A 72,089-nucleotide genomic window follows, 5' to 3' on the forward strand; every position below is an offset into this window, starting at 1 on the left:
ATTATAAGTTTGTATGTTGATGATCTTATATTTACTGGCAATGATGAGTCAATGTTTGCTGAATTCAAAAAATCTATGATGGCTGAATTTGATATGACTGATTTGGGAAAGATGAAGTACTTTCTTGGAGTAGAAGTGATGCAACAAACTGACGGTATATTCATTAGTCAAAAAAGGTATGCCCTGAATGTGTTGGAGAAATTCGGAATGGAGAAAAGTAATCCGATATATAATCCAATCATTTCTGGAGAAAAGCTTCAAAAGGATGAAGACGGCATGAAAATTGATAGCACTTACTACAAGCAGATTGTGGGAAGTCTCATGTACTTAACTGCTACACGACCTGATGTTATGTTTGCCGTTAGTCTCATCAGTAGGTACATGGAGCATCCTACTAAGTTACATTTACAAGCAACTAAGATTTTAAGATACTTAAAAGGGACAGTTGACTATGGAGTGTTCTACAAGAAGGGAGGAAATGAAGAACTAGTGACATACACAGATAGCGACTATGCAGGAGACTTGGATGATAGGAAGAGTACTTCAGGGTATGTGTTTTTATTGAGTTCTGGTGCAATATCTTGGTTATCCAAAAAATAGCCCATAGTATCATTGTCTACTACAGAAGCAGAATTTATAGTTGCAGCTGCATGTGCTTGTCAAGCAGTTTGGCTAAGAAGGATTTTGGAAAAGCTTGGACATGTACAAAATAATTCTACAATTGTTTATTGCGACAATAGCTCAACAATTAAGCTTGCTAAGAATCTTGTGATGCATGGACGTAGTAAACATATTGATGTACGATTTCATTTTCTTCGTGAACTCACAAAAGAAGGAATTGTGCAACTGGTTCACTGCAACACTCAAGAACAAATTGCAGATGTGATGACAAAGCCTTTAAAACTTGATGTTTTTGTGAAGCTGCGCAACCTGTTAGCAGTATGTTCATTACCATAAGTAAACTGATTGCTAGAAACATTCAGTTTAAGGGAGGATGTTAAAGATATTTGTTATTCTGTTTTATGTATATATTTGTTATTCTTTTAGTCAATAATCCTAGAATTTAGGGAAGACCTATTCCTTTGTTCTAGTCTGTTGCAACTGCATAGGTTGCACTCTTTTGCACGTTTTTGTATTTTCCAATTGTTGTAAGGCTATTAAATAGCTAATCCTTCCATTCAATAAAATTATCCTCTTCATTCATTTTCTTTGTTTTACTTTAAAACAGTATTCCTTTACAAAAATCTTCACTGTTTTACATAAATTATCATAACTAACAAAGAAATAAGATAGTAAATGACTTAACTTATTTTGCAAATCTTTTTAAAGCACCAAGGAACCGATTCTGAGCTTGTCTTTCCATGCCATCTAATTTGTACAAACACCCTTATCTTAATAGAAAAATTATTTGTTTTCAATTGGAGTGAATAGTAATCAGCCAGACTCAAGTTCACATGCATTAATGAAAAACTAAAGTCATGCTTTTTTTTAGCGACTTTTCAATTTTTCTAATTTTTCTTAAATTACTCATATTTTTTAAATCAGTTTTCATTGCTTTTGACAAGTTTTTTAATAATGTGGTGGGTGGGACCCCGTGTTTATGTTACTATGATACTCCAATGACGGTTTCTTCATGTACCTCCAAAGGTTCTTATGTCATCTCAACTTCATACACAACGTGAAAATACCTTTTTAGCCTTCTTGTGTAATCTTCATAGAGTAGCTTCTGGATTATGTAATCTGAACACACATTTGAAAACAGACTTCCGGATTATGTAATCCGTAAACTAAAAAAGACTTACGGATTATATAATCTGAAAGCTAATTACGAATTTGAAAAAAGACTTCCGAATTACATAATCCAAAATATTACAGAGGGGTATTTTTGAAAATATGAGGTGGGAGAATAATATATGGAATATATGGAGGTGCAGGAAGAAACAGCCTACTCCAATTGTGTGCACGTGTGGCCCCAACTCTGCATGTGGCTCAGTAATTTATGCATAATTATTGTGATTCTCTTTTCCAGCCCCCGTCTCTGCTATTTCTACTCCACCTGTTTTTATACATCATACAGTTCCAATTCTGTTTTTCTTTTTTTAAAACAAAAGAGGTCTGGACCAGTCCATTTGGCCCAGTATTTTTACTAATTGCCACACGCTTTTCCATATACACCATTAGGATTTTTCTTACATATTAGGTCCATTCGCTTGGCCCCATTTTCTGCTATTTGTCACCTGTTTTATATATACACAAACACCAACAATATTTTTTGCCTGAATATTTATAAACACATCATCTTATACTCAAAATCTTCTTTTGAAAAAGTTAAATATATATACATATATATTATAAATAAAATTCATGCAAACAATTAATAATATTAATGATTAATTTACTTTGTTTTTATTTACTGTATGATTTATAAAGAGTATTAAGCATAGTTAGATGCAGTATCTTATACTCCAATCAACGTAAATCATACAAAATATGAAATCTTAAAAAATATAAATTTTAATATTAAAAAATTATCAATGCAAATGTCTTTTGAACCTAAAAAAGTAACGTTATTTGTTACTTTTCATTAAGAGTAAATTATTGGATTCACTTTTTTCAGAGCTCTTCAAAAACATCTTTTGACTCTTAAAAACTACGTGATGATTTTTCATTTTTTCATTATAAATGAAAATATATAAGAAAAAAGTCAGCCATAGTTCGATTCATGTTTTCAAAAATATTTTATTGATCTTTAGAACTATAACAAAACCTGATTTTTTTATTATAAATAAAGATACATAGGAACAAAAGTGAATTATTGTGAGGTCCAAATAAAAATTCTAAAAATATTGTTTATTTTCATATGCATGTTTTTCTTTCTTTAGAGAAAATAAACATTCTAAAAACCATTATATTTACGTATTAAGAAAATAAACATTCTAAAAACCATTCTTTTTACATATTTAATTAAAAATACTCTCTCAGAACAGATATTATAAGATATTAATATATTTCGCAGATCGTTTCTTTCTTTAAAATAATTCTGCAATTTTTCTTGATAAACTATTGTGGCGACCCTGCAACGTATATCTATGATTGTGAACACTCTAAATTGTCTGATAGGACAATATTCTTTATAGTCAAAACTAAATGATAGCAAAAAGTTTTCATTGAGCAACAATTTTCTCATTCAAAATTCTACTATCGAGATTTCACATATTGATTTAAGTTTTCCCAGGTACACAGATTCCAGAGAAAAATTTATGGAAGAGAAGATCTTAAAACTTGCCTCAAAATATTTTATTTTGTAATATTTATCATACCCAACAAACTCCCATTTCTACTTGGCTTTCTTGAACAATCCTATCATTATTTTCATAGAAGCCAAGTGATAGGATTTAACATTAAACATGGAAAACATTCGCAATTCAACCACAAGAAAACAGTGTAGCAGAGAAATTTTGGTATCCAAGAGCCCCTCACATGCAGAAGCTTTTTGGAGGCATGAAAATTAGCAGTGATGCATTTATGAAATGTCAACAGGTGTATCAGATTGTGCTCCCCATTCAGTCCAAGATCCATCATAAACTGCAACATCAGACTTTCCAAGACGATGCAGACCCTGAAAAAACAGATCATAATCAAAACCAAGGAAAAGAGATTTCCCTTTTATCAAGTCTCTAAACACACAAAATTTGAATAAAGTCTTGGCAATTATTACCACTGGAAAAACATGCATGCATATGTTGCAAGTTTGAAACTTTCAAAAATCTATAATCCTATTTTTTCCCTTCCAGACTTCATGTTCAAGATATTCAAGTGAGTGAAAACCCATGTCCAGTCTAATAAAGACAAGTGCCAACACTCCTCCTAGGAGAGGATGGAGAATCAGACTTACACACAGAAAAAACAATGAAAGAAAGCAAATTGGAAAAACCAGTAGGGAAAAAAACATGATAAAAATTCTGACAAGTAAAAAGTGAAGCAAAGGAAGGTACTGACTTCTCTGAATAAAAAACATTTGTTTTAAGCGGTTTTTCCTTTTTTTTTAATCATAGAGAAATAGGTATTGTTCCATCCAGAAAGGAAGCGATTTTATCTATTCCCTTTCCCAAAGCAACAGATATCCATAGACTCATCCAAAATAGTAGGGGAGATGTACCAATGCAAGAATGCAGGCAGTTACGCCAGTTCCACATGAAGTAACAGCTGGGCTATCCAGAGAGATACCTGCAGATCAATTTAATGCAGTTAGAGGTAACAAGATCATGAAATGTAAGAGATTTAGCATAACAGATATCCATCATGAGACATTCACACCTTCTTGTTCAAATCGCTTCTTCAGCTCATTTTCTGGTAACAATGTATGTGAACTGTCTAACAACTGTAAATTAAGATAATTAACATTGATAAAATAGTCTAACAAATACATAAATACGTAATCATTACTGATAGAATCAACAATCTACAGAACTATATGGCTCAAGATCATACTGGTGAATGATAGAGTAATAGTTTAGAATACAGTGATATAGAGACCTAGACTCTCCCATTTTTCACTAACAGGTCCTCCCATAAGCTTTTTCTTTTTCATTTTATTTCTATAGCTCTCTCAATTGCAACAACTTCACTCAACATAAATGTTCTCATGTGATAAGGCTCTCATTGAATATGTGCTATAAATGTTAAATCTAAAATGCTTCTGAGCAAACAACACAAAATCGAGGTGACCATATGCTGCACCTGGGCAAAAGGAATGCATTTGCTGTTAGGTACATGACCACTTCTGATTCCCTTCCGGGGCTCTGGAACAGCTCCATCAAACCTGCCAAAGGATAAAATCTACATAAATCCAAGAAATGCATATCAAAAACAAAATCTTGAGTAAGAAACATTTCTTACATTAAAATAAAAAATACATGAATGAATAGCGTAATTTTGAAAAGAAATCTGCTGACATACAGCAATAACAACCAAAGTGGTTAAGGTATCTCCCACTTAGGTGGGGTAAATATCTACTATGAAAATATCAGTTTTCATTTTGTATAAGCTAGGGCATAATAGCATGTTATAGCACTGTCATGTCAGAGAAGGTTGTTACTAAACTAGCTATTATGAACCTTTTGACGTTATAGAATTGCACATGCCATGCCACAATCTTAGCATAATGGAGTTGTTATAGCACTATGATGGACAGGTATATTAAAAAAAACTTTTTTGCCCTCCTTTTCTGAGTTTCTCAAGTCACCATTATATATTCTTATATGATTTCTAGTGTTTTGTCATTAGAAACATTAGAGTTTGAAACCCTTCATCAACGATTCACACAAAAACACTTACACTTGACCTGTTTCAAACTGACAGCCGAGACCCATTGCTCATTGGCAACAATTTTGCCAAATATGGCATCCTCTGCTGATCTGCTCAACCATGCACATCCTATATTGTTCACATCCCGCAGTGTGCAACCTATTTCTCTGGCACATCCTTCTGTGTTCTGTAGAGTGTAAGCTCTTCAAAGTTCACAGTCATCTGTTCCGGTGCATTTCGCAAATCACAGCCCCCTATCTATTTTATTTGGTACAGTAATACTTTTCCGTGCAGTACATCAACTTAAAATTTGGTGCACTACTACTTTTCACCTCTAATGTTATTTTACTTTAGTTGCTTTCATATTAAAAACTATGCTTTAGATGAAGAGTGATTATGAATTTAGAATATTACTTTTGATCATTGATTATACCTATGCCTTTGATTTTGGATAATTTATTATTTTTGACCATTTAAATAGCATTACATACATACATAAATATATAGACATGTATGTTAAATGCATACCACATGATGATATGAAAATACAAAAGGAATTAACTACAGTACCTGGGCTTTGATCGAGCATCTATGTGTTGGTGAGTTTTCTCCTCTATATTTTTCTTTACCTGAGGAAAATAAAAAATAATGAATCATTTGATTTACAATATATTTATAAGTGTCCTCTTCTAGTTTTAGTTAAGTTTGGTCTTTCATAGATCAAGCATTTCAAAATGAAGATCATATTTCCAAACAATTCTAAGAACCATATTACATAAATATAAATGTGTTCAACTTTTCTAGAGATTGCAACATGAATTAGGAAGATTTTAAGTAGATTTATCTGCAGTTACCAAGTTTAAATTCAAGACCTGTTATTATTCTAATTAGACAGCAGTGTCCAACATATGATCATCAGCAGACTTTTTCCTTGATATATAGGGCTTGATTCCATAAACTGCCTACTGAAGCTTTTTTGTTGTACCAATAAAAAATTATCAAGGTATGAGTATTAAGATTTCGGTTGACAAGCAAGAAACACCAATATTCAGTATATAGAGTTTTACCAGATATCATGAACATCTTGTATGTAAATGGTATCACGTTTAAGCTAAAAATTTCTAAAAAATGAAAGGTTCTATGGCTCCACACGAACTTTGTCACTATTTATTTCATATTGTTACTTTAAATTGTCAGAGTTCATATTTTCTAGATTCAATTATTGAAAATAGAGATTAAATTCTTAGAAGAATGAAATGACAAAAGCAGGAAAATAGTCCATTATAAAATTGGGTTCAGAGTTTCAAACAGCTGAAGTCTTTCCCAATTTGCAGCTGCCACTTCCCCCTAACCTCATCTTCGTGGTAACTAATTATGGACTCTCTCTAGTTAGAAACCTTTTGATAGTTCTACAACTATCAATATTGTCAACAATCATATTTCTAAAATGGACACAATACATTTATTTCTACCAACCTGATCAAGGTTCCAAACAAGATGTGGCTGAAATTTAGTCTGAAATGTGACTGGGCCAACCTAGCAAGAAAAAATTACATGAGAGAATCAATGCATTAAAACAAAGTAAGAATCAATGCATTAAAACAAAGTAAAAAAGTCAAAGTCAACACAATTAATCAAAGTAAAAGAATTGGAAGCCAAAACACTAAAAGAAATCATATTAAAAATATATGGAAAGATTCTAAACTCACTGTTTGTCCCTTATATACTTTCTCGATAGCCTCACTAGCAGCACTGGCTTTAAGAATAGCATCACTTGAAGCACTAGATTCAACATCATAACCTGATGCACGCCATCTTGGTAGGCCACCATCTAAGACCCAAATTCTGTCATGCCCAAATACTCTGAACATCCTTTAAGTAGAAAGAAGAGGTATTACTTAAATATTTAGCAAAATCCATGTTTCCACAATCTACACAATATATTTATGTTCCTTTCTGTAGGACACCAAGGCTTACCACCAAACACGAGCTGCACTAAATAACCCTTTTCCATCATAAACAACCAAGTCATCTTTGTTCTCTATGCCAAGGGCAGAAACAGCAGCAGCAAAAGCTTCCTCAGATGGCAGCATGTGAGGTAACTGATTAATGAATACAAGTTAGCATTCAAAAATGATAAACCCTTTACTCATATCTATAGAAGAGCAATAAATGTGGGCCATCCTCCATTGAAATGAATGGGCCATGGGAGCAAAGTTGGCGACTTGATGCAAAGAGAAATCAAGAGGGAACTGGTGGAATGGTTTGCACAGCAGAGGAAAAGACAAAAAAGAAGGGGATGTTGAGGTTGTTAACAGAAAGTTCAGCAGTCACAAGCCGAATGGAAAGGAGTGATTCTGGATTATAACCAAATGAATAGAGGGGTGAGAACTGAAGAGCAGGAAATTATTGAGTGAATTGAATTGGGAGGAGGTGTCTTGGAGTTCCGTTGTATTTGGAACCCTAGAGTATCTATTTTGCATCCTTTTTCTTGTTGTTTTGCTCTGTATTACAGATGGCTACCTCTGAAATTTCAGAGCTAGTTTCCACTCTTTCCTTCCAATAATACTTTGTTCAATCAACATATTAGCTATAATGTAGAAAATGAATTATATTAAAAAACAGGACATATAGAACACAGGACAGGAACAGACTATAAAACAACCATGTAACCAATAAGATTACTCGAATAACAAGAGCCCAGAAAATGAATGACCATAATATTCTAACAAAAAACTATAATTTATAAATAGAAAAGAAAGAGTCCCAAGAATTGAAATAGTAAACTAGTATCCATCAAAAGAAAGTAGAAATATCATTCAATCATCATTCTAAGATCCCTGAAATTGCAAAATATCCTTTTGCAGTTGGCACACTGACATGTAGCTAGTAAGGTCATTTCTCTTTCTTCATCCACTTTCTGTAGTATACCACTGAAAGATCAGAATATTACAGACTGACTAGACATGTAAACCTTGTTTATCTATAAGAACCGCTCTAACGTAAATGTGCTTGATAAAATTTTAACACGAATGAAATAAATTAAGAGATAGTGGATTACTTTTGTAGTCCGATCTGCTATTCCATCTACGTCAAAGAAAAGGGCACTCGGAATGTGAGCAACCTGTTATTGAATTACACAAAATACATATTAAGTGAAAATGGTAGAAAAAAAAATAAAGTTAAATTATATAATGAAGTACATGCAAGAGAACATATTCAAGTCATATCGTATATCATTCAATTACTCCAAAATTTGAAGCCCTAAGAATGTGATTTCCAACCAAAATCATGCTGATACCTGATATTCTTGAATTGGATTCCTCTGCTCATCCGGCATGTACCATGAAGCATCCAGTACCTAAAACAAAATTAGAGAATAGGAAAGAAAAGTTCAAGTATTTAAATTAATATTCAAATTCAGTAGTAAATAAGGATACCATTATATAAAGGCTCCTTTTTTATCAGATCATGCATATGTAGTATGGAGTTTTAAAGAATTAGAAATAAATTCAATCGAAGCCAATTACAGCACATCGTCCATATAAATCCTAGACAGCTTTATAACCACCTAAATAAGTGATTGAGAGACTCAGAAGGTACTACAAATCAGAATTACCATGTTTGCCAGTTTAATAGACATCAATTAATAAAATATATTTTTGAAACAATGCCATTCTCCAACCAGAATACAGTGATTGTACCAGTTCCCAGATCTTTAATTACAAAGTTAACGACCAAAAGAACAGGGCACTATAGTTAGATAATACACATACTGCATAGTTTGACAAGAGCTGTTACTAGTTAAATATATGGTTAGGCATGATAGTGGTAGAGATCAATCAATAAGTAATTAAAAGAATCAAGTGAAATTTCATTTTCCGAAATATGATAAAATTAGTAAACTGTTTGCTTAATCTGATAAAGTTAGTAAACCCTAATACCTTGATATCTGGCACCTTCAGGTTATCATAAAGCCAATCAACAGAAACAACTGGCTCATTTGTTGATACAGATTGTGTAGAATATGAAGCTCTTCTACCAACTGAGGAAGAAGCCATACAAGGAACCCAACCAGTTGTTTTGATGTTTTGGGATGTAGAGACTGGGACCGGGACAGTTTGTATACAAAACAGCCGTTTCTGCAAGTAAAAAAATGAACTTCACAATAATATGTTGGCCAAAATAACAAACAATGCAGAAATAGATTAGCGGGTTATACCGATGAAAATTGGTTTTTTAAGTATAAGAGATTAACAAGTCTTCAAACTATCATTAATATATAATTGAAAACCTTTTTCCAATTGCTTCAATAAAATGTTATACATAACAGCACCAGATCCGGATTTTGCACTGTATCATCATTTATATATACTAATTGCACAAATATGTATTTCAAAGACTAACTGCAAGTCGTATGAAATTAACAATGATTCACTAATATCCATAAATTAAAAACTATAAATGCACCCACAAAAAATTAATACTTGCACTCCAATTGATGAAAAATTGGTAATCTTTTAATCCAGTTCATAAGACAAAAAATTAAAATGCATCGCTACCAGATAGTATTCACTTCAAAAGGAACAAGCACAGACCCAGCCATCCATACCAACGTAATATGAAAATGTTATTGGGTACTTCAGTTGATACACTTGAACACCAAACACTACAAAATTGAAGTTGAATGAAGCATATCCCTTGGCAAATTGCCACCAAAGCAAATCATCAAAAGCATATCTCCTAACTGTTCAACAAGAGAGAACACAAACAAAAAACTTGGACCAAGACAAATCGCAAACCCCACACTCAAAAGTGAAAACTTCAATGAGAAACGCACAACCCTGATACCCACAAATCAAAACAACCGAATAATCACAAAAGGACCAAATTTTCACGGGCACAAAATGTCCGCTCTCATTAAGGAGGAAATTAACACAGGAGTTAAAAAAAAACACAAATTGAAGGGGAGAGAAATAAGATGCCCATATGTAATTTCAGACAGAAGGGATGAACCTTACACTGAACAAAGAAGAGAGAAACTGTGGCTGGTGACTGAGGAACGAAGTAGAGTGGATCAATCGATGACCCAAAAACATCTTTGTGAAAAGGGTCGAAGCCATTTTTATCAACGACCATATAAAAGAGTGGCCTCGAATAACACGAACGGTCACAGATTGCGTCAAAAGATAAAACAAAAATAACAATGACGGACAAGTGAGTATGTCTGCGTTATACTGTTTCCCTCTTCAGGGTATCTTTCTGTGCAGCTAAAACTGTCACTGCCACACTGTTCATGAATGCTTAAGCAATATTTTCTAGAAATTCTATTTTTACTGAAATTGTTGTTTTACTTTCAAAGGGTGTTTATTTTAAGTTATTGAATTTCAATGTTTTTAGAAATTCTACTTTTAAGTTATTGAATTTTCAATGTTTTTATGGATGTTTATTATTCTTTTAAAAAAAATTAACGCAAGAGTTTATCTAAAGGAATATAAATATCTTAAAAGTTACATGGTTAATTTAATATACATTGGGATATTGAGAGAACTCATTTTCTATATCCACTTAATCAATAATAATATTTTTTTACCAGTCGGTATAGGACAAATTAGTCTTGATTTTGGTGACCAATCGACCGTGTCAAAATACACTTTATAAATGACAACAACGATAATTACAGGAGTTATTTATGAGTTATAATTATGTCCTGGATTATGCGGATGACATCTCCGAGAAATCAGTCAAATACGGATTAACTGAGATATTAAAGATATTGTTCAAATATATCAACATACTCATATACCAATATATCTCCCTACAAATCAAGGATCACGCTACACATCAGTGAATAATTGATATTCAGCCCATGACAACAAGGGCCCATGACTGAATACTACAAATAAACCCTTGACAGAGGTGTAAGGTACGCTTTAATCAGTTTTATAAATATACACTCTTTACAAATAGTATTTACTTGATCGTCGGAGTACCTTTTTCAGGTCAACTCCGACCGAACGTTAGCAATCAAAGGAGGGGACTTGAAGTAAGGAACGAGGAGGCAACTGCCATTCTAGCAATTGCACAACCAGTTCCATGTACTATTTAGACTCACTTTGTCTATACATGTACAATTTTAACTTTTTATATCATTTAATTATAAAAATACCTTTTAATATATATTTTTTCTAAAATTATCAAATAAAGAGTTATATATAACTGTAAGAAATGTCAAAGTATAGTTTTTCTTAATATTGTATGAATAAATATAGGAATATTATTATTTTACTTTTTAAAATAGTACCGATATGTTGACATCGTTTGAGAATTCACTCCTATTTCACAACTGTGGTTGTGGTGAATTCATGACATTTTTAATAATTTATTATAATTGTATGGAGTCGAGTATTTTTTGGAAGAAAAGTGATTTGGGTTTATGTTGTGCTTTATTTGTTTCTGTTTCTCTCTTCCCTTTATTATAGTTTTTCTCTTGTGTCCTTTCTTGTGGTCCCAACTTTGTCTCTTCTCATTCCCTATCTTCCCTTTTGTAGGTTTTTTAGGCTTGTTCATGTTTATGTGCGGTGGGGTGTGCGAGTTGGTTTTTTGTCAAATGTGTGGTTGTTGTTGAAGGCCTTGGGTAGTTATTGGAAGGATCGTTGGTTGAGACTTTGGGGCAACGAAATCATGGAAGACGTGTTATTCGTTGAAATAAAGGTTGATGTTAAGATTTTTGTGTTTGGGTGGTGAACTTCGTTGGTGGTTTTGCAAGGGGGTGTGTGTGTTTACTTGGTGGGTGACAATTGTGGTGCAAACTGTATTGAACCAGTGGTTATGTGTTCATCACTAGTTTTGGGTTTGTGAGTCTTTATGAGTTCGTTAGTGGTTTTGGCTTAGTGAGTTATTTTGAGTTCGTTTAGCTAATCGCCTAGACAAACCTCAAGGTTACTCAAAAGTTTTGTGTAGCAGATCGTCCTAACGAACTAAGATAGACTGTCTAGCGAGATTGTCGAGCAAGATCGTCTAACAGTTGAGTAAACCATTTAGCGAGACAGTCTAGGAAGACTGTCTAGTATTTTTCATGTAGATCGTCTAGCAAGACTCTCTAGCAAGACTATCTAGTGTATGAGCATACCATCTTGCGAGATAGTCTAGCAAGACCGTCTAGCATATGTGGATGCATAGACTGTCTAGTATCTTCCATGTAGACCATCTAGTGTTTTGCACTTAGATCGTCTAGTGTGAGAAGACGCTAGATTGCCTAGCCTCAAGTTCACTTAGATCGTCTAGTGTCATGCCCTTACACAATGTTGTTTATGTTATTTTTTTGTTTGTGCTTAAGGTTCTCTTAGTGTTGTATATAAAGGACAAGGGTGTTTCCTTTGCGCGTTAGTTGTTTTTTACTCTATTTTTCATAAATATTTTTTTTACTATTTGATGTTATCCTGTTTGTATATTGGCAAACAAATTTGAGTTGGAACATTTTATATGTAGGTCAATTATGGTAAGGTTAGTTTGTATTAGGAATTTGATTATGATTGTGTGACTATGTTGGTGAAAGTAGATAAATTTAGTTTCATGATGGATAATGTGGTCCTTCAATTATTAAATATGATTGATACAAATTATTTGTAGGTCCTAATATTGTTTTTGGTGTATAACAACTTGGTTTGTTTACTGAAATGGCTTGAAAAGAATTTGTTATTGATGCTAAAGAAGTGAGGATATGTTTTTTCTAAATAGTTGATTTATTGTTGGAGATGTGATTATATGTTGGAGGTGTGATTATATGTGTAACAAAGTAATTAGTTTGTTGTTTTCATTTGCATATTCAAGCACGGGGTGGAAACAAAATACATTGCTAAAGAAATTGTATGCTAACTTTGTTCCAACATCAAAAACTTGAGAGGACCCCTCTAAATGGCTCATTAGATTGGAAGAGTCATTGCATATTTCAAGTACCATTGATGACTCTTTTTTTTTTTACTGCAAATGTACCGAGTCAAAAGTAACAATTTGTCTCTAAGGATAAATATTGAATCCACAAGGAATAATTATTTAAAATTCTAATAATAACATTCACTAAGTATAAAAATATGTACAATAATTTGATTTGATTTAATATTGGCAATAATTTGCATGAAAATTAAATAAAAACAAAGTAAATAAGTAAAAGATTTCAATTAAGAAAATTGAGAATGGGGTTAATCCTTCTCACTTTTCTATAGTTTTAAGCATATAACATTCCATATAGATTGATATTGACGCACATATAAAAATCATTCATATTGATTCCTTCCACACAAAATTATTAAGAGATCCTAAATATTGATTCCTCACATATATATAAAAACTCTTTATCATTAAGAACAAATGTTATAAAACAATTAATATTTCAAATTTATTCCTAGTATTCAAATATGTTAAACATTATCATTTAGGTCAGATGTTTAACCCAAAAAACGCACGGTGGTTTCGAAATGAAAACATAGTATTGTTCTGGAAATAGGCATGACAACCAGAGATACCAAGCAGAAAAATGAAAAACAATTTTAAGAAACTAAAAAGGAAAAAATGAAAACAAACACAGAGAGAGATAGACCTCACAGAGAGAGATTGAACTTCAATTTAGAGATGAAGATTTTTCAGGACTTGAGATGTCTCTGAAACGAAATTGCAAAAACATTAAAATATCTAAAAAACAAAACGAAACTAAACTAAAAAACATACAGTGGGAAATAAAAAAAAAATCATGTAATTCATTAAAAAATCATTGACAATTATTGGAGTTTCAAAACCGTAGCCAAGTGTCTTAAGGTTATTATAACCTCTATTAAAAAATTCCTAATAAAATGTAAAAAAATCTTCAATTAAACTTATTATATTTTCTTTCGGTACTTTTCATACACTACCTTTTAACTAGTTAAAAAAGTATTTCTTTTCTTTCAAATATTTCAAACTACTCTTTTTATATGTATATTTGATATTTTTAACACATTTGTACTTTAATCTTTGATTTTTACCTAGATATATTTCATTCTTTTTTTTCTTGATCATTATTCTTACCGGTTGACCTAGTCGTCGTTGAAAGGCAGACGGTGATTTTTGGCGGTTTTTGTGCGTGCTCTTGTATCTTGGAGAGTGGCTCCGTAGAAACAGATGGGGCCCTACCTGTTGATTGCACTCTGACGATCAAGTCAGTACTGAGCTGAGAAACAATGAGTAAGTAAAATAGTTTCAGTCTTAGAAACGACGTACCTTTACTAGAGTTCTCATCACTCTTTTATAGGTTGTTTTTAGGTTAACTCACTGTCCCCACCTTTCTCTCACCAGAGCCTTACCTCTAGCAGAATTAGGTTTACTAGGAGGACATCTTGTGCATCATTGCGCAATCTTAGCCCAATAATCACCCAAAATCCTTCTCTTGGGAGTGCAGAATCTAACACTACAAGAAAAAACTGTATTACCCATGGATAATTACCCATGAACTGTTTTTGGTATGTAATTAGGTTTTTACCTACCAAAGATTTCGTAGGTAATGTTAGTCTACATAAAAATGGGAGAAAGGACTTTACGTACGAAAGTTAAGGTGGTGGGAAAGTTTTTAATGTATTTTAAAGTATTTTTTTTTAAGAAATAAAATAAAATATGTTGGTTTCCTTCTGAGTAACATTCCTCTCCACTCACCTCTCAAACACTCTCACACTCTTGCTCCCTTGACTTGCTCCCTTGACTGAAACAGGTTTCCTAAACTGAAACACTGGAGTTTTTGTTTGAAAACGTCAATGGAGGTTCTGAAATCCTAAACCAAACCGTGAGAATGTGAGAAACCGAAACTGTAACACCTTCAAAGCTCTGAAACACCCAAAGAATGAAACTTTGAAGTTCCCGTTTTTTCTCTCCCAGTCTCTGTTTCGTTCGAAGATTTCAACCCAAATTCGTGTCTTCCCAAATCTACACTGAAATCCCCAATTTTTGGTTTCAATTTGTGAAACCAAAAGCCCTAATCTGGTGTTCCTGATTGTAAACTTAAATCCTGAATGGTGACTTCGAAAATGTTGTGAAAAGCCAATGGAAAATGTCGTCGTGGAGGCCTGAAGCTCAGACGATTGAAGGGCAATTTACGGAGGCTAGAAAGGTATTGAATTTTTTTTCTTTGATTTAGTGCGCGATAATGTTCAGTTGATTACTTGACATTTAAAGAGAGTTTAGAGAGGTGAGCGGTGCGGTGCGGTGGCTCACCGCTTCCACCGTTTAGCACCAATAAATAATACCTAATGTATGCCTAATGCAATGGAAGAAATATAATAAGCAATTCCCTTACCTATACTTCCTTCTATGTTCAGTATTGTATTTTTTTCTCTGTTCGAAATTTCCAATTGGGTTTCCTTGCTTCAGGTTTCTCTTGGGTTCAACTCTACATTGAGTTTTCTATTTTTTTTTGTGTTCGGAGCTGTTGGTTTTGTTGGTGTTAAGGGAGTCTGGTAGACTTCTGAGCCAGCATAAGAGAGGCCTAGTATGGGCTGGTTTTCTACTAGGTTGGTCCATATAGTGGCAAGGAGGAGTAAACCTGCGCAGAATGGGGTGTTAGGTGCAGGGGAGGAAAAATTTGATGTTGCTGGTTTTCTCCACCTGTAGTTTGCACTGCATCTGCATGACAAATATTAGGTGGTTCACTTCTTAATGTAGATGGTAGGTAGTTGGAGGGTGGTTACAGTGGTTCTTGTTCTTTTAATATCTAGTGGGTAGGCCATAGTTATAGTTTCCTTTTTTGAACCTGTGTTGCAGTTTTGAGTTGTGAAGGTGTTGTCTGGCCTTGACTGGGTTTTGCTGTAGGTTAGTGTGGTATGGGTTGATGTTGGAACAACTTATGCTGCTGTCTGATCTGGTGTTGTGTGTATAGGGGCATAGGGTGTATGTGTCTTGCTATTGCTTTGAAGCAATGTGCGACTTGAGCTAAGCACATCAGTAACTAAAATGTAGTTTGCAGCAGCTAATTAGACAACTTTGAGCTTTGAAGTAGCTGGTTTTGTTGCTGCAGGAGCTTGTTTTCTGATTTTATGTGTGCAGTTTTTTCCTATGTTGGAACTTTGAAGAGTGGATGTTGTCCATCACATCTAGGATCGGTGTGCTGCTGCTATCACATTGCCAATGGGGAATCTTGGAACTTGGATGGTAGGAATTGTCCTATTGACTCCATCAAACTTTGAAGGTACCAACTTTTTTGGTCTTTTAGCTTAATGGCACTTTGCTGGAAAGTGTGCTTTTGTTCTCAAAAGTCTCTAGGAAGTGTATCTGGTTTTTAGTAGGTTGTGTGAGTCTTATATGTGCTCTCTAGTGAATGATTTTTGTATACCTGTCCAACACCTACTTCTCTAACCTGCCCCTACATTATCCATAGAACAAGACGAGGAAGCAACTAGTTTGTAACAGTATAAACTTAGCTACTAAACTTCCTCAAGCACCCTATGGAAAGTTCTTTCTTCAAAATCTCTTCATGTATCTTCTTATTTCTTCTGAATGGTCGTCAATAGTGTTGAACATTGGGGATAAGGAAAAGAAAGCATAAAATACAATGGCCTCTCACGATGACGCTATGCCAGCCAAAAGTTCTCGAGACCTTGCTAAGTGTCCTGGTACATGTTGCCTTATCTCTTCTAAAGCACAAAGAGTTTATGCATCCAAACCTCCAGCAAACTAGAAAAACATACCAAAATATGTGAATCAGCCTCATAAATTATGAAAATTGTAATATTTCCTATTGTGGCTGCAAATAAGTTTTTTGCCTTTTTATAAAAGAAAGGGTTGATGGTCCTTTTATTTGGAAATTAGAATGGAAATTAGACGGTCTAGTTGGGGTGGGAGATGGAATGAAATGTAAGTTAGAAGGTGGTGGTGGCTGGTAAATGCTGCTTTCAAACGTTCCAATTATGGTAGAAGGTGTAGCTAGTGGAGATGATGGAATGAGTGATATGGGCTTCACCTTAAATAATGGAGGTTGTACTCTTTGAAGCTTTAAGGATGGAAGAATAATATCATCTTCTTCTCCACTAGCAGTGTCTACTTGAAGGACGGGTAACATCTGCTCTTCCTCTTCTTGTATTACCTCCAAAACTATGTTAGAGCCATCTGCTAGTGCACAATCTTGTTCAGTAGATTCAGCAAGTATAACAACATCAACAACTTCTCCATCAAGACCTGCATCACAAGAGTTAGTGTGTTCTAAGAACTCATCTATCTCATCATCTGTACATTTAATTGGATTGGAGAAGTTAAAATCTCCTAGAAACTCAAGCACATTTTCATCCTTAGTGTTTATATGATGCACTAAATGATCTTCACATGTCACAACTTTTAATCCCTCATGATTTAGCAATGATTTCTCCTCCATCAGTAGAGGTTGGACAGTAACATTCAATGGTGTAGCAATAGGTTCAGCAAGCTCAGCTTCATGCAAATCATTCGGATTAACTTTAAAAACAGTTGATATGCCCCACTTCTTTTCGAGAGTGTCTATGGTAGAGGTAGGTGCCTCAAGGTTAGACATTCCATCAGTGCCTGGATCAAGAGTTATATCTGGATCATGAGGTGATTTCATCTCTTGAACATAATCTGCAATCTCTCCAATCATTTGATCAGTTTTCTCTCTTCTTGCTATAACATCAGCCTCCTTTTGCATTAGAATTTTTTTAGCCTCCTATTCTTGATCATATTTCATGTTCAGCTCCTCCATCCGCCTCACCAACTCCTCTAAAGTTGGTTCTTCCTTTTGAATTGCAATTTTGTTAGCCGCCCATTCTTGATCATATTTCATGTTGATCTCCTTCATTTGCCTTGGTTCTTCCTTTTGAATTGGATATTTGTCAGCCGCCCATTCTTGAAATTTTGTGTTAATGTCCGTCATTTTCCTCATCAACTCCTCTAAAGTTGGTTGTTCAGGATTACGAGGAGTATTATCAGTTTGCACAAATGGTTGAAAAGATGGTTGCCTTTCATCAAAATAGTTTTGCTGATAATATGGTTTTTGTTGAGGTTGCTCATAAAACTGTTGACAATATGGATTATAACGTTGAGGCTGCTGAAAGTGAGGTTCACATTGCTGCAGAGGCTGTTCATACTGTTGATAATATGAATTACAATGTTGAGGCGGTTGAAAGTAGGGTTCACATTGCTGCAAAGGCTGCTTATAAAACTGTGAAGATTGCTGCAAATATGGCTCATGAATATCATAATTGTAAATTTCTTTAGCTAATTTCTCTTCCATTTTGGATTTGAAAACCGGGATATGTAACAGACACCAATACCTATTAGACGCCTCAGGGCAAACTTTTTTTTTTTAATTGAAAAGCAAACCAAATAAACTCCCAAGAAAGAGAGGTGAGTCACAAGCGGACAAACTTAAAAACCAAGTCTTTCCTAGACAGAGTCTTCCCTGAATTGCTTTCAGTTTAAAAAACAAAAATCAAAGAGTAGCAACTGAAGTGTCTAACCTAAATGCAAGATCCTAAAAAAAAAAACCTAATGCAAATGCTACACTTAATGCTTAAAAAATAGTTAGAGAAAAAAAAATTATGTTAAAATAAATAAAATATAGAAAATAAAAACAGTAAACAAAAACAAAAATAGAAAGAAATAAAGATTACAAAACAAAATAAAAGAAATAACTAAAAACATAAAAGATATAAAATAAAGACAAAATAAGATAAAGATAAAAGATATAAAGGAATAAAATAAAAAGAAATCAAAACAAAAAAATAAAGATAAAAGATATAGGAAATAAAATAAAAACAAATAAAAACAAAAAAATAAAGATAAAAGATATAAAGAAAGAAAATAAAACAAATCAAAACAAAATAAAGATAAAAGATATATAGAAAGAAAATAAAAACAAATCAAAGTAAAATAAAGGTAAGAGATATCCTAAATATTAGATTTTTTATTTTTTATTTTCGTTTTTTTTATTGCTATATTAAATAAATAAAAAAACTAATAGAAAGAAAACACAGGTTAAATATGCAGAAAAAAAAATAGGAAAAAAAAATAAAATTATGCAAATAAGAAAGAAAAACCTGATAACCAAAATCAAATTGGAATCCCCGGCAACGGCGCCAAATTTGATAGTTGTCGTTTTGCTGTCAAATTAATATGATTCTAGTGTAGACTTGTCTAACACTAGAGAGATAATAGTATAATTGTGGACAAATGTCCCCAAGTCATCTCCCAACAAATCCAATAGTAAAATCAGTTGATCAGGGTTTAAAATCTATCTACTAGCAATAAAAGTTAGCAATAACAATAAAGATAAAAAGGGGGTTTGAGATAGTTGTGCAGAAAATATAAAAGAGATTAAAATAACAAATAAAAAGTTGTTGATCCCAAGTTCTTCCACCATTGAATTCTTCACAGGTTGTCTAAAGATTAATCTTTTCTCAATCCTCCAACAGAGCTAAACCAGATTGAACATGCGCCGATCTGATTCAACTGAAACTCACTAATAAAGCATGTGTCTACTGGTTTAATCCATACCCACTTTGTTCCATGCGTATACTCCATGGGAATGCTTACCTCATCTCCCTTGAATCATGCGCCCAAGAAATTAATTAGAACAATGCGAACTAACTAAGAAACCAAAGTTTAAGATAAGGAAGACTCTCAATCATGCGTTCAAGTACAACCTCTCACAAAAACTAGTCTTCCAGGAGATTAGACAATAAAAACAACTGCTATAGAGAATTAAAAATCGAAACTTTTATTGAACAAAACCTCAGAACTCAATGGAGAATTACAAAAGAATCAACCAAAAAGGTTTAGCCTTCCATGCGGAGGCAAAACAAAAGAATTACTAAGAAGAAAATAAACTAAGAAAACCCTATGAAGCTCTCTCTTTTCTCCTTGATGCTTGTGTCCTTTTATAGGCTTTTCTGCTCCAAGGATCTTGGGAAAATATTGCAGTTTAGATTTTGTAAACAATTTCCACTTTCCATAATTCTTTTTATTTTGCAGAAGATTTGCTTCCAATTCTGTTTCTGGAATCTTGTAGCTTTTATTTTCTCTTTCTTCTCCTCAGAATATTTTTTCTGTTTTGGTTCAAGAAGCAACTTGGACTTTTGCATATTTGGCCCATTTACAAAGGTAGATGCTTCCTCTAGATAATTTACTCTAAAAACACAAAATTAACAATAATAATAGTTAAGGCCCAAATAAACCCAATTATAAGAATATTAATTAAAACAATGGATTTACTTATTATTATAGTCCAATAATCTATGAAAAAGGCTAGTGAGTGTGAATAAATATATGCTCATCAATGGTCCTTTTATATGGAAATTAGAATGGGTTAGGATGATCCACTTAATTGTTTAAGCTAATTACATCACCTTATTGGGATATATGCTTGGCAACTATAGTATACTTGCTTTTCTTAGGTCTTGTGATGGAACAATTGCTATAGTAGATATTCTTAGTATATGTATGATGTTTCTATAATCATATATGGTATGCAGAGATTTGCAGACAGTAAGAAATACCTGATAATCTGCAGAAATGGCATATTTATTATTCATCCAATCAAGTTTTACATTGAAAAATTAAGATAGAAAATGTATGTTAGTAATACTCAGTAACCAATTAATTACAAGAGACTTGGATTAATAAATCCTAAACTGAAGCATGTTCTTCATTCAGTTAGTTGTGTTGTTTCATTTCATTTTCATTGAGTTAAAGAAACACTTAAAGTAAAGCAACACATGGCAGGGAGCTCTATGGCTCACACAACACAACTCAATTCATGGTTAAGTATTATATCTATTCAGGAAAACTAATTTCAAGAATTGCCAATGTCATTAAACCATAACTTCCAGATCTTATTAGAAAGACAAGGTATTGCCGATAAAATAATAATAATAATAATAATAAAAATAAAAAAAAATTAAAAAAAAAATTAGAAAGACAAGGTTTACTAAGTGTCGTTATTGTTGTCATCACATTCACAAAGAAAGCATAAAAATGATACCTTTGCCGTGATTCCTGAGTCAAGCATCCAAGCAGTTGGAATTTTGTAATCTTGATATGAACGCATTACAGAATTTCTCAACTTGATTAGTCTTTGTATGCTGCACTCAGACCTATCATAATGAAACCTGGCATATTTAAAACTGAGGAAATAGACTATGCACTCATAATATAAATTTTACACCATCATCTCAGTACAAATTATCATATATGGTATGTTTGTTGACTTTTATGTTATCTAATTCAAAAGTTGTATCACCAGTGATATTTTATTGGTTCACAATGTAAAACTGTTTACATTATCTGTGTTGTGCATAACCATTAAACTCTTTAAAACTAGTACTTAAATATGTGATATAGATTTACTTTCTTACTTGTGTAATAGTGTGGCCATCTTTCTCAAGGAAGCTCCACATGGAATTTTAGGGTCATCCTTGAAGGAGAAAATCTCTTGTTCTAACAATTTAAGGTCACAATACTCAACTGCAGCTTCACGATACAATTTAAGGTCATGATCCCTTTCAGCCAAATCGTATTTGATTTAAATATTCTTATGATATGTTAGAGTAGAAATGAAAATATTTGTCTCAATTAATTATCTTTTAGGTTGTTGATTGTTGGGATATCATTTATCTATTTTTCTTTCTGAACTTCTCTTAGTACATATTATCTTGAGCAAATATTTTTAAAACAAACTAATATTTTTCTATTATAATTTTGACTGTACTTTTAAAATTGCAGGATGTTGCTTTGAAGGTTTTAAACAGTTTAGAATTTTTATCATATCAGTTGAAAGGATTTGTAAGAGGTAAGTCTTTCTGAAATAGATTTAAGTATACTCATATGGCCATTGCAATTTATTAGAATCTACATTATTTTCACTAATTGGTGGCATGTTGAACCTCTTTTACTAGAATGGGTCTAAAATTTGCTTTATTTTTTGTTGTTTTGTGAATGGTATTAACTGAAATTACATACTATATAGACCTGTAGTTTATGATAATTGTTTGTTTATATTATAGTGGAGAAAAGTGCATTAGGAAGTGATTGATGTCCTGCATAAAACTTATATAAGTAATTGATGTTGTCATATAATGCAATAATTTATGAAACTCTTTCTTATTAAGAGATATCATTATATTGGTTTAAGAGATGCTTTGTTCATAGATATCATTTTTTAACACAATTGATTGTTACATTACTTGCTAGTTCAGGGTGAAGTAACTTATAATACTCTTTTTTAATACATTAAAGGGCTAAAGGCATCTTTGTGGCAACTTCAATCTTTAGTTGTCGTTGGTTCAGAACATGAAATGGTTTCATGTAAATCGTAGTTGAATGTACGATAGATGTTATATTGGCAGAGGGGGTTTAAAAGAAAGTTTTGTGAATGGGGTTGAAGAGTTTGTCATTAAAGCTTGTAAGCAACAGTCTTATTTGAATGAAAGGAAGCTTAGATGTCCATGCGATAAATGTCAATGTACAAAGATTTTTCCAATTGAAATGGTCAAGCTTCACCTCTATAAAAACGGTTTCATGTATGATTATCATGTTTGGATTCATCATGGTGAACAAGTGCCACATGTTAATGACAATGACGATGACGTTCGTGTTTCAAGTAGTGATGTACATGTGGATGAAAGTGAACAATTTGTAGCAATGTAAGACATGGTGTACGATGCTCTTGGGCAACATGAGACATTTGAACCATCTAATTTTAATAACAGAGAGGAGCCTCCCAATGAAGAAGCTCGGAGATTTTATGATTTGTTGTTAGAGGCTAATGAGCCATTGTTTGAAGGGGCTGTAGATTCTAAATTATCAATGTGTATGAAATTGTTAGCTTGCAAGTCTAATTGGAATGTTCCTAACCAATGCTTAGATTTTATCACAACAATGTTGTCGGATGCTACACCAATAAAAGAGGGTTTGCCAAAAAGTTATTATGATGCTAAGAGGTTAGTGTCAATGTTAGGGTTGAAGGCTAAGAGGATAGATTGTTGTGTAAAAGGTTGTATGCTTTTTTATGACAATGAATATGGGAAAAATGATGGACAACTACTACAGTGTAAATTTTGTCATCATGCACGATATCATGACCCAAAAGTTGGAACAAGTAAAAGAAAACCAATTCCTCTGAAAAGAATGTTCTATTTTCCTATAATTCCAAGATTACAAAGATTGTTTGCATCTATGCAAACTTCAGGACAAATGACATGGCACTATGATAATAGAAGACCTTCGGGTGTGCTACGACATCCCTTAAATGGTGAAGCTTGGAAACATTTTGATCAATTACATCCTGAATTTGCCGCTGAGCCACGTAATATACGACTTGGTTTATGCTCTGATGGATTTAATCCATATATTCAAGCATCAGCAAAACCTTACTCTTGTTGGCCAGTAATTGTCACCCCATATAATCTTCCTCCTGAAATGTGCATGTCTAAACCCTATATGTTTTTGAGTTGTCTCATTCCCGGTCCACATAATCCAAAGGCTCGTATCGATGTTTATTTGCAACCACTTATCGATGATCTTAAAAAGTTGTGGAGTGGTTTTCAAACATACGATATTTCAAGGAAGCAAAACTTTATGATGCGAGCAAGTCTAATGTGGACAATTAATGACTTCCCTGCATATGGCATGTTGTCTGGTTGGGGTACTCAAGGTAAATTGGCTTGCCCGTATTGCATGGAGCACACAAAGGCCTTTAGATTAGAACATGGAAAAAAAAAATAGTTGGTTTGACTCACACCGTAGGTTCTTGCCTAATGATCATACATTTAGGAGGAATAAAAAGACTTTCAAAAAGGATAAAGTTGAAATGGGTGGACCACCACCTATGTTGACATCTGAAGAGGTTTGGAATATAGATGAGCCTCACATGTCCAAATTACCAGGTTATGGAGAGTGGCATAATTGGACAAAAAGAAGTATCTTTTGGGATCTTCCATATTGGAAAGATAATTTATTGAGGCACAATCTTGATGTTATGCATATAGAGAAAAATTTCTTTGACAATATATTTAACACCGTCATGGATGTAAAAGGTAAAACAAAAGACAATGATAAGGTAAGAAAAGACCTAACATTGCATTGTAGGAGACCTGATTTGGAGTTAAAGTTGCAAGCTAATGGGAAGATTCTAAAACCAAAAGCAAATTACACTTTAACTACAATCAAAGTTAGTTTATCAATGGATAAAAGAACTTCGTATGCCTGATGGTTATTCTTCAAATTTGGCAAGATGTGTGGATGTAGACAAGGGGAAGATGCTTGGGATGAAAAGTCATGATTGTCATATATTCATGGAGTGTTTACTTCCTATTGCATTTCATTAATTACCAGTGCATGTTTTGAATCCACTCATCGAAGTCAGCCATTTCTTCAAAGATTTGTGCTCGGCAACAATAAAGGATCATGACTTGGTTAGAATGGAAGAAAATATTTCAAATCATTCTTTGCAAGTTGGAGAGAGTATTCCCCCCTGCATTCTTTGATTCAATGGAACACCTTCCAATTCATCTTGCAAATGAAGCAAGACTTGGTGGACCAGTTCAATATAGATGGATGTATCCATTTGAAAGGTATGAAAAATATTATTGTTATTATGTCAAAATAGTTCATTTATTTGTGTAAATCCATCTCCAATTTACTTAATTATAGGTTTATGGGTGATTCTAAACGCTCAGTGAAAAATAAGGCTCAAGTTGAAGGATCAATTTCTGCATCTTACTTGCACCGAGAAACAATTCACTTTTGTTCCTACTATTTCAAGAACTTCATGTTGTCACCACGAAATCGTAGAAATGAAATACCTCGTGGAATTGAAAGTTTTCCATCAATGTTATCCATCTTTAACCAGCCTGATCGTTCTTCAGGAAAAAAGTTAATCCATTGGTTCAACCATAAAGAATGGAACTCTGTCCATGTTCATGTTTTGATCAATTGCAACGAAGTAAAACCATACCTCGAGTGAGTATATCAAATAATTGACTTCAATTTTTGACAAAATTGATCCTCTAAATAAACCATTCTTGATTGTGTTAATATGTTTCACAGTTCATTCTTGCAATCTAAACAAATAAGCTCATCAAATGCATCAAATGATATGCATGCACATTTCCCGGAATGGTTTACGGGTCAGGTATGATCAACTCAATGTGATTAAGTTATGTCTTATATAACCTAAAAAAATATAAATAAGTCAGTATCTCTTGCCTTTGTAGGTTACAAGTGAGCCTTTAAATGTAAGAAACATACACTTAAGGGAATTATCATATGGCCCTTTCACATGTGCTAGTGAATGGCACACTTACTTCGTCAATGGGTACAAATTTCACACTCATGCATGGAGCAAGGGGAAAAAAACAATAAATAGTGGTGTTTATGTAAAGGGGCTCACGGAAGGAGGCCATGATGATTTCTATGGACTCATTGAACACATATATGAGCTAGAGTACAATTCTTCGAGCTCCCCAAAGAAAGTGGTGGTATTTTATAGTCAGTGGTTTGATCCATCACATAGAGGTACAATAGTGGATGCTAAATATGGAATTGTGGACATTCACATGGAGAAAAGGTATTTACCCTTTGATCCATTTATCCTTGCACATAATGTAAGACAAGTATATTATGTCCCCTATCCGACATCAAGAAAGGACAAAAAAAGTTGGTGTGTTTCAATTAAAACAAAGCCTAGAGGTCGCATTGAATCTCTTGATATGGAAGATGATGTTCCTTACCAAATAGATGAAATGTCACATGTAAATGACGTAATTGAAGTTGAAGGTATTTCAGGATTCCAACATTCGCAAGTTCATGTTGAAGAAGTGGACGAAGATAATGAACTTCAAGATTTTCAAGAAGAGGATAATGAAGAGGAGTTTGAAGATAGTGAAAATGGGGACACTGAAGATGATTATACTAGAGAGGATAGTGAAGACGGGCAACTTGAACGAAATGATTCAGAAGAAGACAATGAAGAACATGAATTTGATGATGATTGAATTATGTGTTATGAATACATTATGTGATTGTTAGTGTTGCTATTTTCTTATTTATGTAATAACATAATGATTCTTATGTGAAAGAAACTTTTATTATGTTGTGTGTTTTTAATTGCAGTATGTTCCTTTCATTTATAATTGATAATATAAATTTTTTGTTATAGATGTCTTCAGGAGGACGTGACCAACCAAAACCTTACTTATCTGGTCAAAATAAGGGGAAAAGGGTAATGAAGCGTAAAAGGCCACGATATGTGCTTAAAGTAAATATTCCACCCCCACCAAATGCACCTATTGCACATGTACCTTCCCCATCCCCAACTCCTGCACATACATCTTCTCCTACCCCAGGTCTCATGCCTATCTCTACAGCTGCATCTTTTCCATGTCCTAGGACTGCAGACATACCTTCTCAATCAAGAAGAGACATTTCTCCCACCACATCTTCCCCAACCCCAGTTGTGGCATCAGCGCCTTCTCCATCAGGTACAGGACCCTCAACATCATCAGTACCATCATCATTGCCAAGGGTTACACCATTATCAACACCCTCACCGCTATCAGTGCCTTCTAGAATCAATGATTGTGCTATTGGGGAAGGTGCACAGATTTATCCTGATAGAGGTGATGCAGAATCAAACAATGAGGATGACACTCTCTCAGTTGGTCATGCTCTTCCTATGATTTCACCTTATGGTAATGGGTAAGTAAAGACCACAAATAAAATCTTTCACATTATTTCTTTTATCAATTTATTATCTAATAATTTCTTTATTATTTGTTTTTTTAAGGTTTCATCCATGTAGGGTTGCATCACAGGCAATCACATTCATCATTAAACAACAATATTGTCAGCCATGGCTTACATGGGGTTCAATGACTGATGAAGACAGAGAAATCTTCTTCAAACGTTTTAAAGTATTTCTTCTTATACGTTTTAAAGTATTTCTTCTTATATTTAATATTAACAATACTTGTTATATTATACTTGTTGCATTTAATTAAAATGTCCATTTCTTTTGGTATTTGGCATCTTCCTTAATTGAATTCTCAGTTATTATTTCTTTAAAGTGTTGTATTAAAAAATTATTCACTTTTTTAACTATAAATTTTGTGTTTACATAGAAAAAAGTCTGTTGGAAACCTAAACATGAGGAAAAGATTAAAAAAAACTTCCACTCAAAAGCCGCACATAGGTTATCTGAAATGTTCATGGAAGCTAGAAAGAATGGGAAAAAGCCTATTTGGATGTTTGATGATGTATGGACTTCTTTGCTATCTCAGTGGAATTCACCTGACTTTCGTTCCAAGTGTATGCAAAACCAAAAAAACCGAACATCTGACACAGGTGGTTCTTTACACACAGGTGGCTCCATTAGTACACATGAGCATGCCATTCGCATGGTATGTATTCAAGAAACATATAAGTTGCATTGGACTTTGTTTGTAATTGGTTTTGAATTATGTTTTATGATTACATATTATTCTATTATACAATGTTTGAAGGTTAGATATTTGATAATACTACATTGGATTATATCAAGTTTAAGAAGTTGGATGATATTGTTTTGCATAAAAATAACATTATTTATGTTTGTTGTTTATAGGCAAAAGAGTTGGGTCGTCCAACATATATTGATGAGGTATTTATGCAGACTCATATACGAAAAAGTAGTGGTGAATTTGTTGATGAAAGATCGAGACGTACACACGTGAGTTACATTTTGTTGTTATTTTTCTTTATTTTAGTTATATATTGTACATATGACATTATTTTTGTGTATCAATAATAGGAAGAATTTCATAGTAGACTTTCCCAAGTCAGATCAGAGGTTGCATCTGGATCATCCCCCATAGATTCTGCAGAGGAAGACAGAATTAGACTTCAAAGTTGGCTTCTTACAGCAGGTGGCAAGAAGAAAGGTCGAATCTACGGGGTTGGAGACTTGGCTCATAACTTTAAACGTGGTAATACTTTCACCTATAATCAACCTTCGAGTTCCTCTGAGCATTCAGCAAGCGTTTTGTTGCTAAAGGAAGAAGTTCGAAATTATAAGGAACACAATGATAAACTCACCGAGCATGTGAAATCATTGGTTAGTATCATTCTTCCTTTCCTTCCTCCTGAAGCACGAAGTTCTGTTGCACAACAATCTCAACAAGTATTGTCGCCACAAGAACCACCAAGGCAAAAGGAACCACCTACGCAACAACAAGATGACGATAATCATTATGCAGACTATTAGGATTATGTTTTTAGTTTTTTTGAACAACAAATTACATTACAAGTTCACTTGACTTTTGAATTAGGATCTTTAGTTATGTTTCAAGTTTGTTTTGATTTTTAGATGTTTCAAGTGGACTTGACTTTATATTATGTTATCTTTTATATGATGAGACTTTAATTATGTTATATTTGAATTTGAAATTAAATGTGTGTTGGATATGTTAAATTATACAGGTTTTAAAAAAGGCATTCATTTAAATGTATGAATAGATACTTTGATGAATGTATGATTACATACGGAATTACCTACGGCCTGCTGTTCGTGGGTAGTACCTACGGACTGCTGTTCGTGGGTAGTACCTACGGAGTGCTGTTCGTGGGTATTACCTACGGAGTGCTGTTCGTGGGTATTACCCACGGACTGCGGTTACCCACGGGTTCATATTTCGTAAGTAAATTACCGACGCCAACATTACATACGAATTTTTTTCTGTGGGAAATCCGTAGGTAATGCTGATTTACCTACGGATTTCTGCTGTTACATACGGATTTTGTCCGTAGGTAAATCGGTTTTTTTTTGTAGTGTAACAGTATGGCCTCTAGGGTACCAACTCATGTACCAATGCTACGGGGTCCATTTGTTTTGTATCACTATTATTTATCACTTTTTTTACATTTGTTTTAAATTATTGGGATCTTCTAATAACATAACCCATTTACTATAAACTAACCACTATTTTATTATGTAATCATATATATATGGTTTTGTTTTTTCACTAGTGCTTTGGAAAGAAATATATAGCAAGAATGCACGTTTAATCATAATACAATAAAAATATGAACTTAATATTGCATTGTGAATTTTTGTAGAAGTAAGTTAGATTAATTCTCACTAAATTATTGATCGAAAATTGTCCCTTCCCAAAACTTCTTTCACTTCTCATCAAACTTATGTCTTCCTAAACCTTAAATCCTAAATCCGTTTATAGGCCTCTTTTTACCTAAATCCGTTTATAGGACTCTTTTTATTTTTTCAGTAATGTGAAAATATTTGTCACCTCAAAAATAAAATAAAAAAATCAACAATTTTGTTCATGATACTCACGTACAATTATTTTTGCAATAAAAATAATCTCAGTCATTGATAATGTTAACCAAGCAAGAAGAAATTATATATTGAATATTATTGACAAAGTTTTCAAAGATATAATTTCAAAACTACAAATTACATAAAGAATACAAACAAGTTTTAATAAAACTAAATGTAATTAAAACATTAAATTTAATATTTATATTTAAGACAAAACGTAATAATTGTTGCAGGTCCACTTAGAAACTTTGTCCATAAACTAAACCTTAATAGCTATGTTTTAATCCATTTAATAAAATTAGTATATGGTGTGTATCGGTATGGCCGAGAGGCCGAGACCTTGGAAGGCTTGGCCGAGACGACCGAGAGGCCGAGACCATAGAAGACTTGGCCGAGAGGCCGAGACCTTGGAAGGCTTGGCCGAGACGACCTAGAGGCCGAGACCATAGAAGACTTGGCCGAGAGGCCGAGACCTTGGAAGGCTTGGCCGAGACGACCGAGAGGCCGAGACCTTAGAAGACTTGGCCAAGACGACCGAGACCACTGGAATATGGCCGATGGCCGACCCATGCCATGATGATTTGGCCGACGGCCGACCCCTATTACAGTTAACGCTCAAACCAAGATCAGTGAAGTTAATCTATAATTAAGAATTAGGTAATGCAAACCTAAGAGGTGTCCACCTCGATAAATGGGCCAAACAAGGTAGGCCCACTAGAATAATATAAATAGTACGCATCCCAAGGAGTAAGGTATGTCATTTATTACTGTTCACCTACCTGAGAGCTGACCACCCGCTTTACTGACTTGAGCGTCGGAGTGCCTTCGCAGGTACCCCCACCATCCGGTGATTTGCCCGACGACCGAGCGCCGAGTACTGAAGGTTAAGGAAGGAGACGAGAAGAATCACAGTTCATCACCCAATCACCTGCCCGACCGAAGGAAGGAGAAGAAGACTTCAATAATTCTCTAGGTCCCATCTCCCTAGCAGGAACAATTGGCGCCACCGTGGGGCCGAGGGAAACTAGCTGAAGGAAAAAAGTAGATGGTTTCAACAAGAAGCATGGAAAGAATGACTGAAGCCGACCAAACAATGCTGCTGCTGTCTCTCCAGAGGGAGATGACCGAGATGCAAAGAAAGGCCGAGGAGGCCGCTCAGAAAAATGAGCAAGAGCTGCAAGTTCTCCGCAGGGAGAACGAAGATATGAGAAAGAAGCTGGGGGAGGGAGGACCCTCTGTCATACCGACGAACGTGGTCGGCAAGTCCTACACCTCTCCCCCCAACCCGGATGAGGCCGAGGGGACGAGAGGCCGACCCCCTCCCCGCGAGACTGAGATGGGCGACGAGTCGTGCCTAATCAGGTCCACCCGGATGACCCTGACGGCCGACCCGAACCGCCGACATCCCTTTAAAAACAACATCATCGAAGTCCCACTTCCTGAGAAGTGGAAGGGTTTCAACCGAGACCGATACGACGGGTCGACCGACCCGAACGGGCATATGGACGCCTACACAACCCATATGAGTCTCTACACCTCGGACGACGCCGTCTTGTGCCGAGTGTTCCCCACATCCTTGAAGGGTGCAGCCCTTAGTTGGTTCACCAAGCTCTCACCCAACTCCATCGACAGCTTTGCCACGCTCGTCGCAAAGTTCGAAACGCAGTTCGCGACCAGCCGGCCGCACCATCTAACCTCCATCGCTCTGGTAGGCATCCGCCAGGAGAAGGGAGAGTCGCTGAGAACCTTCGTGGATAGGTTCAGTAAAGTGACAATGAGCATCCGGAATCTGAGTCCGGACGTCGCCATGCACCACATGCTGACGGCCCTGCGTCCGGGGCCCTTTGCTGACAACCTGTGCATGCAGCCGGCCGACAGCCTGGACGAGCTGAGAAAGAGAGCTGCTAAGTAGATGCAACTGGAAGAGCTAAGAGAATTCTGTAACCAGGCCGGTGGGGAGAAAAACAAGGAAGAGAAGGATCGTCAGGGCGGCCGGGTCAAAGGAACGACCGATCCGGTTCTCAAGTTATACACCCCTGACGACCGAGCGGGGGAGGATTCTGGACGAAGCCCTCAACGCTGAGCTGATCCCTCCCCCAAGGAAGGTGGCCAGCCCAAATAACGCCGACCGAAGGAAGCAATGTCGGTACCACCAAAACACCGAACACTCAACCGACGAGTGTCAGGCCCTTAAGGATAAGATCGAGGAACTTATCCAGGATGGGCATCTCCGCCGTTTCGTCAGGAATGGCCGAGACCCTCCCGGCCAGGCGGATCCACCCAAGCGGACGAGGTCTCCTCAACGCGGCCGAAATGACCGAGATAACAGAGGCGAGCGACAACCCGCGAGGGCCGACCCCCTTCGAAGAGACGATCCCCCCAGGGAGGCCGATAGGAGAGGTAACCGAGAAGTTATCAACACTATAGCCGGCGGCTTCGCCGGGGGAGGAAGCACAAACAACGCTCGTTAGAAACACCTCCGGGCGGTACACCAGGTCAACGCAGTGGCATTCCGGCCGAGGATGCCACCCATCACCTTCACGAACGAAGACTTCAAGGGCGTAGACTACCGCCAGCAGGACGACCCGATGGTAATAGCGGTCGACATAGACCGATTCACCATACGGAAGACACTTGTGGACCAAGGAAGTTCGGTAGACATCCTCTACTGGAAAACTTTCAAGGCCATGAGGTTGGCCGAGGCCGAGATGATGCCGTACGACGACCACGGGGTAGGATTCTCGGGCGAGAGGGTGGGTACCAAGGGTTATATCGAGTTGTACACCACCTTCGGAGAAGGAAAGAGCACCAGGACCATCAAAATCCGATACCTGGTCATTGACGCCAACACCTCCTACAACATCCTCCTCGGCCGACCATCCATCAACCGGCTGATGGCCATAGTATCAACCCCTCACCTCGCAATGAAGTTCCCTTCAAGAACAAGGGACATTCTCACGATCCACGTAGACCAGAAAGAAGCACGAGAATGCTACGCCAAGAGCCTCCGGGTGGAACCTCTAAGGACCGACACTTCTCCCCTCAGAACAAGGAAGTCCGCCCGAAAAGACCGCTCCCCCAGGAAGGACCGACCGAGGGAAATCAAGCCAACTGGCGTTGGTGGACCTCGATCCCCAGGCGACCGAGGACAGGCTGGAGGCGAGGGAAGAGCTAAGGAGAGTCCCCTTCCTCGACGAAGAACACAGCATGGCTGTAGGAACAGCCTTGGCAGCAGCCGAGGCCGAGATCATGCATGCCGCACTAAAAAAGAATATCGACATGTTCGCATGGACGCCGGCCGACATGCCGGGGGTGAGCCCGGATGTCATCACCCATCGGTTGTCAATATTCAAATGCCAGGCCATACTCAACATGAGAAGCCCGAACACCGTGAAGGAGGTACAATAACTCCTTGGGCGGCTGACCGCCCTCTCTCGATTTGTCCCCCGCTTGGCCGAGAGGACGAGGCCGATGGTCCAGTTGCTCCGAAAGGGCAAAAAATTCGTCTGGGACGACCAATGTGAGGAAATCTTCAAACAATTCAAGGAGTTCCTCACATCCCCGGCCGTCATCCAGAAGCCGAGGCCCGACAACCCAATCCTGGTATATCTAGCAGTCTCGGAAGAAGCAGTCAGCGCTGCCCTAGTGCAGGAAGCCGAGGGCGAGGAGCGACCCGTATACTTTGTCAGCCGAACCCTCCACTCGGCCGAGACCCGATAGGCCGAGACCCGATATCAGATGATTGAGAAGGTGGCTCTCGCACTCGTCCTCACGGCAAGGCGGATGCGCCCCTACTTCCAAAATCACTCCATAACTGTAAGAACCGACTACCCTATTTTTAAAATTTTATCTAAACCGGACCTTGCAGGGAGGATGATAGGATGGTCGGTCGAACTCTCCGAGTTCGACTTACAAGAAAAAATGAAGGGAAGTTCTCATCCAACTGGGAGGGGCCTTTCCGAGTCCGAGAAGTCGCACAAGGAGGAACCTATCATCTAGAATAGCTTTCAGGAAAAATTGTACCGAGGACGTGGAATGCCACGCACCTCAAGTTCTATTACAGCTAAAATCAATAAAATCACGCACTCTTTCCTCACCCAACCAGGGAGGTTTTAACGAGGCGTTTTCATCAAAAGTATTGGAAATATTCTATCGAACAAGCAATGGCCGACCGCCACCTACACTTGCCGATTAACATCGCAAGTGCCGGCCGATCGCCAACCAAACTTGCTCGACGAACGCCCGCTTGCTCGATTAACATCGCATGTGCCGGCCGACCACCCACAAAACTTGCTCGATGACATTGCAAGTATTGGACGAACACCCGCTTGCTCGATTAACATCGCAAGTGCCGGCCGACCACCCACCAAACTTGCTCGATGACATTGCAAGTATTGGCCGAATGCCCGCTTGCTCGATTAACATCGCAAGTACCGGCCGACCACCCACCAAACTTGCTCGATTATCATCGCAAGTAATGGTCGGCCGCCCACTACACTTGCTCGATTAACATCACAAGTATCGGTCGACCGCCACCTACACTTGCTCGATTATCATAGCAAGTAATGGCCGGTCGCCCACTACACTCGCTCGATTAACATCGCAAGTAATAGCTGGCCACCTATCCTTAGTTGTTCGATTAAAGATCACAATTAAATGGCCGATCGCCCGTTCTTGTTCGATTAAAATCACAATTAAAAGGCCGACCACCCAAATCCAACTTATTTGATCACACCTAGGGTCACGTCACACCTCGAGAAATGGAATAGCTGCACGATCAAGGGAAACCGACCGAAACCCATCATTAAAGACTCATCGGACATATCTAACATCTGCCCTTGAGCCTGGGGGGCAAGTGTACCGGTATGGCCGAGAGGCCGAGACCTTGGAAGGCTTGGCCGAGACGACCGAGAGGCCGAGACCATAGAAGACTTGGCCGAGAGGCCGAGACCTTGGAAGGCTTGGCCGAGACGACCTAGAGGCCGAGACCATAGAAGACTTGGCCGAGAGGCCGAGACCTTGGAAGGCTTGGCCGAGACGACCGAGAGGTCGAGACCTTAGAAGACTTAGCCGAGATGACTGAGACCACTGGAATATGGCAGATGGCCGACCCATGCCATGATGATTTGGCCGACGGCCGACCCCTATTACAGTTAACGCTCAAACCAAGATCAGTGAAGTTAATCTATAATTAAGAATTAGGTAATGCAAACCTAAGAGGTGTCCGCCTCGATAAATGGGCCCAACAAGGTAGGCCCATTAGAATAATATAAATAGTACGCATCCCAAGGAGTAAGGTATGTCATTTATTACTGTTCACCTACCTGAGAGCTGACCACCCGCTTTACTGACTTGAGCGTCGGAGTGCCTTCGCAGGTACCCCCACCATCCGGTGATTCGCCCGACGACCGAGCGCCGAGTACTGAAGGTTAAGGAAGGAGACGAGAAGAATCACAGTTCATCACCCAGTCACCTGCCCGACCGAAGGAAGGAGAAGAAGACTTCAATAGTTCTCTAGGTCCCATCTCCCTAGCAGGAACAAGGTGTTTGAGCATATTAAATCATACTATGATATGTAACACGTCACCTAACATAACCAATGTAAATATTAAGGATTTCGAATATTAATTACCTCTTTTTAAGTAATTATTCAGTCTTAGAGATAATCAATTGTTACCAGAAATGCAAGGGCGTTATGGATTAAGGAGAAATTGAGAAACGAGATGTTGGAGATATGAGAGAAATGTGGAAATGAGAAAGGACGAAACAAGTAAGGGGAAAATCATAAATGGGAAACTATTATGGGCAAAAATGGCAGCAAAGGAAAAAGAATTAAAGAGCAGTGGTTTTTGGTAAATGGCCAGACAGTTAGAAAAAGTTTACACGTGGATGAGGGCACACACACTGAGGGCATCAGAAGAAGCAGCAGAATACGTACAACGAATAAGAGGCTCGCAGGGTATGACCTAAAGGGGCATGCATGATTTGGGTATGACCTCTTTCTGATATTCTTCTTCTTCCTCTGAATCCTTCTTCCTGTAATCACCCTTGAATATTCCTCTTTCCCTTGCAGGTTGACTCTTTAGATAGTCATACAGCCACCATTCTACCCACCCTTTCACGAGCATTGCTATTACCTTTTATTATTGTTCTAATTCCGAGAATTTTGTTCGCTAGTTGTGTGGTTAGTTGAGAACCATACTTAATATATATATATATATATATATATATATATATATATATATATCTTCACTCTCTTACATAGGTGCTTTCATTGAGACACCATGGCTGATAACACACAAATGGCCACCATGGCAGCGGAGATACGAGCTCACGACGCTGAACTAAAATGCGTAATGGATCTCTTGGAGTTACGTGACCAAGAACAACGTGCGCACACTGCACAAGTAGAGGCGGCAGCTAACGCTCGCATGGAGCGTATTCAATCAATGGTGGAATCACTGCTTCAAACCCAAGCCCAACTTCATGGTGGATCTAGCATGAACTCTACACAAACCCACACAGTTTAGCCTAGGCAAGCATTTCAGATTAGGAATGTGAAATTAGATTTTCCTAAATTTAATGGCTCGGATGTGATGGCTTGGATTTTCAAGGCTGAACAATTTTTTGACTATTATGGAACTGCCGATGAGGATAGATTAACTATTGCTGCAATTCATATGGAAGAAGATGTCGTCCCTTGGTTCCAAATGATTCAAAGAACCAACCCATTTATGTCATGGACTGCTCTCACCACAGCTTTGGAAACTAAATTTGGCCCTTCACCATTTGATTGTCCACTAGTAGCTTTGTTTAAACTCCAACAAAAAGGATCGGTTTCTGAATATTATCTCCAATTTATGTCCTTAGCTAACCGTTCCGGTAGCTTACCTCAAGAAGCATTGCTGAATTGTTTTGTTAGTGGATTGCATACGGAGTTACAAAGGGATGTGATTGCTCAAGCCCCACCTTCCTTATTTAGAGTTGTGGCGTTTGCTAAGCTTTATGAAGACATATATAACACTAATCCCAAGCCTCACTCATCTAATACCATCACCAGAATTTTGAACCCCAAACCCAACTATTATAACACCCATCATTCTCGCCCTGCACCCTCTAAAAGTCCTCTACCCCCATTACTTCCCACACCATCTACCAAACCAATATACAATCCCAACCAAATAAAAAAACTCACTGCTGCAGAGATTCAACCTAGAAGAGAAAAGGGCCAATGCTATACATGTGATGAAAAATTCTCATTCAACCATAAATGTCCCAACCGACATTTGATGATTTTGCAAGCTGATGAGGAAGACAGTGAAACAGACGTAGTACTTCAACCACCAGAACCTCCAGACACTGAAGATTCATCAAATGAACTCCCTGTTGAAGACCTCCACTTGTCGTTGGATGCTTTTAAGGGTGTTAGACGTGCCCAAACTATCCGCTTTGCAACAGATCTGCACGGTATGACCATTCACGTTATGATAGATGGTGGTAGCAACGACAACTTTCTTCAACCACGGTTGGCTAAGTTCTTGAAGCTTGAAGTGGAACAAAGTCCAAAATTAAGAGTAATGGTGGGAAATGGAAACAAATTGGAAACTGAAGGCTACATTCGGAACATCTATGTCAATATGCAGGGTGCACAAATTGATCTTCCTGTCTTTTTACTACCTGTTTCTGGGGCTAATTTGATTATTGGTACCAATTGGCTTTCAACCGTAGGCCCTCACATCCATGATTATAGGGATCTCAACATACAATTCCATTATAAAGGACAACAGGTTACTCTACAGGGAGACAAGTACAACCAGATAAACCTTGAAGATGCTCAATACCATCATATCAAAAGGCTTTATAGCATGGATGCCATTCATGAGTGCTACGCCATTCGGGTTGCAACAGTAGTAGATAACAACAAATTGCAGCTGCCAGAACAAATGGAGCCTGCACTTGCAACCTTATTGCACACTTATAGACAAGTGTTTGATGTTCCCATTGGTTTACCCCCTCCCAGGATGCATGACCACTCTATTCCCTTATTGGAAGGATCCAACCCAGTCAAGGTTAAGCCTTATCGGTATCCTCACAGCCAAAAAGCTCAAATAGAGCTGATGATTCAAGAAATGTTGAATGAAGGGCTAATTCAGCCAAGCACGAGTCCATTTTCATCACCAATCATTCTTGTGAAGAAAAAGGATGGAACGTGGCGATTTTGTACGGATTATAGGGCTCTTAATGTTCTCACCATCAAGGATAGCTTTCCCATCCCCACAGTTGATGACTTAATTGATGAACTACATGGAGCCACTCATTTCTCTAAACTTGACCTGAGGTCCGGATATCATCAGATATTAGTGAAACCTGAAGACAGGTATAAAACAGCATTTCAGACTCATCAAGGCCATTATGAATGGCTAGTCATGCCATTTGGCCTCACTAATGCCCCTGCTACTTTCCAGAGTCTAATGAATCACATTTTCCAAGGGTGGCTGAGAAAATTTGTATTAGTATTCTTTGATGACATATTGGTTTATAGCCTCGATTGGTCCTCTCACTTACAACATCTAGAGACTGTTTTGCAAGTCTTACAGAAGGAACATCTCTTTGCCAAGCTGTCCAAATGTTCTTTTGGTGCCACCAACATTAACTACCTTGGTCACACTATATCCAATGCGGGTTTTGCAAAGGAGGAAGATAAAATCCGTGTTGTGAAGGATTGGCCAAAACCAACATCTCTCAAGTTATTGCGAGGATTCTTAGGCCTCACAGGCTACTACAGACGGTTTATCAGGAATTACGCCTCTTTGGCAACCCCGCTAACAGATATGCTCAAGAAAGATAATTTTAAGTGGACCACGGCAGCAGAGGACGCTTTTATGAAACTGAAAGAAGCTCTTACCTCGTCACCGGTATTAGCACTACCCAACTTTACTCAACCTTTCACTCTCGAAACAGATGCATCAGGGATAGGAATTGGAGCTGTCTTACTGCAGCAAGCTCATCCTGTGGCTTATTGTTCTAAGAAATTATCTACACGACAACAAAAGCAATCTGCTTATGCTAGGGAGTTATATGCCATCACTCAAGCAATTGCCAAATTTCGGCACTACTTGCTAAGCCATAAGTTCACCATCAAAATAGATCAGAAAAGCTTGAAAGAACTCCTTGATCAATCCCTGCACACCCCAGAACAACAACAATGGTTTCCTAAATTTCTTGGATATGATTTCACAATTCAATATAAGCCTGGAAAAGAAAATGTGGTAGTTGATGCATTGTCCAGATGCATGTCCATGGCTATATTTGAACCTGTCAACCAATGGCTACAAGACATACAAGCAAGGATAAAGGAGGACCCGGAGTTACAAATCATAATGGCCAAACTCGATTCGGAACCAAAAACAGTAAAGCACTTTGCTGTTCACAATGGCATTCTGTTCTGGAAAAAGCGAACAGTTCTTCCTAATGATGAGGAATTAAAAAAGAAAATTATGACAGAATTTCATAATAGCTTAGTTGGAGGCCATGCTGGTAGAGCTAAGACAATTGCTAGAGTATGTTCTCAGTTCTATTGGGTGAATATGCATCAAGATATCATAATGTTCGTACATAACTGTAAGATATGTCAACAAACCAAAACTGAAACAGCTTTTCCTATCGGACTTTTACAACCTCTCCCTATTCCTATCCAAGTATGGGATGATATAGCTATGGATTTCATCATAGACCTTCCTCCTTCACAAGGTTTTACTGCAATTATGGTCATTGTGGACAGGTTATCCAAATTTGGTCACTTCATTCCAATGAGGTATGATTTCAACAACAAACAAGTGGCCGATGCATTTATCAACAATGTGGTGAAATTGCACGGCATTTCAAAGTCCATAGTGTCTGACCGAGATAAGGTTTTTATAAGCTCATTCTGGAAACAACTCTAGAAATTAAAGGGTACTACATTGGCCATGAGCTCAGCTTATCATCCACAAACAGATGGCCAAACTAAGGTGCTGAACAAAACCTTAGAAATGTACCTTAGGTGTTATTCCTTCAACAATCCTAACCAATGGTCTAAGCTGTTAGAATAGATGACTTTAAACTAGAGGGGGGGTGAATTGTTTAAAGAATATTTTCGTAAACTTTTAAAACAAGAATGAATTTATCTCAGGAAACAATTGATAAGAAATTCAGTTTACCAAAAACAGCACAACCAAAAAAACAATCGGTTGTTTCACATAAACAATCGGTTGTTTATACCAGCAAACAACAATTAAAACTGAATTTAAAGAGATAGGGATAGAGAGATTTCACACAGATGTTTATACTGGTTCACTCCAAATCCAGAGCTACATCCAGTCTTCTCAAAACCCTGAGGAAATTCACTAAGCAATCACAACTTGATCACTTACACAACAACCAAGAGAATGACATTGAACACCTCAAGAAACACACTCTCCTTGGCCAACACACAAACACCAAGATTGCTGATCTTGATCCCCTCAAGAACACACAACCAATCTCAGCAAACACAGAAACGAAACTTGTTTTCACAGAGTACAAGGATTACACTTGTTACAGAAGATAATCTGAAATCAATACAAGCAGAATCCTATTCCCCAAACTTTGATCAATCACAAACTTCTAGCAATCTCAGCTCTTTGAAAAACTCAAAAACTCTTAGCAAAAACTTGTCAAAGATTAATTCTCAAATCTATTTTTCTGAATTTATTCAAAGATGTAGTTTGTTATCAAATCTTAACAAACTCTTAAATTGCATTAAAAGATTGGTCAAAGCATTTAATGACTAGAGCGTAAGCAGTTAAAACATTTAAAGCTCAGTCAAAGATAAAACAGTTTTCTGTTATGGTCCCAAAACAAACAATCGGTTGTTTCCTCGAATCAATCGGTTGTTTTGGTTCTTAACAGTTCAACCATTTGAAAAACAGTTTTCAATCTTTTCTCAAAACACCTAAGTATAAACAATCGGTTGTTTCGACAAAACAATCGGTTGTTTTAACTTAGTTTGAAAACATTTTATCTTTTCAAAGATTGAGATGCTTTATGCTTTAGATTCGATCAAGGGGTGGATTACAAAACTCAAACTACCCCAGAACTATACTAAACCAGCACAGCAACACCAAGCACAGCCAAGGCTTCAACATCCTTCAAAGGGTTTGGATTCTTCAAAGCTTGAACACCACTTGGTTCAACAATCTCCCCCTATTTGATGAAGACAAATCCCTGATGCTTGTGTTGTACTTGATTAAATCTGTAGCAGTTCCTGCAAGATACAGTTTTGAAGAAAGCATAGATCTTCTGATATTTGGTTAGCACAGATAAACATTAATAAACTTTAGAGCTAAATATCAGAAAAAATATTACATCCCAAAAACTGTTTCAACAACTAAAAACAGAAATTTAAACACAACATATATCTCCCCCTATTTGTCTTCACAAAATAGACAAAAGAAGAGATAAAACAAGATATTGTTTTGATTACATCAGAATTAAAGCAGCAACAACAGAAAGAAAGAAAATTTAAAAAACCAGACATAACCAACAAAAACAATCGATTGTTTCGATATACCAATCGGTTGTTTTTCCTTCATTCTTCTTCATCAGCAAACTGAAGATCAAAGATTTGGTTCTGGACAGCTTCAATCTGTTCATCTAGAGTCATGAACCGTGCATCCATGTTGTCAAACCTGGTGTCAATCCTCTGGAAATTACTAACACAAAGATCATGAAGGCTCCTTTGATTTTTAGCAAGACTATCAAGCCTATTCACCATGAGTCTTTCAAAATGAGACATGGTTTACATCCTTTCTTCTTGATTTCCAGCACCAGCACTAGGTCTAGCATCTTGATAATCTTCAGGTGGATCTTCATGTTAAACATCCATATCAGCAGGTTCATCTTGTTCAAGATCAGCAGCACCACTAGATGAGGCACCAAGATCACCATCCTTGCTTATCCATTTTCCACCTACTTTGGTAAAACCCATTTTGCTGAGAGATCCATTGTTCAACTCTTGAGTTGACTTGACCAACTCAGATGTTTCATCTTCAAGATTCACTTCAAAATAGAGTAGAAACTTAGATATCAAAACAACATAGGGATAATGATAATCACTTAACCTCATGGCTTTTTGCATGTGCTCTTTGATGATGTGAACCCAATTGATCTTGATTTTCTTCATGATGCAGAAGATATAAACCAGATCTTCTTCGGTGACAACAGAATGATTACTCCCCCTTGGAGTTAGAATCCAAGTCACAATGAGAGCAAGCAGTCTCTCATCAAGCTTTAGACCTCCAACCAAGCATGTTCTTACTTGAGCATTTTGATTCTTCAAGCAACTCTTGTAGTATTGGATTTTGTTAAAATCCTCCACTACTCCAAGGTTTCCTTTGTTGATTCTCAGACCAGAGAACTTGAGACCAGCAACAGCAGTCCATACTTCATGAGTTATCTCCATTTCTACACCTTTCACATGAGAAACTAGATTGTTTCCCTCAAACTTTAGGTTTGTGTAGAACACCCTCACTAAATCTGGATATATTTTTCCCTTCATCTCCAGGAACTTTCTGAGAGATTGATCCTTGAGCAGCCTTCTCACATTATCAAGCTTTTGACTTTTCAGCCAATCAAAACATACAACCTTGGGGTTGTTTATCTTTTTGATACTTGTTTCATACCTATATCTCTCAATAAGATCATTGTCTCCAGAAAACCAGCCTTCTAACCTTTCTCCAGACCTTACAACCCTGGTTTTGACTCCCTTTGAGGTGGGTGGAGTTGATTCCATGATGGCAGAGAAGAAAACAGAGAAGAGCTCTCTTCACAGATTTTTGCAAGAGATGTTGCAAGAGATGTTGCAATTGGTTGTTCTTGTGGAAGAGATCAGCTGCACCAGATTTTATAGCAGAAAGAAGAATCAATTAGCATTCAATTTCATTTAGTGGGTACTTGATTTTTCAGAGAGAGAAGACTTGACTCTGCTCTGCACAGAAAACGTCAGAAAAAGCTGAAATCGCATGGTCTTCACATGTGATCTTTGACTAGTCATTAAGGATTTTGAATTCCCAAGATTTTTTGGAATATTTTCCTTTATGACAGTTATAACTCCTTTCTGAACGTGATCAGCTTTCAACACAGATTCTTTGACCAAGATTCTCTCTTTGAATTGATCTGCAACGGATAGAAATTCAAAATAGCAATTAAGACAATTTCTTCATAGTGCTGTCAGACCCAAAACAATTGGTTGTTTCGAAGAAACAATCGGTTGTTTTTCTGCACCAGTTAAAACTGTTTTTGAATTTTAACCATGAGCAGAAAGAGTTCAAAGCAGATGACATTAAGCATAATAAAAAGATGTTTCAACCATGAGAAAGAACTTTAAAACAGAAATTAAGAACAAATAAAGGAAAGTCTTATCCTTATGTTAATTCTTCAATGAGCCATGTGCTTTATGATCAAGAAGCCTCTTTTCATTGTTGAGGTCTTTTGCATAACATTGATTCAGCTTCAATGACTGTCTTTTTCTTCAAGAACTTGATCAGATGACTCAGTCCCTCCTTTTTCTTTAGTTTTTCTGCATAAAAGATTTCAAGCAACAAGATTTGGTCCCCTTACAAATTTAGGTCCTTTTGACTTTTCTTTGCAGTTAGAAACTTCACATCCCTTAGGAATCCATTTCATAAGACCTCTTGGAACATAATATTTCCTTATTTTGCAGAACCTAACAGAGTGGCCTCTCTTCATGCAGTAAAAGCATGTAACAACCGGTTGTTTCGTCTTAACAATCGGTTGTTTTTCTGATTTTCTTGAAAAACTTTTTGAAAACTTATCTTGCTTGTTTTGTGGATTAAAGCCTAAACCAGCCTTTCCAAAAACACAGCTTTGAGATGCCAAGACTTTCTCAAAGTTAGATTTCCCCTTTGAAAGCTTGTCCACAGTTTCAACAAGATAGTGCACTTTCTTTTCAAGATTTTCACAATTTTCACAAATAAGAGTATCACACTTGCAAGCAGTTAAAACATTTAAAGCTCAGTCAAAGATAAAACAGTTTTTCTGTTATGGTCCCAAAACAAACAATCGGTTGTTTCCTCGAATCAATCGGTTGTTTTGGTTCTTAACAGTTCAACCATTTGAAAAACAGTTTTCAATCTTTTCTCAAAACACCTAAGTATAAACAATCGGTTGTTTCGACAAAACAATCGGTTGTTTTAACTTAGTTTGAAAACATTTTATCTTTTCAAAGATTGAGATGCTTTATGCTTTAGATTCGATCAAGGGGTGGATTACAAAACTCAAACTACCCCAGAACTATACTAAACCAGCACAGCAACACCAAGCACAGCCAAGGCTTCAACATCCTTCAACGGGTTTGGATTCTTCAAAGCTTGAACACCACTTGGTTCAACATAAGCTGCTTCCTTGGGCTCAATATTGGTATAATACAAGTCACCACAACAGCATTGGCATGCCTCCTTATAAAGCACTTTATGGACAGAATCCACCTACACTGATTTAATACCAGTTGGATGAGCATGATTCACCTACTGTCCAAACTAATCTGTTGCAGCGAGACAAGATAATAGACCAAGTGAAGCTTAGCTTACTCAGAACTCAGAATCATATGAAACAATATGCTGACAAGAAAAGAAGATCAATTGACTTTCAAGTGGGAGATTTAGTCCTGGTTAAGCTCCAACCATACAAGCAACAAACAGTGGCTAAGAGACTTAATCAGAAATTGGGATTGAAATACTTTGGGCCATTTCCAATACTAGCTAAGGTGGGTGCAATCGCCTATAGGCTACAACTACCTGATGAAGCTAAGATTCACTTAGTTTTCCATGCCTTTATGCTTAAAAAATTTAGAGGACAGCATACTGATCCTTACATTCCTATCCAAAACGGGAATTTGACTCAAGCACCAGTAATGCTACCATGGAAGGTATTAGTATCAAGAACCTTGTTGAGAGGACAATTGAAGATTCCTCAAGTGTTAATCCATTGGCAACACACTCCTACTCATGCTGCTACTTGGGAAGATGTCGCAAACATAGAAGAAGCCTTTCCATCATTCAACCTTGAGGACAAGGTTGCTTCCAATGGGGAGGGTATTGTTACGGGCAAAAATGGCAACAAAGGAAAAAGAACTAAAGAGCAGGGGTTTTTGGTAAATGGCCAGACAGTTAGAAAAAGTTTACACATGGATGAGGGCACGCACACTGAGGGCATCAGAAGAAGCAACAGAATACGTACAACCAATAAGAGGCTCGCAGGGTATGACCTAAAGGGGCATGCATGATTTGGGTATGACCTCTTTCTGATATTCTTCTTCTTCCTCTGAATCCTTCTTCCTGTAATCACCCTTGAATATTCCTCTTTCCCCTGCAGGTTGACTCTTTAGACAGTCATACAGCCACCATTCTACCCACCCTTTCACGAGCATTGCTATTACCTTTTATTATTGTTCTAATTCCGAGAATTTTGTTTGCTAGTTGCGTGGTTAGTTGAGAACCATACTTAATATATATATCTTCACTCTCTTACAGAAGCTACACGAAATCATTTTGAATATTTCATTATTTTTTACATAAGTTAACCATATTAAAAAATTAAGCTCTTAACGTATTAAAAAATTAATATTTGTGCGTGGATTAAGTTCAATCATATTTTCTTTAATTTATTATTTTTAAATTAAGCTTTGTATACCGTCATTATGATTAAATTGATTAATACGAAATATAATTTTAGTGTCCAATTTGGTATCTCTATAATTGATCTAAGAACTTTTTATTATGTTATTTTAATAATTGTTTGTTTCAATTTAGCGTTCAGTTAAATGGATTTTGTAATTGAGTTAGGGTCGTATTAAAGTGAACTTGAGCTACTTTAATATCGTCTAATTATTAATATTCTTTGTAGTGAATATATATGTAAAAGAAAGAAAACATACTTAATATTGAAAGTGTTTAAGTTGGTAGTCATTCTTAGAAACCAATAATTAACATATAATTTTTTTTTACCTAAAAACAACATTAAAGTTTGTTACTATTTATGAATAAAGAAACATTGAATCGGTTCTAGTATCAAGCTTACTTAAAAATCAAAGTTCTTAAGCATACATCGAAATCCTTCAAATAAACACTAAAGTGTCAAATTATGATTCTTCAAAATCTTAATTTATTATTTCACTTTCTCAAGAATAAAAATATCACAACAAAAAATATGTATTTTTTACTATTATTAAAAATTATTAAATAAAAATCAATTTTAAAAACAAAATATAATAACTAAACTAGAAACTACAAAAATTATTGATTTTTAAATTAATTTTTATTGTTAATAGGTAGTTTCTAAATTGATATTTAATTAACTGCCAAAGTTTTAACTACCAATTATTTAGATTCTAAATTTAGGAAAAAAAAAATTGGTAACTAATTAGATACTAATTTAAAAATTATTTATCAATAATAGAAACTTTAAAAATTAATAATAACTTAATTAATATAAAAACTAATTATTTTGATATCTAAAATTAATTTCTATTTAATAATTTTAGTGTAAATTATTTTCTGCATTTTATAAAGAACAAGCATACCAATCTCAGTAATGCTCTTCTTGCAAAGAAACCATACGCTTATACATTCTCTTTTCTTTATTTTACACATACATATATATCATATTATTATTATTATTATTATTATTATATATATATATATTATTTTAAACTTTAGAGCAATCAGTAGGTTGAAAAGAAACTTTCTTCCCTTCGAGATCATACTCCACTTGAAAATCAATCTGTGAAAAACTTCCGAAGATGGAAATTCCGCTCACTGGGCTTGGCGCTATCATCAAGCAAACCGTGTTTCTATCTTCCGTCATAACAAACAGGTTTGCAGGTTTCAGCGAAACCCTAGCTCCGGTGAACTGAAAGGCAATTTCAGGAAAAACGAAGTTATCACGATATGGGAAGCAAAAGGGTAGCGGGGACAGAACATCTTGCACCAACTCAACGGCAAGGCTTTCTTGCAACGAAGCTGCGAAATTGTAGTAAAAGCTTTCCCCCAGATACGTCAACAGCGTGCCCGAATCAATAATCACGTTGCCGTCAGTGCTCCCCGTTGGCACCGTCTTTTGTGCAACGGTGACGGCTTCAAGGTTCAGAAAGTAATAGGTCGGTAACCACGGTTTGATTATCATCGGAGTGGATACAACACCTTCTCCCGTTATTATTGATTCGTTCCCGAATTTCAACTTGCTGGTGGAGGTTGAACCTAAAGGAAGCAAACAGTAGGAGAATTTGTGACCGATTTGGTCACCGATTTGTGAAACCAACGACAAGGGTCCAGCTCCAAGACCCATTATTCCAGTGAGTTTATAGCTGGGAAAAACAGTGATGTTGTTGTAGAAACCACATCCGAAGAAAGAGTTAGGAAAAGCAACTGTTTGTACTCCACCTTGGGAATCAAACCTTAGGGTTTCGGTACTCAAAAGCCCTTCGCTGAATGAATATTGGTCACCGTATTTGTATGTGTAGATGCATTCACCTGATTTTCCACATCCTTTTTGTTCAGGGAGGAGTAAGGTGCATGGTTGTGAACGACATGTGGTAGGCATGAACGTGGAAGATTTGAGTGGTTGAAACAATGGGGTGCTTTGGGGGAAACAACTGGCACAAGGGGAACATTGTACCCAAATGAGATCACTCCCTGTCTCTGCAATAGCAAGCCTTTCGACGGGAGGAGTGCCAATGTAAAATCTCATTAGGTATTCACCGTTGTGTGGGATCAAAACTGATTGGGGTAGTTTGTTGTTTTGATCTAGGAGGTTAGAAACTCGGTTTAGTCGAGAAATGGAGCGCAGGGCAGCGTTTATGATGCGCTGTGATGGGGTGAGGGAAGGGTTGTAGAAGGGTGAGAGTGGTGAGTCACGGTGGATAAGGTCGACGGTGAAGCCACTAGGGCTTTCATTGGCTTCTGTAGAGAAAAGAGAAGAAACGGAGTAGAAGGCTAAACAGAAGAAAACAAAAGGCTTCATGTTGAGGAAATTTAAACGCTGTTAGGAGGAGGGAGCATGTTGGTGTGCTTCTATTAATAGATTTTTGAGTTTTGCATGAGTTAGGAGTGTTGGAAAAACTTTTATAAATCTGAACGACACTTGGTTCCTTGTAAATGTCTGTTTGCTAGCTTCCTAACGGTAATAAAAAAAACACTTACTTATTTCTCCATGTCTGATTGGGGTCAACTTGTACAAAAAATGGTTTTCTGTCTCAACGAAGAGACCAAATGAGAATTTGTTTGATGATTATGCCGGTCTCAACATTTTTTTTTTTGGTCAGCTTTCGGTCTCAACATGGGGACGTACAATGAAGAAAATTTTCAATTATCATGGGAGATGCATTGTTTTCAGTCTCCAAAGGTTATATATAGTTTTGGATTCTCTATATATGTTGTTTTCTTGTTAGGGCATATGGATTTGTACACTTATTTTACGCACTACAACATAAAAAGCCTAACTAGATTATCAAATGATAATGTTTATAAAAAAAAAATACATGTATTGTTACTTTTACTTTTATTATGGGTAGAAGAAATTTCCTTAAAGGTAATCAATATTTTTACAGATACTAAATATATATATATATATATATATATATATATATATATATATATATATATATATATATAGTGCACATGACTAAGACAACTCACGTCATGTTGAAATGATATGAGAAACTTAAAATGACAAATAAGTTAATAATTAAAATAAATTAAAAGATCTAATCACTTGTTATTTTCACATTAAACGAGATTAACTTAAAAAATTATGATAATCTTGGTTCACTTTGAACAATGCTCTTCCTTACCTCTATAAATAGGTTGATACCACCTAAAATGTATCTTTTTGATAACATTAAACACTTCAACTAAATATTGACTTGCACGTCGGAGAATCTTTTGTAGATACCTCTCATTATAATCGATATTCGATAAGAGATTTACAAATAGAAGTTCCCATATCAATAAGGCAAAATAGAAGACACCTTCTTGATTTGTACAAAAACAGTTGGCTCCCACAGTGGGGTCGAGAAGGAACAACATTAAAAATTTCAATGGTATCTATAAAAAATATGACTAATGATCAAATAAGATGCAAGAGTAGTCGAGATTGAATACAAAGCTCTACTTCTGACTCTTCAAAAGAAAATGACCGAGATGAAACAAATGAATGTTGAAGAAATATGTGTCCTTAGACAATAGAATGAGAAATGAAAACAAAGTTGGAAAGGACTCACCCATCCCAACCTCAAGAACAAGAATACGGAGAATCAATGACCAAAAACATAACAATGTCCTCAATACCACGGGCACCTCCAATTACGATAATCCATACATTGGAAGCGAAATCAAAATTTCACACGTCAACAAATACCTCAATAACATTAGGGGTACTCAACGACACAATTTTTTCGATAGAATAATGAGCGTCGAATTCCCTCCCAACTAGAAGGGATTAAGTATAGATTGATATGACGAGATGATTATGAACATGTTGCCGTGTATGTGACCTATTTGAGCCTTTACACCTTGGGTGATGCTATACTCTACCGTGTTTTCTCGACATCTCAGACAGAAGCAACCTTAAACATTTAGATTAATCAAACTGAGATGTTCTCATAGTGCAATTAAGAATCATTCAAGATATTCTTCAATTCTCTTGGTTTTCTCAAAGAATTCAAAAGGTTGTGTGTTAGTATTGAAACTTCACCTGTGGTTGCTTCTACTGTGGGTTAATCCCATATTGATTCCTTTTGAATTTTTAGGGTTGAACTATTCTTCTCTTAGTGTTTTTGCTATATTTTTCTTGGTGTGATCCAAAGATAAAACATATCTCCTTGAGTCTGCTTAAGAGTTGATTTTCTTGTTTCCTATCTTGTATATGTTTCTTATCTTGTATACGTTTCTCATGTGTTGAGTGTTTGTAATTGACATATAAAGAAAGTGAATTTGCGTTTGTGTAATATTTCTCATCCTTTCTTAATCTTTGCATATTGTTCTACCTATTTTGTATTTTTGTGTGCAATCTTTATCAATCTTAATTCCTCAATTAATTGCATTCAAATTTTAATCAGAATTTCTTTTCAATAGAGTTTAAGAACAGAGTTAATCTTTTTAAGTAAGTTTTAAAAATCAATTCACTCCTCTTGGTTTAGCTTAGCCTCAATCTATTTTCTAATAGGTACTTGCGACTAGGCATGGGTGGTATTTTTCATGTGTCATGTGTGCACATGTGCATCATTAGTTAGGTTGGCCTTGTCTATAAATGGGGACTTATATTGTCACTTAAATGTCTAATTGTATGCTTAACTGCCAGTTAGTTAAATTGTTACAGATTACAAATTGATAACTTAAGAGCGAGAGTTGGCTAAGAGAATTTTTTTGAGTTGTAATGTCTATTTTTATGGTGAATTTTATCGTGAATGTAGGCTCAAGTTTGTTCAAATTGAACCATATTATCTTCTTCGTGTGATATTCTATCTTTTTTCACACTCTCATCTTATTATTTTGTATTCACTTGCGAATAATTTTGTTATTGAGAAATTTATTTAATTTTGTTATTGAGAAGTTTATTTACGTGGTAGAAGATCTCACAATGAACTTGTGCATTGATATTCACAATCTTGAATATACAATTTTTCTAGGTTAATTTTCCAATTTGATTCTTGATTCAGTGAATGAGAGTTGATATTTTATGGTACAAAATTCAAAATGTTCTTGAAAATGAGAATTGATATTTTATGGTACAAAATTCAAAATGTTCTTGAAGTGTAATTGATTTTGTAATGCCAAACTCTTTCAATTACATATGGAATTGAATTTAGGATTCTCATTGTTTTTTCTTGAATTGAATTTATAACTTAAATTTATTAAATATAGTTTATTAATTCTTATTACCTACTTGAAATTTGAATTTTAAAAGTTCATATATATATATATATATTGTTTTGTGGTTAGAAAATTAGAGAATTAACCATTATTTTTCATACTCCTAAACTTTAGAATAATTAAAACCACATAAAACTCTCGAACCTAATTTGAAATTGAAATAAACCTAATTTTAAAATTGAAATTAAAAGTAAAATTAAACGTGAATGCCTTTTGTAAATTAGATATAACTTAATCCATAACACTATATATTAATTGTAAGATATTATTTGATGTATTTATACAACTATAGTATTTTATCAACAAAGAATTAAATTAATTAAAGAGATATTAAGGAGTATCCAACCCATTTAAAGAATAAAAAAAATATACCTATTTATATTTCAAACAGATACCACTACCCTTCCTAAAGCTGCCTAACAGAGGAAAGAGTGTTTAATTATTAATCTTCTAATGTGTTTTATTGAAATTCTTCTAGTAGTTTATAGATTTTTCACATTCCAAAAATTACCACATACTATGAAGAACTTTAGTTGCAACTCAACTCATATTAACCTCATAACATTCTTAAAGATCAAAGAGTAAGGATTTTTTTGCACTAACTTTAATACTAGCAGTCATAGCAAACAACTCCAAAACTAGCTTCACCAATCATCAACAAAAAACGAATGGAAACCTTAGATCTAGAAGGAGAAACTACGATACAGTGCCATTGATAACCATTGATATTCTCTTAGAATGAGAAGAACATGTTTTTTTCATACAAAACACAAAACGTAAGATCTCTGTCTCCAAGAAGTAAAATCTTCAAGCATTTTGCTGTTCCACTTGAAGGACAAGGAGTTTTGGTAAGTGAGACTCATAATCAAATGGATAATGGTTGGAGAAAATCCAAAATCACTTAGTTAATTTTAAGAATCTTCAATCAATCTATCGTTGTCGTACGATAACCTATTTTATTTATCTTTTATATATATATGAGAGATTTATAAAAAAATAATCATATGCAAAGTATATAAAAAATAAAATTACAAAATGTTTGATACAACCATAAATAATAAAAAACTAGGAGATTAAAAAAAATAACTATTTATCTATTTTCTAGTTATTTTTACCCAACAAGCCAACTTAAATCCAATAACTGTTTCAACGCCGCAAAACTAAACAAAGCTGGAAAAATAAGAAAGAGGGAAACGCGCTTTTCAATAATTGGGGAAGCGCGTCCAATTCAAGCATCGTCTTGTTCTTTGTCCCTTTTCTCTCTCTCTCCATTTTTGAGCTGTCACTAAGGTCACCTATAAATTTCAAACTCTTGAAAATTCAATTTTCGTTGCACAGTACAATCCTAGTACATATAGGTTTAAACCGTTTCGTGATTTGAATATTGGTTTTTGTTTTGAATTTTGCAATCGAATTTGGAGGGAGATGGCGGCGCCGAATAGAATCGAACGCGCTCACCAGATGTACCGTGAAGGACGATACGAGGAGGCGTTAGGGTTCTACACAGAGGCAATCGCCTTGGCCAAGACTAACCCACAGAAGATCGCGTTGCATAGCAATCGAGCGGCCTGCTTTCTGAAGCTTCACGATTTCAAAAAGGTTACCTTTCTTTCTCGTTCTCTTTTGAATTTGTTACTGGTGTTTTGGTTCGGGAAGTGGTTTTCTATGTTGTGTAAAGTGAGTGAATTGCTCCAATTCCAGTTTTTATTTTGTTTAATTTCATGTAATTGGAAGTTGTTGAGTTTTGTAATAATTATGGAAGTTCTAAACAATCTTCGTTACGACTCCTGTACTAGGGAGTAACTGTTTGATTGATAAAAAGTGAAGTTGTGTATAAACAGGGTTTGATTATGTAGATGTTTCAGTTTATTAGGTTTGGCTGGGAAAATTGCTTGCGAATTTTAGCAAAAATTATTGGGGGTGTGAATGAAAATTTGTGTAGTTGAATTTGAATATGTTCATTTCATTCTCTTATGTCTCTGTAAAGGATATGCGGTTATTTGTAATTGTAAATCCATTGAATTAAAACGAAATATAGTTTAATTTTGATTTACACTGAAGACTAAGTAGAAATCATTCTAGATGTGATTTTAATGTAATTTTTTAAAAATTAATGAATTTCAACTATATGACACTTCATGACGGAATAACAGTGTGGAAAAAATTACAGCATATTCATTTAGATTTTAACAAATACTGGTTGCTTTGTTGATGTTTATTTTTTGGCCTGAGATTGTACAATCTCATTCTATAGTTGTTGTCCACTTGTTAAAAGTTTTGTAATACATTGGTTTGAATTATTTCTTTTTTAATCTCTGTTTAGGTTCCACCTAATCCTAGTTGAGTCAAATGAAGACATTGGTTATGATTTCAACCTTCTAAAACGACGCCCTTGCTTACCATTTTCCTTCCATTTCCAAGCTTATGCTGCATGCATTCCTGTCTAATACTTTTTCTTTTCGGGATGCAATCAATCCTTGTTATTTCAGGCAGCAGAAGAGTGTACCTCGGTGCTTGAGCTTGATCAAAAGCACAGTGGGGCATTGATGCTGCGGGCTCAAACGCTAGTCACCCTGAAGGAGTACCATTCAGCTCTTTTTGATGTCAACAGACTGTTAGAGTTGAATCCATCTTCAGAGGTTTATCAAAATCTTCAAGCTCGCTTGAAGACACAGTTGGTAGGCACTGTTATCTCTTCTCTTTTTTTTGCAATTTCACTTGCATGGGTAACATGGTTTTGTGGTACCAGGAGAATTACTAATTATGGCTATGGGCATATGGTTCCAACTTCATAATAATAATAATAATGTTAATATGGCTGTTATTGCTGTTATTCTTTTTTTTTTTATACTTTTCTGCTTAGGATTTTCCCTTTTTTTTTCTACACACGCCTTTTTCTACATATGCATTGCACTGTGGTAACATGGTTAGGATTTTCCTAGTTGGAGGGACACTCATGAAGTGTATGTGCAAGTTAAGATTATAGCAGAGTTAGAAAGTGTTCATTTTATGAATGTTGCAAGAGAAAGTGGAAGTAGAGTAAAAAGGAGTAGAGAAAGATGAGTTAGACTAATCTAGTATATTTGGCCTAGAATTTTATTGTTGTATAGACGAAGTATTTTATCAGCTGGTAGTAAGATTTTCTTTTCTCTATATTCTTGCTCAAGGAAAGTCACTTGCTCCAATACCAGAATCAGAAGAGGAGTTTGAAGAACAAGAAGACGAGGAGCCTGAACTGATAATTGAAGGGGAGAAGGAAAATGAAGAGATAGGAGAGAAATATTCTTCGATTTCTAATATTAGGACAGAACAGAAGGATGAACTTGGTAAAGGTATTCTTAGTACTGAATGCGCTGCTCATGAAGCAGACCTCAAGTTTTCAATGAAGCAAGGGAGAAACCAAAACCATGACTCTAAGAAGTTCACAGCCGATGTTATAGCTCCTAAAGCACCAAGCAGGGAATCAAATGAGCGACATTCAAAAGGATGGCAAACAATTCCAAAACCAAAAGGACATTCAGCTCTAGACTATGCTCGGTGGGATAGTGTTGAAGATGATTCTAGTGATGATAATAGTGACAATGAAGAAGAAGAATCTTTGCCTCAATACCGCTTTCGTGTAAGAACAGTTGGTGTCCGTCCTGTAAAGTGACATGTTTCCACTCTCTACATTACCTATAAATGACTGTTTTGATCCCTTGAACATAACAATGGTATTTGACGGGAAAGAATCAGTGGGTTGCAATGGCTCTATCATGTTGTACGCCAGGAAGATCTATGAATCCTATAGAAGTACTGATCTATACTATGAGTTGGTTTGAATGTCAGTGATGATGGGCTATTTGAACTCTGAATTTTACACGGAACCCTCCTTTTGAAGCTGCTAACGTCCTGTTGTGATAGCAAGTTTAAAGGTTCGTGTTTCCATATTGGACGAAAAGTGTGCGGAGTGTTTTTCTGCTGTTGAGGCTCATACAGTGAGTAAAATCCATTCCAGCTGGAGCAGGCTGATTACTTTTCTTGGTGATACTATTTCCACATCTATAAATAATATTCAAATTTCCTGATAATTAATTATTGTACCATTTCGCTATTCTGTAATTTAATACCAAAATAAAGTCATTCTAGGGGGCTCGAACCTGTGCTTTATGCTCTGCCTTTTGTTTTATTGTGTAATATGATTAATTTGTTTCACCAATAGTTTTATATTCATGTCTTCTTATACACTAAATTTTCTGCAAATTCCACACCCCATATACATTTATTTCCTTAGATTTCTCTGTTTCTAGAGTGCAATTTGATTTTATATTCAGTTTGAGCTCGATAATTTTGAGCTGATGATAGAATTTGTTTAAGCATTCTGCAGGACCTTTCCAAGTTTCCACTAACCGTTGGCGAATCTAATTTGGGGCAAAAGGCAGCCTATAAATTCATTATTGTAGTTTTGACCGTTTATGTAGTTGCCTCCTAATGGATTTCACCGATCATGTATTTCTTATCATCGAACGCATGAAGGTGAACATGATATGAAAATACTGTTTTGTTTGTTTTGTTCTACATAGATAGCTGTCAGTTCCTACCTACCTATATATATATATATATATATATATATATATATATATATATATATATATATATATATATATATATATATATATATATATATATATATATATATATATATATATATATATATATATATATATATATATAGGAGAGCCGTACGACCAAGATCATATATCGGACTTGGTCATTAGACCGACCGACACCATATAGCCAATTACACTTAAGCAGAATTAGTGAAGTTAATCAACAATCAAGAGTTAGGTAATACACTTCTAAACATAATCCAACTCTCTAATCTGACCTAATAAGAAAGACCCACCAAAATAATATAAATAGCACAGATCTAAAAACCAGTTACATCATTGTACAGTACTAAACTTACTGAGTACCAAATACTAAATCTGACTAGAGTATCAGAGTGCCTTCTGCAGGTACCATCTGATTCAGGACTACATGGGGATCGAGGAGTGGAATGAGTAGAGGGAAGGAAGGAGATTGTTTGAGTTAATATTTATGGAGGAGGTAAGAAAACAGAGTTCAATATTTTCATGCATTGTATTACAATAGCAGTTTATATATATATTATTTTCGAAGGCGATTGAGATCGAGAGAACTATTGCTCTTCTATTTTCTTGGTTGGTTCGTTTCCCCTTATTCTGCTTGAACCATATCAGAAAACAGAACACGTGTACACAAACACATAAAATTGGGTGACTGTAGTAACACTCAGGTCCTCACTATCAATACGCTCTAATTTTTGTTGGCAGTTACTCAAATTCGAACGTAAATCTATTTGATACAAATCATTCCTATTGTGGATAAATTTTTAAACTACAAGCACATTGCATTGGAATTCAATTATCTGTTTGGTACTAAAGTAAATGTGCCGTTCCTATTTTATACACAGAATAATTCAATAAAACTCCAGTGTCTATGAAACTCTGCTTTGATCTTATATATTTATGTTTGTCGAAATCATATTTGCTTTTCACATGTACTAGTTGTATATGGCGTATTTGGTAGTTTCATTCCATTTTATTAAATTCCTGTATACATCTTGAAAGATTGACGCTTTCAACATGACAATTACTAAGAACCTGAGAATCATAGTACAAAGAGATACCCACCTAAGATTTAAACTTGAAAAAAATAATAAACTGGCTAAAGTATGGTTAGGAAAAAGAAATATATTGCGTACCAAGTTAATGCTCGTTTGAGTAACGCAAGCTTTTATCCATAAATTGTGATGCACATTCTCTCAAATGCATTCGATTAATAAAAGTAAAATATGATAACATCTCAAATTATTTCTAGATCCTCTATTATATACTTAATAACTTTCTATTTTTCCCTTTTGCCAAGTTTATATATAGGATGAAAAATGGGTCAAGTTCAACCTGAACCAACTCTATTCTACTCAACTTTTAGAATATGACTAGTTATATATTTATATTTGTTTTATCTTGATCAAAATTTACAAAGTACCTATATAAAAAGAAGTTTACAATCGTCTCGATCAAGTTAGATGTTCAAATTACACCAACCAAAAGATTAAGATAGTTGTTTTTGGTGAGAATAATTTTTTAAACTTATCTTTGGTGGATGAAGTTAGATGTTCAAATTACACCAACCTAAACATATAAAATTTCTGAATTTTTTTAAATTACACTAGCAAAATTTGGTGATTTCAATTTAGATAATGATAAAGCTTATAATTTGAGTACACAATTGATTAATCAAAGTATGAAATCCAATATTCATAGTTATTAAAACTTAATTTTCATAATTAAAAATACAAAAAAAAAATAAAAGTATACATTTTTAATAAATTTTATTTATAAAATAGAGATGTCAAAATGGTTCTGGCCAACCACATAATCTATTATTCAGGTCAAGTTAAGCTTCAAGGGTTGATTAGTAAAAAGATATATTGTATATAACTAGATCATATGCTTAAAACCTTCTTATTTGAGAAAGAGCTTTTCAACAATGGGTTGTTGAGGTTAATACCCGAGTATCTCATTTCATACTATTTCTTCCTGCACCTCCATATCTTCTTCTCCCACCTCCATACACAACATGAAAATATATTTTTATCCTTATTGTGTCACTCCTATAGAGTAGTTTCTGTATTATGTAATTCGGAAATTTATTTGAAAAAAAACTTCTGGATCACATAATCCAGAAGCTAAATAAGACTTCCAGAGTGTATTCCGAAAAGTAATCATGCATTTGAAAAAAGTCTTTCAAATTATATAATCCAGAAGCTAATTACAAATTTGAAAAATGACTTCCGAATTACGTAATCCAAAATATTATAGAGAGACATTTTTAGAAATTCAAAAATATATGGAGGTGAGAGAAGAAGGTATGGAGGTGCAGGAAGAAACAATCCTGTGTCATTGTCTTTTCTTCTAAATTGGGAGGTGGAGCAAACTTCCTTCGACTGAACTCAATTCGTTTACACTAATAAATGGTAGGAAAATTAGTCAACAAAATCACTATTCATTAATTTGATGGAAGTATGGTCTTAGAAGGAAATTTACTTCCTACACCCCTCCTTTTTGACATGCACTTCCACAATTTTCAAAATGATTATTTTATTCTTCTTTAAAGTGACTTTTGGAATGCCCATTTTGGAAAATTTCCTATAGCACACCTTTGAAATTCATGAAATATATTCTTGAACATGTTTTATGGAACATGACAAAATTTTCAGAACAAGATTTTTGGATTAAATTTCCAGAATGCATGAAATACATTCCAGAACAGAATTTTCAAAACAAACTTTCTACAGAAATGAGTTTTCTAGAACAAGCTTTCAGAACACACATGTCTTCCAAAAAGAGCTTTCTGGAACAAGAATTTTTTTACTCTTCTTCTTTTAACTACAACGTTCTCCTTCTCTTCTTCTTTTTCTCATGCAATGGTGATGATGTAGCAGCGACAACAATGATGGTAACAACGATGGTGGGATGCAGTGAGGGAGAAGCGGATGGAGAGCAATTCGATCATTTCACCCAATTATGGGGTGCAGGTTCAAAAATGGGAGGTGCAGGAAGTAATAATCTCTTAAAAGACTTTACTCTCCTCTCTCCCCTTGTGCAACATTCATTTGACCATGTGAAAAGCATTTTGAATATTTTCTTACTTACTCCTTGTCCTTTTAAGCCACCTTTCACCTATAAATAAAAGCTCATCCCTTTCCATTCTCATAGTTCATTTTCTCGGCTAAACAATAGTGTTAAGAGTTAAGCTTTCTTTTTTTTTCTTTTTCTTTTCCTCCTTTTGTAACGCCATGTTCCAATGCCATAATTTATTCAACCTCCTTATGTCATAGACATTTAAAAAACTACAAAATCAATTGGTGGAGTTCTCCTTGGCTTCATTCTTGTTCTTCAGTTTGGATGAGAATTTGATGGAGAAGGATGCAATAAAAGTGGATTTGTTCGGTGAGAAATGACTGTGAGTTGTGTATGCAAGGAGAAAAGGAAGCTACGAAAATGTTAGGCCAACTCCAAGCTAAATTCCTAAGCTAATTCACTATTTAGAGTGAAAGCAAGAGAAGAAAGATCAAAAAGAGATTGGCTGGAAATAATTCAACGGCAATTTAATGCTTTCAAGTCTAAATTTTACATAGAAAAACACTCTTATTTATAGTTCTTTAGTCACCTAGAATTGTGTCTCAAGCTTCTAAAACCCTCTCCACTCACACAATGACACGTGACACTAATAACTTGTGGAGCAAGCTTCATAATCCTCTCCATTCATATAATGACATTTGGCAAGGATAGCTTACAACGCAAGCTTTGAAATACTCTCCAATGAGAAGTGGACAAGTGACTAAAGAGACTTAGAGAGCAAGACAAAGTGGTGCCTACTTGGAGTTTCACATGTGGCACCTTCTTAGAGTCTTGCAAGCTTCAAAAGTGAACGTCCAATATGGCTTTGGATACAAGGCCCAAGGCCCCAAATTTTATGCTACTTAGCCCAAAATAAATTCCTAAACTACTCTGTACAAATATTTACAAGACTTAGAAGAAAGAATACTGAAGATTAGATGTTTCCTTCGAAGATGTTACATATTCTTTAATCTTATAATGTGGTGACTTGGATGGACCTCCATCAGATCCTCCCTCTTTAAAAGGATATGTCCTCAAATCCGAATGTTGCTCAGGGTGGCTACCTTTATTTACTATATTTTGTAGATTTTCTTCTAGGATCAAATATCTTTTTGTAAAAACAATCAAACAGCAAGTGATATTTGTACAGAAGAATTAACAATAAATGTAAAAGAGGACATTCCTTTCAAGGTCAATGTACCCCTTACATGTTGATAGATAAATATATATGATCCAAGGGATATTTTTATTTTTATCTTTATTTATTTGTTTTTCTACCTTATAAAGTTGCTTAATAGTTTGATTTAGCTATTTTGTTTCAAATAATCTTTCACCAGGTTTTCCTCTAGAGGAGTTTAAATCCATGTTTGGTTCAACTCTAGATAGAGGTTTTTTAATTTTTAGTTGTGTTTGTAGTTGGTTTTCCACTACTTGTGAATGTATTGAAAAACTAACCACAAACTTATTTCCTCTTTGAGTGAAAGTAATTTTATTATAACGACCATGGTAAACAAGTTTATGATCAAATTGTCCATATCATTCTAATAAAATATCACAAGCTTCTTAGGATATAATGTTACTAAAAACATTTATTGCATAACGTCTTATAAAGAGCTTGACTTTCATTTGTTGATCCACAACTAAATTCTCATATTTTTTTTAATCCAAGAAGATTTAGAAAATTGGGAATGGGCCTCTATGTTGAGTTTCAACATTTTAACCACCAAAGTACTTTTAAAATTATAACAACATCTACTATCCATAAGAGAAGAATTTTTAAAAATTTGACAATTTGTTTGAAAAATATTCTCTCTATGGGTAATAATATAACAAGAATAAGTTAAACCAATATGTGAAGTATTGGGTCTAGACTCTTCTTCTTCAAAATCCAAAACTTCATCTTTAATGGATAAAGATGTAGTTTGGTTAAATCTTCACTTTCAGATTCCTTTAAAACCAAACTACTTATTTGGGGCCACTTAGAAGAGTAATTCCCCTAATCATTTATTGATGAGGACCTGAGAGAGAGTGCACTCACTGACCAAACCCAACATTCCAGGAGGATGACTCAGAGCATGACTCAAGATACAGGGCTAGGTCAGGATCTACCTCTAGCCAATGCTTAAGCGCCTAGTCTTCCCCAAAGGATCACAAGGAGTATAGCCCAAGCCATGGGAGCTAAGCATCAACTAGTGTCTTTATTTTTAATTTCAGTAGAATAAGTTTCTTTTAGATTAATTGAGGGGTGTGCTTATCATTTTAGCTTGTGCCTAGGGAAGGAAAGTTGACCTAACTTCTAGAAGAACAAGCCTAAGGTGCTATCTTGACTTAGTCAAACCCTAAAGGTTGCCCCTCACACTTTTACCATCCTACCCTTGTTCATCTTGTTTTCCAAGGCACCCATTCCTATAAATAGGGTGCCTTACTCCATGTATTGGCACATTGAAATTTGAAATAGAAAAGAAACTTTGCACAAATTGTGAGTGAGACTTGTGTTCTCTCAACCTTGGTCTTATCTTGTGAGAATGAGACCTCTTCATGTGGCGGCCCTCATCACTCATCTTGGAGAACCCCCACACTCCAAGTGGCGTGTTCATTCCATTTCCATCTTCATAAGCTTTCTATCATTCATCTTTTCTCTCATTTCCATTACGCCATTTCTCTTTGAGTTTATGTTCTTGTTTTCCTTCCATTTTTTCAATTCGGTCTCCTTCATTATATTTGCTTCCTTTTATGTTCTTTCATTTCCGCAAAGCATCATCATCTTCACCTTATCTTGTGATTTTCCTTTTTGTCTTTGGAAGTGAGCCTTCACACTTACTTAACCAATTGGTTAAGTTCGTGTCCAGTGGGTATCTTCCCTAGGTCTCACCCTATAATTGCTAAAATTCAAATCATAAACAAAGTGTCATCATTAAAATGGAAAAATCTAAAATCAACTCACATAATTTATTATGGATTATTTAGACTCGAGCTCTAACATTGGATCAAATGTAGAGAAGACAAATTCATGCTTCGTTTCTAAACTCTCCTTTTTTTTCAAACTGCCTAAGACTCATTATATTCATCACCCGAGGAAGATGACATGTCTTATAAATATATTTTTAATAGTTGCAACAAGATCTTTGAGCAACATTGTGTTTTGAAACAAAAAACCAAAGTTCTCTTTTTGAGAAAATAAAAGGCTCAAATTTGATCTACTTGCATCTAATTTGGACAAACATTTTTATTTAAATTAAAATTGTGGAGGAAAAGGTTGCATTATGTAAGCATGAGACTTTGGAAGATTTATTGAGAGTTTGAAAACTCCAAATCTCCTTTCTTTATTATGTTCTAAACACACATTAGATAAGTCTGGTGTAGACTATGCCATAAAAATAATAATAGAAACTCATGAACATGTTAAGATTACTTGCCTTTATAGTGGTAAATCTAGACACAAAAGTGTTAGATGTAAACAAAAGAGGAAAGCATCTAGAAAATATGGTACCAAAAGAAATTATTATTCTTGTTTCAGGTATAATAAACAAGAAGTGGAAACAAAGAAGATTAACCTTCAACACTAGATGCTAGACATACACAAAAGAGGAAAGATCTAGAATCCCATAAGCACCTACTTTCTTTAAAGAAATCAGAGATAATATTTATTAGATGATCAACAAATGATATAAGATGAAAGAAAATCATCAATACAATTATCTATGAGTTAAGTTTGGAGAATCATACCTATACACACACATATTAAGGAAACATAGTCTTCATTCTTCACATGACAAACAACTTCAATCTTCAAGAAAGATTGGATGCATCAAATACAACTTAGTGCAATCTTTAATTCCAACCAGCATACTCAAATCTTTGCCTTTGCCTCTGAATAACTATGAGAGGATATGAGATACCCTTAGGTTCAAATTTTTAGAATGTTTAGCTTTAAACTAGAGGGGGGTGAATGGTTTAAATGAGGTTTTCGCAAACTTTTAAAGATAGAATGAAATTCTTTGCAAGAAACCAGATTAGGAATTCAGTTGCCAAGAACAAAGCTCAAAACAATAAAACACCCGAAAAACAATTGGTTGTTTTGCAAAAACAATCGGTTGTTTCGCAAAAACAATCGGTTGTTTATACTAGTAAATAAAACAACAACTGAAATTAAAGAGTTTAAGGAAGAGAGAAATGCACAAACAATTTATACTGGTTCACTCTTAACCCAAGAGCTACATCCAGTTTCCAAGAAACCACACTGAGGAATCCACTAGGTAATCAAATCCAGATTACATACACACACCACCAAAGAAATGACCTTGATCCCCTCAAGAAACACACTTCCTTTGGCTCAGAAAACACACACCAAGAATGTACACAATTCTTTAGAACTAATTACACTGTTACAGAATCAATTGAAATCAATACAGAGTAATCCTATTCCACTTCTCTCTTGAATAACCAAAGCTCAAAAGTTTAAACTCAAATGCTTGAAAGCTCTATGAAAAACTCAAATCTGTTTTTCTTTCTTGTTGTTTGTTATAAAACATTAGCAAACTATTTATTGTGTTTAAATCTTGGTCAAAGCATTTAAAGCAGGAGCGTATTCAGTTATGAAATCAATTAAAGCTCACTTAACTAACAAAACTGTTTCTGTTAGGATTTCAAACAAACAATTGGTTGAAATAGCGAATCAATTCGTTGTTTTGGTTTGACAACAAGTCAACCATCCAAAACAGTTTTCAAACTTTTTCAAAAACACCTAAGTATAAAACAATCGGTTGTTTCGACAAAACAACATGTTGTTTTTCACTTAGTTTGAGAAACACTTTAACTTTAAAGATTTGAAAATACTTAAGCTTTAGATTCAACAAAGAGTGGATTACAAAGATAATCTACCCTAGATCCTATTCTAAAGCACAACAGCAACAACAAGCACCTCCATCTTTCCATCAAACACTAGGATTTGGATTCTTCAAAGCTTGAACACACTTGATTCAACAATCTCCCCCTATTTGATGAAGACAAATCCCTGGTTGCTTGTGTTGCACTTGATTGAATCTGAAGCAGTTCCTGCAAAACAAAGTTTAAGCAAAGTACAAAATCTATGACATTAGGTTAGAGCAGTCAAACAAAACATATGTTCTGTTTAATCAAAACAACAGCCAAAACCAACAGAAATACCATCATATCAGCAACAAAGCAGTAGAATAAAGATCACTTAAACAAAACATAGAGTTTGCAGAAATAAAGACAACACAGTATAAAAATCTCTCCTTATTTGTCTTTACAAATAGACTATAAGAAGAGATAAACCATAAATTATTCCAGTTAAAACAGAATATAAAAGCAAAGGCACTTAAACTGATACAGAGCAAAAACAATCGGTTGTTTCGAGCATTCAACCGATTGTTTTTCTTCTGTCATCCTTGCCATACTGAAGCTCAAAGATCTGGTTCTGAACAACTTCAATCTATTCATCCTGGGTCATAAAGTGAGTGTCCATGCTCTGGAATCTGTTGTCAATGCTTTGGAAATTGGTCACACAAAGATCATGGAGATTTCTTTGATTCTCAGCAAACCATCAAGCCTATTCACCATGTATCTTTCAAAAGAAGACATAGAAGGAATCTCATCTCCTTGATGTCCTGCACTTGTTCCAGCTTCAAAGTTAGTTGTAGGATGCTCTTCATTGTGAATATCCATATCAGCAGCTTGCTCTTCTTCATCAAAATTAGCAATTGCAGTCTTGATGAACCACCATGATCACCATCTTTGCTCACCCATCTTCCACTTATTTTTGGTGAATCCCATCTTGCAAGAGAACCATTATTCATTTCTTGTGTTGATTTAACCAACTCTGAGGTCTCATCTTCAAGATTCACTTGAAAATAGAGCAAAAATTTAGAGATTAAAACAACATAGGGATAGTGGTAGTCACTTAACCTCATGGATTTTTGCATATGTTCTTTGATGATATGAATCCATTTGATCTTGATCTTCTTCATGATGCAGTAGATGTACACAAGATCTTCTTCTGTTAAAACAGAATGGTTACTCCCCCTTGGAGTTAGAATCCAAGTAACAATAAGAGCAAGCACCCTTTCATCTAACTTCAAGCCTCCAACAGAACAAGTTCTCACTTGGACTTGTTGATTCTTCAAGCAACTCTTGTAGTATTGGACTTTGTTGAAATCTTCCACTACTCCAAGATTTCCTTTGTTGATCCTTAGACCAACATACTTTAATCCAGTTACTGCAGCCCACACATCATGGGTAATCTCCATGTCTACACCTTTTACATGAGAAACAAGGTTGTTTCCTTCAAACTTAAGATTGGTGTAGAATACCCGAATTAAATCAGGATATATGTTTCCCTTCATCTCCAAGAATCTTCTTAGCAACTGATCTTTGAGAAGCTTTCTCACATTGTCAAGCTTTTGACTTTTCAGCCAATCAAAGGAGACAACTTTGGGGTTGTTGATCACCTTTGTGCTTGTCTCAAAACGATATCTTTCAATGAGCTCATTATCTCCTGAAAACCAGCCCTCAAGTCTCCCTCCAGACCTCACAACTCTTGTTTAGATCCTCTTTGATGTAGGAGGAGTGGACTCCATGATAGCAGAAAAAGGAGGCAAAGGGTCTCACACAAAGAGAGCAAGAGATGTTGCAAGAGATGGCTCAATTGATTGTTTTTGTGAGAGAGAACTACTGCACCAGATTTTATAGAAGTACTGAGCCCTACTGTAATCAATTGATATGAGTGGGTTTCAGTCTTCAAGAAGAAAAGACTGGACCAAGGCTTGCACATAAAACGTCAGAAAAAGCAGAAAACCGCATGGTCATCATATGTGATCTTTGACTAGTCATAAAGGCTCTTGAATTTTCAAGATTATGGAATATATTCCTTTATGTCATGTTGTAACTTCCTCCAGAACACAATCAGGCTTTCAACACAACTTTATTGACTCAGGATCCTTTCATAATTGAGATCTGCAACAGAAAGAATGCATAAAAAAATTAAATCAATTCTTTAACAGTGCTGTCAGAGAGGAAACAATCGGTTGTTTCGAGAAAACAATCGGTTGTTTTTCTGCAGCATGTAGACAAATTGAGATTTTCAATTATTGACTGAGAAGGGTTCAAAATCAGATGTAAGTAATCAAAGAAAAGAGAATTTAAACATGAAACAGTAATTACAAATCAAAGGCAGAGAGATAAGGAAGGTCTTATCCTTTTATGAAGTTCCTCCAATGAGACATTTGTTAGTGATTAAAAGGCTTCTTTTAACTTTTTGGAAAGACTTGGACTGGTACACAACATTGATTCAGTTCTAGTTATAATCTTTTCCTTCCAAGAACCTGATCAGATGACTCAGAGACTCATGTTCTTCTAGATTCTCTGCATAAAAAAGAATTCAAGCAACAAGGTTTGGTCCCCTTACAAATGTGGGTCCATTTGATTTATTTTTATCATTTGAAACCTCACAACCTTTGGGAATCCATTTCATAAAGTCTCTGGGAACATAATATTTCCTTATTTTGCAGAATCTGACAGAATGACCTCTTTTCATGCAATAAAAACATGTAACAACCGGTTGTTTCGACTTAACAATCGGTTGTTTTACTGGCAGTTTTGAAAATTTCTTTGAAAAATTATCTTGCTTGTTCTGTGGATTAAAACATAATCCAACTCTTCCAAAAACACAATTTTGAGATGCCAAGACATTCTCAAAGTTGGATTTTCCTTTTGAAAGCTTATCCACATTACTAACAAGATAATGTACTTTCTTTTCAAGATTTTCACAATTTTCACAAACAAGAGAGGCACACATATGAGAAGAGTTTTTGCAATGTTTTTCAAAATCAATTTTTTATTTTTCCAGCTTTTCTTCAAGTGTCTTAACCCTATTTTCAAGCCAGTTGTTAAGCCCTTTCAAACGGTTGTTTGAGAGAACCAATCGGTTAGCTTCTTCATGAGTTTCTTGAAAAGCTTCAAGCAATTTACTATAATTTTCAGCACTTAGAGAAGCACATGAACTTACATCGCTTGAGCTGCATGACTCATCATCTCCTTCTGCAATCAAGCATATGTTTGGTTTTTTATCTTCACTTGATGAGGAGCTTGATGAGGATACTTCATTCTCATTCCAAGCTATATATGCTCTTCTTTACTTTCCCTTTTTCTCCTTTTGGCTTGATTTCTTTTCATTGCTTTCTTTGTTTGGGCAATCTGCTTTAATGTGCCCTTGTTCACCACAACCAAAGCAAGTATAGTTGTTAGACATGAAATCACTAGTTTTCTTGTTGCCATACCTTTCTTTGTTGGCTTCTTTGTTGCGATTTCTCTTCAAAAATCTACTAAACTTCTTGGAAAGCAAACTAAGGTTTTCTTCTTCACTTTCATCACTTGATTCTTTCTTGCTTTTGTGTTTGGCAGCTTTCAAGGCAATGCTTCTCACATGCTTGTCTTCACTCTCTTGAACATTGAGTTTATTCATTTCTAACTCATGTTCTCTACGCTTACCAAATAATGAAGCCGTTGTCAAGGATGTCAAATCTTTTGACTCAGAAATAGCTGTCACCTAGGTTGCCATGATCTATCAAGACGCTTGAGAATCTTGATATTTAGCTCTTCCTTATCAAAGGTTTTTCCAAGGCTCATAAGGTGGTTGATGATGTGGGTGAACCTTTTTTGTGCTTCAGCAATTGACTCACCTTTAAGCATTCTAAACATTTCATATTCCTGAATTAGAGTATGCTTTCTAGCTCTCTTCACATCATTGATTCCTTCATGAGTCACCTCCAAAGTGTCCCACATCTCCTTGGCCGATGAGCATTGAGAAATCCTAAAAAATTCATCCGAATTCAAGGCAAATGTTATGATGTTCTTAGCAATACAATCAAATTTGGCCTTCTTGTTTTCAGAATCAGTCCATTGAGACCAAGGTTTTTCAATGGAAGATCCATCTTTTTCAAATATTGGAATAAAAGGACCATTTTCAATTGCATCCCAAATTCCCTTGTCAAGAGATTCAACAAAGATTTTCATTCTAACTTTCCAGAATTAGTAATTCAAACCACAGAAAAGAGGTGGTTAATTCAAACCACAGAAAAGAGGTGGTCTGTTGATTGAAGCACCCTCTCCAAAAGGTAGTTTTTTAGCCATTGAAAAAAGGTTTTAGGATTAAACTTGAGTATTTTTCAAGTACCAAGCTCTTGATGCCAATTGTTAGAATGTTTGGTTTTAAACTAGAGAGGGGGGGGGGGGGGGGGGGGGGGGGGGGGGGTGTGAATGGTTTAAAGGAGGTTTTCGCAAACTTTTTAAGATAGAATGAAATTCTTTGCAAGAAACCAAATTAGGAATTCAGTTTGCCAAGAATAAAGCTCAAAATAGTAAAGCACCAGAAAAACAATCGATTGTTTCGCAGAAACAATCGGTTGTTTATACCAGTAAATAAAACAACAACTGAAATTAAAGAGTTTAAGGAAGAGAGAAATGCACAAACAGTTTATACTCGTTCACTCTTAACCCAAGAGCTACATCCAGTTTCCTAGAAACCATTGGGGAATCCACTAGGTAATCAAATCCAGATTACATACACACACCACTAAAGAAATGACCTTGATCCCCTCAAGAAACACACTTCCTTTGGCTCAGAAAACACACACCAAGAATGTTGATCTTGACAACCTCAAGAGCACACAACCCTTCTTGGCTTTACAACACCAGAATGTACACAATTCTTTAGAACTAATTACATTGTTACAGAATCAATTGAAATCAATACAGAGTAATCCTATTCCACTTCTCTCTTGAATAACCAAAGCTCAAAAGTTTAAACTCAAATGCTTGAAAGCTCTATGAAAAACTCAAATCTGTTTTTCTTTCTTGTTGTTTGTTATAAAACATTAGCAAACTATTTATTGTATTTAAATCTTGGTCAAAGCATTTAAAGCAGGAGCGTATTCAGTTATGAAATCAATTAAAGCTCACTTAACTAACAAAACTGTTTCTGTTAGGATTTCAAACAAACAATCGGTTGAAATAGCGAATCAATCCGTTGTTTTGGTTTGACAACAAGTTAACCATCCAAAACAGTTTTCAAACTTTTTCAAAAACACCTAAGTATAAAACAATCGGTTGTTTCGACAAAACAACAAATTGTTTTTCACTTAGTTTGAGAAACACTTTAACTTTAAATATTTGAAAATACTTAAGCTTCAGATTCAACAAAGAGTGGATTACAAAGATAATCTACCCTAGATCCTATTCTAAAGCACAATAGCAACAACAAGCACCTCCATCTTTCCATCAAACACTAGGATTTGGATTCTTCAAAGCTTGAACACACTTGATTCAACACAAATTCCCCATGTTGGCTATAAATATCAGAGAAATCATAGCATAGAGGAAATGAACACCTTTAAAAAATGTTTCAGCTCAACATTTGCCAATAACATAATAAAAGAAAGTTAAAGAGACTTTTAGAGACAAACACACCTTGTTATTCTTAAGTTAGATCCATTTACAAATTTATATTTGAGATCTGATTTCATTTATTACTTGTGAAATGCTAATTTATTAAATGTTTAATGATAAACTAATTTACTTTATGTTACTTTACCTGTCATTGAGTTAGTCCCACTTAGTCTTACCTATTCCAAATGAATAAGCTCATAAGTGAATTGTACAATATGAAGTATGAAACAACTATTGACTTTTTAAGCAATTTCTAAGTTGCTAAGTTATCTTTTTGAAAAGATTTTTGTATATTTCCTTTAGTAAACATATATATTTAGTTATATGGTTTATTTTTAATTTAGTTTTGTAGCATTGAGTAAGGAACATCAATGTATAATAAATACTATATTATGTAGATGCTCTTTTATGTAAATTTTATTATTCACATATGAGCTTATTCATTTGGAATAGGTAAGACTAAGTGGGACTAACTCAATGAGCTTATTATTTATATGATGTCAAAATATTCTCTAGGACACCACAAATTCTCCTTGCACTTTTTCTTTAGGATTCTTCACAAAGATGGCATTTTCATAATCTTTTTTCCCTTAATAAAATTTTTATTTTCTTTTTTCTACTTGTTCTTGCTTCTACATTGTTTTCTTTGTTAATGGAATTGAATGAACACCATGGGACATGTTTCTGCAACCAAATCTTGTTCTTTCGTGGACTTTGACTTTTCCAGCACCTTTTGAGTTGATAAAGATTCACCCATCCCCATAAGGATTAGATCACAAACACACGTTACTATTTCATGAGTTAATATTTAGTTATTTATTTACAATTGATATATAATTCTTTTATTAATTTCAAAACACCACGTTATAAAGTGTGCCATGACAAGTTATTTATTTTAATTTTCTTGACCACTCACTAATTTTATCTCACATAGTATTGTGTATTCTGGATAAATAGATTCAAAAACAGATGTTATAATGGTTCATTAGAGAAGTTTTGGAAGCAACCTTTGGAGTTGCATATTTTATCATTTATTTTGAATCCTTATATATTGTTTGCATAATTTTTATAAAGATTATTTTATGAAAACCCGTCCAGTATCGAAACATTCAGATAAGAAGATTAGAAGCAGGAAAAGGATCTCAGAAGACTCTAATCTCATGGAGAATTAATTGTTGTATGCTCTTCCATTTTTATCTAGTTTTATAAACATTATACAGAGTAATATATAGGCTTTATTTTGGGTCATTGTCTTGGGTCATATTTTGGACCAATTTTCATGGGCCATGTATTGGGCCAATTAGAGTAGGGTGTAAATAGAAAAAGAAAGTTTAACTAGAATTACAATTGGGCCTTCTTGGACCCAATGCAACTCTAGAGCATCTAGGGTACACAAATAAATTATTAGAGTACAAATAGAAAGCATGGAGTGGCAAGGAAGGTATGAAGGTCCACATGTCACCTCCTTAATGAAGAGGATTCCCACCAATGCCAAAAGGACATTTGTCTTCATGGGAATGGAGAGGATTCTCTCCAATTAGAGAGAGTCACTTGTCCTTCTATGAGTGGAGAGTTTTTAGGGTTAAAACTTTCACCTTGACTGCCCATAACACTATAAATACAAGTGTTAGCCCCCTTGTATTAGCTTTGAATAAATTATTGAATTGCTGCCAAAATTTCAGCCTCAACTAGTCTCTTAGCTCACTCTTTGCTAACCTTATTTCTAAGTGTTTTAACAAGGAACCTCTTAGGAGTTGGCCTAACCTCTCCCAAACTTCATTATCATTCTCCATACACTAATACTTCATAATTTCTTTCACTCATTTTAGTCACCCAATTCATCAAGTTACGCACTCCAAAAATACAAAACAAAAGACTCATAACAATGCAAACTAGGATTGCATTATTATTTTTTATTTTATTATAATGGTTTATTTTAGTTGACATGTATTGTTTAACTCAAATACACTAGTGCATGACTCTTACTCATGTTATCTAAATAGTGTATGTTTTGTCCATATCCTTTTTATCTACTCGTAATAACACATCAACCAAATTTTGAGATAAGACGAGTTAACAAATAAATAGGACAACACACAAAATTCAACAATTGAATATGTTATTTAATTGAATTATATACTTAAATTAATCTGATTATCTTAATTGATATTTTATTTTTAGGTAATAAATTAATTATAGTTAATATTAATGATTAAAAAAAACTATTAAAATGTCAAAGATATAAAAATATCAAAAGATTTACCCAATACTAAAATAAGACAAACCATTATATATACTAAAATTCATTTTTATAAATGCAATATAATTAAAAGTAGGAGATAAGGAAAAAAAAAAAAAAAAACTCACATCCAATAACATTAGGAGATTCTTGAGATTGCATTTCACCTCCCTCTTTTTCTCTCTCAATCTATTTTTTTTAATGTATGGTATGATGCTTGTTATCTCTTCAAAAGAATTCCCATTGCACTGTTCGAGAAAAATATGGTTTGTTGTTCATTTGCATGACTCCCGAAAGAGTTTTAAATGTGATTAAGTTAACAAAGTTAAAAAGAAACAAAACAAATAAAGTGAATCTAAATACTTTTTAGCAAACCAAAATAATTGATCCAAACTTGAAATTAAAGTTGAGAAAAATAGGTAGAACTAAAATGCAGTTTTGTCTTCATTGATAACATTAGAAGTAAAGAAGTAAAAAATTGAAGCAGAAGAATTTGCAAAAAGACAAATTGATGGTGTTGTTTGAAGGAGAAAGGTTGTGGTAGGGAGTGGGTGGAATAAAATAGGAGTAAAAAGAAGGAAGATCTTGAACCTCTCCTGAACGATAAGAGAAATCCAAAATCCTCTCACCACACCCAATCGTTCTCTCTTCGTACTCCACGTCCACATCTTTCTCCCTTCACCAAATACAAAATCAACAAATCCCTTCTTTCACACTGCTTTTTCGTCACACTCACTCAAATCAAACACTTTCTCTGCAATGGCCTCAGCCGCAGCCCCCACCACTTTCTCTCTCCTCCACTCCGCCACCCCCGCCGCCTCCTCTTCCTCGCGCGTCCAGCTCTCCTCCTCCCTCCGCGTCCGCCCCCTCACCCGCCGTCTGGGCTTCACGGCCGCGGACCCGCTGCTGGCGGCGAATGTGGCTGCGCGGGTGGCCGCGGTGAAGGTCGGGAGGGGCAGGAGAGGGGTGGTGTCGATGGCCAAGAAGAGCGTGGGCGACCTGTCTGCGGCGGACTTGAAAGGAAAGAAGGTGTTCGTGAGGGCGGACCTCAACGTCCCGCTCGACGACAACCAGAACATCACTGACGA

At 35.5% G+C, this 72,089-nt stretch overlaps 5 protein-coding genes and 1 pseudogene across 7 annotated transcripts in view; 4 read left to right on the top strand and 2 right to left on the bottom strand.

The window, feature by feature from the left end:
* Nucleotides 1–3,275: 3,275 nt before the first annotated feature.
* On the bottom strand, nucleotides 3,276–10,651 carry LOC137834990 (thiosulfate/3-mercaptopyruvate sulfurtransferase 1, mitochondrial). Its single transcript, XM_068643280.1, has 12 exons — nucleotides 10,329–10,651; nucleotides 9,252–9,449; nucleotides 8,609–8,668; nucleotides 8,369–8,431; nucleotides 7,285–7,409; nucleotides 7,017–7,179; nucleotides 6,784–6,843; nucleotides 5,878–5,936; nucleotides 4,741–4,822; nucleotides 4,318–4,381; nucleotides 4,160–4,227; nucleotides 3,276–3,619 (listed from the first exon to the last, which is right to left on the bottom strand). Exons 1-12 carry the CDS (start codon nucleotides 10,428–10,430, stop codon nucleotides 3,524–3,526), a joined length of 1,140 nt encoding a protein of 379 aa, XP_068499381.1. The 5' UTR covers nucleotides 10,431–10,651; the 3' UTR covers nucleotides 3,276–3,523.
* A 12,002-nt stretch (nucleotides 10,652–22,653) lies between these two features.
* Nucleotides 22,654–26,327, top strand: LOC137836174 (uncharacterized; annotated as a pseudogene).
* A 798-nt stretch (nucleotides 26,328–27,125) lies between these two features.
* Nucleotides 27,126–28,573, top strand: LOC137836175 (uncharacterized). The gene is made up of 4 exons (XM_090302375.1): nucleotides 27,126–27,245; nucleotides 27,453–27,731; nucleotides 27,935–28,039; nucleotides 28,121–28,573. Exons 1-4 carry the CDS (start codon nucleotides 27,204–27,206, stop codon nucleotides 28,571–28,573), a joined length of 879 nt encoding a protein of 292 aa, XP_090158501.1. The 5' UTR covers nucleotides 27,126–27,203.
* A 17,644-nt stretch (nucleotides 28,574–46,217) lies between these two features.
* LOC137834991 (aspartic proteinase CDR1) lies at nucleotides 46,218–47,759 on the bottom strand. The gene has a single exon (XM_068643282.2). It carries the CDS (start codon nucleotides 47,699–47,701, stop codon nucleotides 46,388–46,390), a length of 1,314 nt encoding a protein of 437 aa, XP_068499383.1. The 5' UTR covers nucleotides 47,702–47,759; the 3' UTR covers nucleotides 46,218–46,387.
* Nucleotides 47,760–51,761: 4,002 nt separating this feature from the next.
* Nucleotides 51,762–54,841, top strand: LOC137834992 (Tetratricopeptide repeat (TPR)-like superfamily protein). Of its 3 annotated transcripts, none has more exons than XM_068643283.1 (3): nucleotides 51,762–52,209; nucleotides 53,100–53,288; nucleotides 53,783–54,841. In XM_068643283.1, exons 1-3 carry the CDS (start codon nucleotides 52,036–52,038, stop codon nucleotides 54,260–54,262), a joined length of 843 nt encoding a protein of 280 aa, XP_068499384.1. In that variant the 5' UTR covers nucleotides 51,762–52,035; the 3' UTR covers nucleotides 54,263–54,841. The 3 variants fall into 3 exon arrangements, with proteins under 3 accessions (XP_068499384.1, XP_090158109.1, XP_090158108.1); XM_090301983.1 differs by having other exon boundaries at nucleotides 51,768–52,209; nucleotides 53,778–54,841; XM_090301982.1 differs by having other exon boundaries at nucleotides 51,808–52,209; nucleotides 52,934–53,288.
* Nucleotides 54,842–71,459: 16,618 nt separating this feature from the next.
* The window catches only part of LOC137834993 (phosphoglycerate kinase 3, cytosolic), a 4,168-nt gene continuing 3,538 nt past the window's right edge, over nucleotides 71,460–72,089 (top strand). The window contains exon 1 of the mRNA XM_068643285.1: nucleotides 71,460–72,089. This exon is cut by the window's right edge and continues 79 nt beyond it. Within this exon, the coding sequence (XP_068499386.1) occupies nucleotides 71,761–72,089 (329 nt within the window). The 5' untranslated portion in view covers nucleotides 71,460–71,760.

This window comes from Phaseolus vulgaris, chromosome 5 (genome assembly GCF_051622355.1).
Source record: "Phaseolus vulgaris cultivar YP4 chromosome 5, ASM5162235v1, whole genome shotgun sequence".
NCBI classification, from domain to species: domain Eukaryota; kingdom Viridiplantae; phylum Streptophyta; class Magnoliopsida; order Fabales; family Fabaceae; genus Phaseolus; species Phaseolus vulgaris.

Coding starts and splice junctions, on each gene's coding strand:
- LOC137836175 (XM_090302375.1), top strand. CDS start 27,204: ATGACTGATGAAGACAGAGAAATCTTCTTCAAACGTTTTAAA. Junction 27,732..27,934: donor ATGAGCATGCCATTCGCATG/GTATGTATTCAA, acceptor TGTTGTTTATAG/GCAAAAGAGTTGGGTCGTCC. Junction 28,040..28,120: donor AAAGATCGAGACGTACACAC/GTGAGTTACATT, acceptor TATCAATAATAG/GAAGAATTTCATAGTAGACT.
- LOC137834992 (XM_068643283.1), top strand. CDS start 52,036: ATGGCGGCGCCGAATAGAATCGAACGCGCTCACCAGATGTACCGTGAA. Junction 52,210..53,099: donor AGCTTCACGATTTCAAAAAG/GTTACCTTTCTT, acceptor TTGTTATTTCAG/GCAGCAGAAGAGTGTACCTC. Junction 53,289..53,782: donor CTCGCTTGAAGACACAGTTG/GTAGGCACTGTT, acceptor GCTCAAGGAAAG/TCACTTGCTCCAATACCAGA.
- LOC137834990 (XM_068643280.1), bottom strand. CDS start 10,430: ATGGCTTCGACCCTTTTCACAAAGATGTTTTTGGGTCATCGATTGATC. Junction 9,450..10,328: donor TTCTCTCTTCTTTGTTCAGT/GTAAGGTTCATC, acceptor TTTTACTTGCAG/AAACGGCTGTTTTGTATACA. Junction 6,844..7,016: donor AAGTATATAAGGGACAAACA/GTGAGTTTAGAA, acceptor TTTTCTTGCTAG/GTTGGCCCAGTCACATTTCA.
- LOC137834991 (XM_068643282.2), bottom strand. CDS start 47,701: ATGAAGCCTTTTGTTTTCTTCTGTTTAGCCTTCTACTCCGTTTCTTCT.